The sequence below is a fragment of the Idiotropiscis lumnitzeri genome, chromosome 2 (genome assembly GCF_059441095.1).
Source record: "Idiotropiscis lumnitzeri isolate Australia: NSW breed Sydney's pygmy pipehorse chromosome 2, RoL_Ilum_1.0, whole genome shotgun sequence".
Taxonomy (NCBI): Eukaryota; Metazoa; Chordata; class Actinopteri; order Syngnathiformes; family Syngnathidae; genus Idiotropiscis; species Idiotropiscis lumnitzeri.
Genome location: NC_142392.1, coordinates 29,537,956 through 29,610,044, shown reverse-complemented (window position 1 = coordinate 29,610,044; position 72,089 = coordinate 29,537,956). Strand labels below are relative to the sequence as shown.

The 72,089-nt window shown below is 43.6% G+C and overlaps 1 protein-coding gene and 1 pseudogene across 1 annotated transcript; both read left to right on the top strand.

Annotated features, from left to right (window-relative positions):
• Positions 1-40,510: 40,510 nt before the first annotated feature.
• On the top strand, positions 40,511-46,511 carry LOC148342263 (uncharacterized). The gene is made up of 7 exons (XM_088288112.1): positions 40,511-40,609; positions 40,934-41,029; positions 41,353-41,436; positions 42,323-43,781; positions 44,530-44,707; positions 45,185-45,194; positions 45,309-46,511. The coding sequence occupies exons 3-7, from the start codon at positions 41,356-41,358 to the stop codon at positions 45,525-45,527; spliced, it is 1,947 nt and encodes a 648-aa protein (XP_088144238.1). The 5' UTR covers positions 40,511-40,609; positions 40,934-41,029; positions 41,353-41,355; the 3' UTR covers positions 45,528-46,511.
• Positions 46,512-59,211: 12,700 nt separating this feature from the next.
• LOC148342262 (uncharacterized) lies at positions 59,212-69,134 on the top strand (annotated as a pseudogene).
• Positions 69,135-72,089: the final 2,955 nt, after the last annotated feature.

The following is a 72,089-nucleotide window of genomic DNA, read 5'->3' as shown; positions in this document are numbered from 1 at the left end:
GAGTGAGTGTTGGACGATATAGCTTCTCTTGAAAGGTCCGACTTGAAAATGTCCTTGCAAGTGGATCTGCAATAAAAATCACACTTTTCCCTCCTTCGGCCATTGTGGTTTAAAAAAAGCAAGAATATATTTTAGATTTTCGAACGGCCGCCAATTACGACTTTTGGGTGTGTGGATTCTGCATCGTGCTGCCCCCTCACGAGTGAGTATCCAATCACAAAACGCGTTCATCACCCTCAGCGTAAGGCCAGCGAAAAGGCTCACTGTAACCAACTCGTGATCTGATTGGCTTTCGCAACTGTCGAACAAATATGAAAGCTCATTGACTTTGACAGAAGAGATGCCCGCACAATTGCATCTTAAGGCCTCGGAACGCATAATGCGTGCTCCTGCTATTGTGAAACCTGCCCGGCAACACGAGCGAGCGGAATTCCGATTGGATTCAAAACTCTCACCTAAAAATACAACGCTCAGCTATAATATGACATCAATGCGACGATTACGATTTTTTTTTTTTTATTGATTATGTTCGGCCAACAGAGAAGGCCTTGAAGGCCCAACACTGAGTTACTTAATAGCCTAAATTAAACTTTACTTTCATGAATAGAGTTAAAGTTATGCTTTATTGTAGGATTTATGTAATTAATAGCCTTTGATGGACTTTAGTGTACTTAATGTAAATGGGTAACGCTGAAAAAACAAAACAGACAGCAATTCAAGTTTAAACCCATATACGTGAAATGCCCTTTAGAAATAAAGTATATTTTTGCACACATTACACCGACATTGAGCTCCTCCAGATCGACGCTGACCTCAATGATGAAGAGAGCCAATCAAAAATCCCAAAACACAAGCAAACAGGAAAAAGTGACAAACAAGAAAGCTGGCAATGTGAAGAGTGTGAAACAGGTTTGTATTTCCATACGTTGTAACTTATGGACGGTAATAATTCTTCATTTCTACTTCTAACATAGCGCAACTGTGGGTCTGGTGAATGTATAATCTTGCGTTGAGCCGCCACTACAATGAGTTACGATTCTAATGCAGTGGGCCTCAACATAGTTTATGTCAGGTCAGGGATTTTTACAGGGGTCCCCGACTTATCATGGGATGGATATACAGGAATGGGTCCCGGTTTAGACGAGATGGCGCCGAGGAGCAACATAAGGGGAGTCCACATCTGTTCTCGTCTTGAGGGTTTCGGATGGCCATGTAAGGGCAAGTAGGATGAGAAGGCACAGAACGCTTGAACTATTTACAAAGTCGTTACACTGCCCTCCCCTTTATCAAGAACCTCGTCCCAAGGGCGTCATTCAACAAAGTCACTGAGGTGACCCGGTGGTCTCCTCTGTCGCTGAGGTTGCCCCGAGGCATGTCCGCTCGGAACAGCTAATGTAGCATCAGGCGATGAGTCCTCAACTGGAGCCGCCTATGGGGGTGGGAGTGGAGGTACAATCCGCCGTCTTGGAGGGGTGGGATTCGAAACCCACTGTGAATGTGTCCGCGACCCAGACTGCTGCTGTGGAACGGCATCACCTCTATATGGGGCCAGTCTGTCTCTGTGGAGGGCTACCCGTCTGCCACCAGGTGGAAGCTGCACCCTGTACACCACCTCTCCTCTCCTCTCCAGCACGCCACACGGCCCCACCCAGTGCCTGTCCAATTTAGGACACCTGCCCTTTTTCCTTTTTGGGCTGGACACCCAAACCAGGTCTCCAGCCTTAAAGTCCGTCCCTCTGGCCTTCATGTCATAATTCCTTTTCTGCCTTACACCTGCCTTCTGTAAATGGTCGCGAGCAAAGGCATGTGCTGACTCCAACCTGTCTTGGAGTCTCCTGGCATATTCCGGTGGCACGGCTGGTGTATCAGGGGTCTGCCAAAAGCCATTTCCACCGGTGTCCGTAGCTCACGCCCCAGCATGAGCAGGGCAGGTGTACATGAAGTGGAATCCTGTACAGCGGACCTGTAGGCCCACAAAACCAGAGGGAGATGCCTGTCCCAATCTCGTTGGTGCTCCGCTATGAGAATTGCGAGTTGTTTTGCCAAGGTCCTGTTAAAGCGCTCAATGAGCCCATCACTTTGAGGATGCAGAGGTGTGGTGCGCGTTTTCCTCATGCCCAGTCGCTCACACATTGCAGTGAACACAGCCGACTCAAAGTTTCTCCCTTGGTCGCTGTGAATGACCTCAGCTGCCCCAAACCTTGTAAACATGCCTTCCACCAGCGCGTCTGCAACAGTCTCTGCTTCTTGGTCGGGGATGGCATATGCTTCGGGCCATTTCGTAAAATAGTCCATAGCAGCTAAGACATAACGATTGCCTTTGTCAGTGCGTGGAAATGGGCCCATTATGTCTACCGCAATCCTCTCCATAGGAACGCCCACTGCTAGCTGTTGGAGGTGGGCACGAGACCGGCCTGGTGGACCCTTGTGCGCTGTGCAGAGGTCACAACGGCGACAAAAGTCCTCAACATCTCGCCTTAGTTGACCCCAATAGAAACTTTGCCGCAGTCTGCTAAGTGTTTTCGACACACCAAAGTGCCCTGCCCCTGCAGGCCCATGAGAAGCTTTCAACACAGCCTCTCTCAGGGCCCTGGGGACGACCACCTGCCATCTATCCACCCCAGTAGCAGGCTCCTTCCACGCTCTCTGGAGCACCCCATCCTTGACCTGAAGAGTCCCAATCTTTGAATACAGTCCTTTAGTGGCAGGCGAGTGTCCAGCGACCTCCTCCCACTTTGGGTTTTGACCCGACTCGACCCACTGTAATACAGGTCGGAGGTCAACATCCTGTTGCTGCTGCTTCCTCCATTCAGATGCGTCCACAACCTGCACCTCCCTACATACGGGGTCGACATGATCATGCGCGGGACTTTGCTCATCACCACAAAGTTCCTTCTCTCGGGTTTCTCTGTTCTCGCAGAAGCGGCAGCCAGCAAGAGCACAAGGGCGTCGAGACATAGCGTCAGCGTTGGCATGGCAATTTCCAGTCCTGTGCTCCACTTGGAAGACATATGGCGCCAGTTCTTCAAGCCAGCGTGCAATCTATCCTTCAGGCTCCTTAAAAGACAATAGCCACTGAAGTGCCGCATGGTCAGTGCGTACAGTGAAGGGTCAACAGGACAGATAATATCGAAAATGGCTAATGGCTCTCACAATTGCCAGCAGTTCCCTTCATGTGACACAATAACGCTGTTCAGCCTTATTCAAGGTTTTGCTGAAGTATGCGACTACTCTCTCCCCGTCTGCCCCCACTTGACCCAAAACCGTCCCTATTCCGTCATTGCTGGCATCAGTGTCCAGGACAAACGGCATGTTGGCATCTGGGGGAACGAGAATGGGTGCCTCCGTCAGCACCTTCTTTAGAGAGCTGAAGGCCCGTCTGCACTCGGGAGTCCAGTCAAAATCAGTGTCCTTCCGCTGCAGGTGGAAAAGCGGTGCAGCTAGACATGAGAAACCCTGCACGAATCGCCTGTAATAGGATGGCAGCCCAAGGAAGCTCTTCAGTTCACGCGGTTTGCTGGGAGTAGGCCAGTCCCTCACGGCTCACACTTTCTCCTCCAAAGTGCTAATGCCTTCCCCTCCAACTTTGTGTCCCAGGAACTCAAGCTCTCTTCTCATGAAGCAGCACTTGTTAGGGTGAAGCTTCAGACCCCCAGTGGAAATTCTTTGAAAGACCTGGCGCAAGGCCTCCAAGGCTGCATGGAAAGAGTTCCCATGGACCAGGATGTCATCCAAATAGACCAGACATTCCTGTCGGGGGATGCCAGCCAGCACCTTGTCCATAAGCCGCTCGAAGGTAGCTGGAGCATTACACAGGCCGAAACAGAGAACTCGAAACTGCCACAACCACCTGTCAGTACAGAAAGCAGTCTTTGGCCTGGCTTCAGGGCTGAGGGGCACCTGCCAATATCCACTGCGCAGGTCTAATGAGGAGAACCAGGACGACCCAGACACCAGATCCAGAGTCTCATCAATGCAGGACAGTGGATAGGAGTCTTTCTTGGTCACGCTGTTTAAGGGTCTATAGTCCACACAGAACCTTTTCTTCACTTTTTACCATGACAACCCCTGAGGCCCAAGGGTTGTCAGATGGCTCAATGATACCAGCTTTCAGCATCTCGTCAATTGCGCTGTCCGCATCTGCCTGATGTGCAAGGGGAAGGCGGCGGGGGCGTGCTTTGATAGGTCGTGCATCCCCCGTGTCAATTTCGTGCTGTACCAAGTCGGTTCGGCCCACCTCCTCTTCTGTCAGTGCAAAAATGTCCTTAAAGTCCCACAACAGTTGCCACAGCTCCTCCTGTTGCTTGGGTTCTAAACCATCACCGTTGCGCTTCCACACTTCACGCACTGCCGTCAATCTGTCCACTCCACCTGTCATGGACCACGGGGCCGGGGAAGAGGAATGCTCATCAATGTGGGCATCTGATGTGGGTGGAGAAGTCATAGGAGCCAGCGGTTCATGGGTGGGATCAGACTCCTGCTGTGCAATGGCTGCGCTCGACATCGGAGGAAATTACTTTTCAGGCTGTGTAGGGCGCACCATTTCAACTGTGGGGCCTCTTGGAAAAGCCAACGTGTTCCTCCCCAGGTCAAGCATGCACTGGGCTGTTCGTAGAAAGTCCAGTCCTATGATGCAGGGGTCGCGTACCGCGGCAACCCACACCCGAAAGTTCATGCATAGTCCCCCCACTTGGATAGTCACCACCCCCCTTCCAAGCATAGGGGTGAGCTCGCCAGTCACTGTTCGAAGCTTGACTGTCGTAGATTCCAATTGTGCCACGGCTGGGAATACATCAGGCCTCAACAGTGTTGCAGTGGAGCCGGTGTCGACGAGGGCTACGCAAGGAGACCCCCCAAGCGAAATGGGGACATGGCAGAAATCCCCAGCATGGGTCCAGCCAACCACCCTCACAGACTCTGCAGTATCATCTGCTTCTGGGGAAAATGGAGCCCCTCTCCCCCATCTTTGTGGTTGGGTTCCGTCTCCAGGAAACAACGCATGTTGGGACACAGGTGCAGGGGTCTGCGGTGTCCACTCTACACAGACCCCGGCCCGTTTCCCTGGCCATCTGCCTTCTTGGGGCACCGCACGCTAATGTGCCCAGGCTGGCCACACACCCAACAAACTGGAGGGCCCCGTCGGGAACGAGCACCACTGCGTGGCGACTGCAGTGTGCTAGTGCGAATAAGCTCGATCAGCTCATCCACCCATGATGGTTGCTCTTGGATTTGGTTCACCGGTGTGGCAGAGTGCACAACATGGCCGTTAACATGGTCAATCCGTGTGGTGTCCCCTATGACCTCTCTCTCCACGGCCAGCTCCAGTGCCTCCTGAAGAGTACGGGGATGCGCCAGTTGAGTCTGTATGCGCAGTTCTCTTGGGGTAATGGCCCGGATAAACTGGTCCCTGGTCAGCTCACTCTGCACATCAGTCGGCATATGGGCATATGCACGCCTTGACAGGGTTTCAATGTCATTCGCGAACACACGCAGTGGTTCACCAGCCTGTCTTTGCCTGTTAGAGAGCTCCGAGTGTAGAACATTAGGTTGACTGCATTGTCCAAAACGCCATCTTAGGGAACCAACGAAGCGCCATAGTCATCTCTTTCGGCTGGGCTGAGCAATAACAAGCAGGACAAAGCTTCCTCCGTAAGACACATGGCCAGCTGCAGTGCTTTATCCCTCTCAGTCCAGCCAGCAGCCCGTGCCAAAAGTTCAAATTGGGCATGGAAAGCCTCCCAGTCTGCCCTACCGGAGTATTTTGGAGTCTTGACAGGCTGATGACGACAATGGCGGCCGTCAACGTCGTTCGCGCTTGCTCCTCCTCCAGCATTCAATGAGCCGAAACCAGCATCGAACGCCAGCTTCCTTGCAGTCCGCCTCAGGTGGTTAACATGCTCCGAAACACTTTCGGGGTTCATATCACGGCCACATGCGCCATCGTAAGAATTGTCCACCACCTCCTCCTTGACTCGCGGGCGGCCACCGTAACTTTCTTTACTCGTTGCCATACTGTCGTTATCACTTCTGACACCAGTGTAACGTTGTATCATAAATCATGCCGATTTGTCCATCAGCGATCACTTTTATTATTAAGCCAGAAACGGCTGCTGTTGGCCGCAACCACGCCGATCAGAAAACTAAAAAAACAACAACAACAACATAACGTTCACTCCTGTCTCTTCCCCGCTGCATTCACAGCCTCCCCAGAAAAGAGGAAGACACAGAACCCTTGAACTATTTACAAAGTCGCTACAATATCAAAAAGTGCAAAAGAACAGAACAAAGAACAAAAGACGACTTGACAAAACTAAGCTTGACTACAAGACAGGTCAGAAAACAGGGACGAGAACGTCGGAGAGCGACAGCGACAACGACAAGCGACCAACAAGAAATGAAAGCAACCAGGGAACGAAATACAAACACAGTGTAGCTGCCGTCAAAGGCAAATCTAATTTATTTCATTCCTTTATTTCATAGTTTAATGTGGTTCAAAAGTACACTGAATGAAGACATTATTTTGTGTTTAAAATGTGAAGTAAGGTATAATTGTCAGGTGTTTTGGTTTAAAATCGTAGTAAAGGGGGGAACTTGTTTTTTCTTCCACATGTATAAACTGTTGTTTAGGGACATGGGCAGAGATGCACACAATGGCCAGAAGAGGCAATGTACCCTGAAGAGAAGGCAAGACGACAAGTCACGTTTGTGTGAAGATTTGTAAACCTTTATTCCTTTTGAGTGAATGTGGCCAATGAGGTGCTATTTACTTTAAGTTTCTTTATTGTGTGAGCCATCCTTATTTGTGTGCTCTATCCGTTTATATCCAGGGGTGCACATAACTGGTACGCAGGTACGCATGCGCAACAGAAATCAGGGATGCGTAACGTCAAGTGCGTCACGACGCGCCTTTGCGTACCTGAACACACTGCCATCAATCCACTATTTCATCAGAAGCACAACGAACGAGGTGAAAAATGCCCAAAAAAAACAACAGACTTGAAGCAAATTTTTGGGTCTTTCACCACCAAAAAGGAAACAGCCAAGTGAGCCTGAGCCAAACTAGAGAGCATTTTCAAAAAAGTGGCTCCAAGATGTGCCGTGGCTTGAAGCTAATGATGAGCGTACTGAAATGTGGTGCAAGAATTGCCGCTCACATCCACATATAGCTGATAAAACAGGTGCGTTTTGCTCAAAGACCTGGGTCTGCTTTTTGATGGATCCGAGGACATCACAAAAACTGAGCAGGAGATCGTTTACGTCGTGTCGGTGTCCAGTGACGGCGAACTTACCTCAGACTTCGTTGGACTAATTGAACTGGGTGCTGATCGAACCGCACAAGCCATAACTGACGGACTAGTGAGACTTTTCGAGGACGCAGGCTTGAATAACTGGGCCGCTAAACTGGTCGCTGTGTGCACGTTAACGTTGGAGCGTACAACGGCATTGTGCCAAAACTTAAGCAACTCGCTGCAGTTGGAGGCTCCCTGGTGCACATTTTGTGCACCGCAGACACTGGAGAACTGAGCCAAGTCAGGTGATCACGGTGTGCCCTACTGTGTCACATTTAAAGCTGTTGCAGTTTTATTTACAGAAAGGTGGTGCAAAAAACACTGAAACACTGAAGAAATTGTGCAAAGAAAATGGGATCTCTTTTGTGGAGTAAGTTTTATAACGTCAGGAGGACATCGAGGAAGAAAAAAAAAGACGTGAGTACCCCACACTATCTCCTGGTACTCATGTGAGTAACCCATGAAAAATATTATGTGCACCCCTGTTTATATCGCTGTTTTCTTAGTTCTGACGGCATTGTTGGGGTTAAAGGATAATGTAAATGGCAGTCAATTTAAAAACTGAACAAAGAGTAGACTGCTAGGAGCCACTTTTGTGATCCTGGCATGGAAGTCCATTGTTTCAGAGGGGTCTCGTTCACACCTCCTGTGGTGCAGCTGTGATCCAATCTTCCTGCATTCCTCTCCTGAGGGTCTGGTCATTAGCATGGTCTAAACTTCGGTCACACTTAAAGGATTTCATACATTTGACTATTAAAGGAATATAAGAGTTTGAGCTTAACATAGTTCATTAGATGTTGGTGCATCCAATGTATGAAAATGTGATATTGTAAAATGCTGAGAGTGTGACTGGTGGCGCGAAACTGGTTGCGGGGGTTGTGCAAGAATGGAATGTTTTAGATGCAGAAGGTGCTGAGCGAGACGAGATGACTCCGGGAAGGAGCGGCCATCGGGGGATCGCACGCAGGAGGAGCCACGGGATTCGGCGGGAGAAGAAAGACCAATGAGAGCGAGCTAAAGTTAACTGCAGGATACACATAGCCAATAGAATCATGCCAGGATGCCTTTGTCTGTGCCATTTTGCATGTTGTATAGTATGAATCAGTACTGGGCAACTCGGAGGTAGAACACATTCGCTGGTGGCAAGAGAGGTGTAGAGTTGTATTGAGAGGGACCCGAGATCCAGGTGCCATGTAGAAAATCTGTTTTGGGAATAAATCCACTTTGTGCGTGACAATGCCGGCTTCCTGATACCTTTCTATTGCAGAACGAGCGCGCATATTGTTGGATGAGTGAGAGTTGGGTAAGGTCGCGAATTGGAATCAGATTACTAATTTGAGTTTACATTGGTTTAAAATTAAATTCTAACATTGATATAAAGCTAAATTCCAACAAGCTATATCATCCAACACTCACTCAGTGGTGCATAAATGTGTTTCTGGATATTATTTGTCCAGTCGTGGTGTCATGGTATTTTGATGGGGATTCATTCACGGAGGACGAAGTCGGAATTCCCTGAAGGCACAGGTGTGAAATGCACTGAAGTAACTTAAAAATTAAAAGTAAAAAACTTACGATTGTTTAAGAATGTGCAAGAAAGAAAAATGTTGACAAATGTTGAAAATAACGATATTTTCCAGGAGGTATTTATTTCTTTGTTGTTTATTCATTCAATTCTATACTTATTTCAATATTTGAGTATTATTTTTCTTTCAATATGTAGTATATTTTGTCTTTGAAGTGTGGGTCCTTGCTGCCTTCCGGAGAGGCAGCCGAGCAAGGCTGGATTGGTGATGGAAAAGAACTGGTTCGAAAAAGATTTTATCCTCGTCACATGCTGATGTCAAAAGAAGTCTCCCCAAAAACGTGCGAGCCCCCTCTCAGACATTCCCTTCTGATGGGGAATGCCCAAATAGGACATGAATATCTAATTTCCCTTGTTTCATATGCATTCCCATCCCACTAGTCTTCGGGATTTCCCTCCAAAAGTCCCCCAGAGGGAGAGCAGGTGCGTCTCCCCGTTGATACGACCAGTCTACTCGTGACCACCTTAAATTACTCTCATACCCTGGAAGGTCACTGACCTGGCGAGAGAATTGCCCCCACCATAAACAATGCTCAGGCCTATTTTCTCTCAGGGCAGTATCTGGTTACATCGGAACTTCAGAACCAAGACTGGTCACTTCTGTGAGCTCCAGTCCCTTCATAGTTTCATAAAGAGAATTACTTCCCATATCTAAATTCGGCCATTTAAAAATACACGACTTTTTTTTTTCATTTATTTCAATTTATATTTAAGCTTGCTTCTGTAATAATACAATATTTATTACATTATTTTAATATGTAAAATTATCAACAATTTAAACCTTTTTATTTCACACTTGAATATTTCTTAACATATTTGTTCATTTGAATTTGGATGCAATTAAAATTATTCCATCCATCCAGCCATTTTCTGCCGCTCATCCAGGGTCGGGTAATTGAATTAATTTTTTTAGTATTTTTTACAATTCAAAATTTATTTCAAGATCAGGACTCTTCTCAATGAGTTCAATATTTCTAAAATGTTTCTATATTTGTTATTAATTGAATTACGTCTGTATGTGGTTTCCAATTTTAATATTTCCCTATTTCATTATATATCTAATCCAATGTATAAAAAATATAATATAGCATGAAAAAAAATTTGGTAAATTTGACAAATGATTTAAGTTTTTCCGAAGTGAGATTCTGCTTAGCAACAAACCCCAAATGCTTGATAGAGCTCAACCTAGAAAGTGGTTTTAGCTCGTCAGAAATTTATTCAGAAAGCGAAATATTAAATGTATGTGAGGGGATATTTGAAGAGTTTGAGTTTTGTTCAATGGACCATACATATACGAGCCAGCCAAACACAGCGAGAAAACCAGCGCTGACTCCAGTCGCCATCAAGTTGCCAACTCCTGACATACTAAAGCCATTGAGAGAAACTGAGACGATTTGTGTTTCTCGGTCTGGTTTTTTTTATCGTTCAACTTCTAGTTCAGTTTTTCACCTTTTCACAGCGTAATGAAGGCCAGTTGAGCAAGTGGAACAAGTGATTTTATTGATGATTGTGGAAGGCACCGATTTCATAAGCACCGCTTCTTCTCACACCTTTTCCATTAGGTACAATTAAAAAGACAACTGAAAAGCATAATGTTAAAAAATGTTATTCCAGGCAAAGGCAATTAATTTTATTTACATGTTTTATGTAAACACAAAAAAAAATCATCACTCAGACACATTGGTTATTCTGGCACTCATCCCATTGGCTTAATGTCAATAAAAGAGCTTTACAAAATTACATTTTTCAAAATCACATTTACATCTTACCACAAAGAGTCAGTTCCTTCATTTTTTTTTTTGTCCATTTTTTAAGCTCCAAGGATTGCTGCAATTCTCGCCAGCACAATTGTGTCTCTCAGCACCCGTTTTAGAAAAGAATTTTTTAGCACAAACGCTGCAACTGAATGGCTTGTCTCCACTGTGCGTTCTTGTGTGGTTTCGTAAATGTGACTTTTCAGAGAAGCATTTCCCACAAACTGAGCAGGAAAAAGGTTTTTCACCACTGTGTGTTCTTGTGTGACTTGTTAAATATGATTTTAGAGAAAAGCTTTTACCACAAACCAAACAGGAAAATGGTTTTTCTCCAGTGTGTGATCTTGTGTGATTTATTAAATCAGACTTTCGAGAGCAACTCTTGCCACAAACTGAGCAGGAAAAAGGGTGTTCTCCACTGTGATTTCTTGTGTGTTCTGTTAAACTTGCCTTTCGAGAGAAGCATTTTCCACAAACTGAGCATGAAAAAGGGTTTTCTCCAGTGTGTAATCGAGTATGTGTTTTTAAATTCCACTTAAAAGAAAAGCTTTTGCCACAAACTGAGCAAGAAAAAGGTTTTTCTCCAGTGTGTGTTCTTGAGTGAATTATTATATGAGACCTTCGAGAGAAACTCTTGCCACAAACTGAGCAGGAAAAAGGTTTTTCTCCACTGTGTGTTCTTGCGTGGCTTGTTAAATGTGTCTTTTGAGAGAAGCTTTTTCCACAAACTGAGCATGAAAAAGGTTTTTCTCCAGTGTGTGTTCTTGTGTGATTTGTTAAAAATGACTTTACATTAAAGCTTTTGCCACAAACTGAGCAGGAAAAAGGTTTTTCTCCACTGTGCTTTCTTGCGTGGCTTGTTAAATGCGACTTTTGAGAGAAGCTTTTTCCACAAACTGAGCATGAAAAAGGTTTTTCTCCAGTGTGTGTTCTTGTGTGACTTGTTAAACTTGAATTTTGAGAGAAGCATTTTCCACAAATTGAGCAGGAAAAAGATTTTTCAACACTGTGTCTTCTTGTGTGGATTTTTAATTGAAACTTTTGAGAGAAACTCTTGCCACAAACTGAGCAGGAAAAAGGTTTTTCTCCACTGTGCGTTCCTGTGTGCCTTACTAAATGAGACTTCCGAGAGAAGCTTTTGCCACAAACCGAGCAGGAAAAAGGTATTTCACCACTGTGTGTTTTTCTGTGCCCTTTTAAAGACAGCTTTGAAGTGAATGAGTCAGTGTGACATGCCCTTTCACCTTTGGCTTGCCCATCATCATCATCATCATCATTAGTATCATCATCATTGTCATGGGCGTCTGATAATGTGTCCTCATTATGTGCTTGTGATGGCCCCCAGTGGTTTTCATCACCTTCTGTTGTCATGTGATGACTTGAGCTGCTGCTTGCAGGCTCCGCCCCTCTGTTGTCCTGACTGTCATCCTTGTTTTCATCTTCAGTCTTAAAAGGGACAACGTTCACTGGTGACTTGTTGATCTGCTCCCCCTCCTCCTCCTTTTTGATGTGAGTCAAGTCTGGCTCCTCTTTCACAGAACAGAGATCATTTTGTCTGACGTCTGCAGGACACAAAAAGACAAATTTGGTTTGGTCAAGTCAAACCTCAGGCGGCGACTTCGACTTATATTGTTTCTACCATGCTACCTTGACTTGTGCCCGCCGCACACGGAGCAATGCGTGCGACCCCATCTTGGACCGGACCATGGGGGCATTTCACAAAATTACGTCCTTCGATGTAAACCTCCCTTTAGCAGCATAACAACAGTGATAAACGAGCATTTAAAAAGGAAGCACGTTGCGGCTGATGCCCGATTTCATTCCTGACATAGTCACAGACGTTTCTGGAAGCGAGCTGAAGTTAGCACACACAGGCTATTGTGTGCGTCTGATGGAACACCTGTTGTGGGACCCTAACATATTAATGGGGGCCACTGGGGGCCATCACAACATAATGTCATTAATAGAATAGAAATCCTTCAAGTGAAACATGTTTACAAGTTTTTCATTTTGCATTGAGAGATAGTTTCATCGTGGGTACTTTTTGCTTCCATTATAATCTGGATCCCTAAAATAACGTTTGGGTTTTTTTTTTTTTTTTTTTGCCCAAAATGACATTTAGCCTGCTAGTACGTTCCGACATTCCCCTTTTTCCTTTTTTTAAATAAAATTTCTGTTTTTAAATAAATTTTAAAAAAAAATTACGTTTGAAGAGTAAAAGTTCTTACACATAAGCATTAAGCAACAACACTTTCACTCTGACTTTCATGTTGACATATTTGAATAATGACTGTATATTTTAAAGTTATCCAATATGTATTCAAATTCGACTAAGATACACCAAAATATTATGAGTTCACTGAATTATTTTGCAACTGCAATGATGCTTAACTGCCACAGGGTGTCAGTAATGAGTAACAAAGTAACACAACACCTCCCATTGTTATGTCATCAGTCATTTGCAAAAATTACCAGGAACTATGAGTTGTGGGGGAGATGCAAACCACTTGGGCCACAGGAACTTTATTACCAGGAACTAAATGTTCCTGGACTTGTAGGTAGAAAAGGGGGTTGTGACGTTCTCCCTTTTTAAGCCCATTGTAAGCCAAAGATGCAGATGCATTCCTTGCAGCATGCGCTTGTTCACTGATGAGATCCGTGCAACCTTGGATGGATGAATTCAATGTATTTTAAATGTTTGGATGAGGTGAAACTACGCACATGTGCACAAAACAGTGCAGGGCCACCTGAGGTTCATTGACCGAGGCAGTACAAAGTTAATAAATAAGACCAATACGTACTTGATTTTTTAAAAAAAAAAAAAAACAACTTTGTGTTTTATCGACTAAAATTCATCAACCGCCATTGATATTTTTGCCGCATTGTGCACAGTTTTTAGATTCAGGTTGAATCATTCCATAAGGAATTGCTTGAACTAGTTATGTCAGAGAAGTTATTGTCAAAAACGAGACAAGCCTTCATAAATGAATCACCCAGCCAAGATTGTCTTTGTCACTTGCGAGGAGCAGTCCGCCAAAGAGAAAAGCTTTCCCGGTCCTGTGCGGCGTTTTATTGAAGCACAGCAAAACAATTTGAATATGCAAACTCAAAGAATGGAAAAACACGAACACTTTGACTTTATCACACCCGTCCACACGCTTCCTGTTGTTCGAACGGTTTCAGCTTACAAGACATGTTTGGGTCACACTTCTGTTCAATGCGAGCTAAACGGTTTTCTGTCAAACATGGTTCAAGACGTGCATCTGTTTTTGTGGCTTCCTGCTAAACTGCCAGCATAGACACAACCCTGTTACCACTGAACTCACGTTTTCCTGTTTAAGAGGTCCATGTTTTTGTGACCTTCTATTAACCCGTAAGCATAGTTTTGAAACATGATGACATGACAAACTTAATTTCTTTCACAATAATATAAAAACTTTTGCAGATATAGCAAAAACAAATTGGACAAGCTGTGGAGCAGAGCACAACATCAGTCAGACCCCGGGTCCACAACCCCTCTGGCAGAGACGCAAACAGATTTCGCTTCAGAGTGACCCATTCACTATCTACCATAGTGTCGAAATTCTGAAAATGTTCCATAACAGAGGAATTCGTAATGGGTGCTGAAACACCACACCCTGCTAGTGACATGGAGTATTCTACATCTAAAATTAACTCTCCCAACCGTCTTCACCAATGGGCCTAAATCTTTAGTATGATGATGCGCACCGATAGTTAATGTGATTTGTGGCTCAGAGAACATAGACAATTCTTACCGTTTCCTCTGCTCTGGGGCAAGGCACACATGCGTGGCAGCACCGGTAGACATCACAAAAACATAATCCTAATGCAAGACGCACTTCTGACCCTCGGAATTGGGTGAATGCATCCTGAAAAACCAAATCATCAGAACTCAGTGTTCAATGCAAAGGACCAATTGGTGGTTTGAATGGGTGGAGGCGGCTACACCGCGCAGACCAGAGCAGGAACAGGAAGTACCACCCGCGGGAGGATGGAGACCCTGGTCTCAGAGCTGCCCAGTCGACTGGAACGGAGGACAACATATGCTTCCCCGGCGGATGTGCACAGTCAAATTCAGTCCCTTCTGGAAATTCAGTCCCACTTGAATTCCAGTGTTTCACAGGTGCGGGTTCGGTCCAGGGCAGTGACTCGGCCAATCTCAAGAGTCCCACAAACGTGACAGTGTTGTTGCTCATTGGGATATGCAGAGGGAGCTTGCAAAGCGTGGAATATCTTGTTCCACCATCAAAAACTGTTGTCCATCAATCGTCACCTGAATGCCAAGACCTGCCGGTCGTTGAATGCTGAGGCTCCACGGGCACCCCTATCGTGGAATGTGGTCCCAATCGGGTTGAGGCGTCAACTGTGCGTTTGGAAGCCATAGAAGCGTTGTCGGAGGGGGGGTAGCGATGGCGCCCCGGTGCTAGTGGACCTCTTTGTGACAGGCATGGCGCTGGACCACAGGCTGACACATTTCAGGAAGTGGCTCGGTTTGGACCGCTCATCACCCAGTAACCCCACAGCAAGAGCACGTCCCACTCACAACCCATGTCTATAACCACCCCTACTTCTGTTACGTGACCTTGTTGACCAGCCGGTGCGGACAACAAGCCTGCTGTGGCGCTGCGTCACCAGAACCTGGCCCAGGAGCAGCGGAAACGGAAAGAGCAGACGCAATGGGAGCGGCATGCGTCGGCTGCTGCATTAGCTGCTTCCCCCAGTTTTATTTATTTAATTTCCTCCCCCCATATTCTTTTTTCCTTTCCTGGTGAATTAGCACTCTTGGCCCCCTGAACCCGCAAGAGTAACAATTCTGTTCTCCATCCAATACAATATTTTCTTTCATCGATGCAGAAACGGGGGTTCTACTCATACTGGTTAGCAGTTTCTCCTTGACGAACTGTTTCGCTTGATGTCAGTAACTGGGAGGCTCACGCCCTCGAGGACGGCCACCCGGCACAGCTGAGTGGTGGTGACACTATTGGACGGGTCACTGGCGGAAGTTTCAATCCATTCGCGTCTCGCCCCGTCTCCCATAAGAGCTCACCAACTTAATCCCTCATCATATTTTACAAATGCCAATGCCAATTGGTTTTGTCTTCTGTTTATGATTCATATTCAATCCCCATGAACACGTCAATTATAATTTAGCTATTCTTTTTTAACTAACTAATATAACCCCGTTTTCCTCAACCCATGAGTCAGTATTCTTGGAAGTGGATTATCCGCAGACTAAAAATTTCTAATTTAATTTATATCAATTAACTGTATATGAAAAGTCCCCTCATAACATGATAATTCATCATATTCCTGTCATTTCCATCTCAAAATGTCGTTCCATTAATTGAATTACCGTAGTACATCCGTCGCCAAACTGAAGTATGGAACATTAGATGTTTTTCTTTTTTTTCGTTTTGCATGACCTTTAACCTTGCATGTTCTTTTTCAACAAAATTGTATCTCTTATCAGTATCCCTGTTTCATGAGTTGCTGCCGGGGGCAAAAAGGAGGAGTTCAGAGAGGAATTTCACCCTCAGGGTAAATCCCAAACTTTTGTTTCCAGGACATTGTAACACTCTGGGCTGGTTTATTGTTCTTCTTCTTGCAATTTTACTGCATTCAGTCTTCCTCGAGACTGAATACGTTCTAGGTTTTGCCTAATCCTAGTTTCTCACTTTAGCTTTGCACAGTCAATATATGAACTTTTTCAACTGCACAATCATTGAGGTCTAATTATCAATTGTTTACCATAGTCAGACTTTTGCCGTCAAAGAGAACTGTTCCTGAACCATATCTTAACGTTTTCATCACTCAGGGGTTTTCCGTGTTGACAAATCACATTCCACGGAACATAAATTCATCCTTTTATGATCTTATATTTCTCTATTTAAATTACCCCTTTTTGCAATGAAGATTAATTTCACCCCAATGATTATGTAGCCAATTATCTTTCTCATTCTAATTTTGCTTTAGTTCTTATCCACATTTTTAAACATTTTTTATGCTGCATCTTTCAATGCACACTAAGATGCACACGCGTTAGTTGAACTGATAAAACGGAATATTAATGCAATAACATTTGGGTTTTAGAAGGGGCATTTCTTCCTACAAAGGAGGGACTGGCACTGGTTTATAACTATCACCCCTTATCTCCTGCGTGGGGGCTGCCTGACTTCTTGGTCCCACAGTAGATGGTAGCCAGGTTTTTGATTTTGTGTGGCCTTTACCAGAACACGAGTAATCACAGGGTACGTATCTGAACAGCATATAAGATAAGATAAGATGTCCTTTATTAGTCCCACAATGGGGAAATTTGAGATTCGAACCCAGGCCTCCTGGGGAGACTGGGTCCTGAACGCGGCGCCTTAGACCACTCGGCCATCCTGGCAGCCATCTCTTGCTACGTACCAGCGAAACCGTCGGCTCAGCCCCAGGCCCTCCACACAACGGTACGCCTCGATCCTTACTGTGTTCCATGCCACATAGTGCCCAATACCAGACGTGGAAGCGCGCTTCTCTTCATTATTTCTATTTTTAGCTCATAATTTTCATGCTAAAATTTACACCCTGGCCAGGGTCTGTGCTCAAACTGAGCTCATTCACGACTATGTTGTCTATAGCTATTAAAGGATAATGTAAATGGCAGTCAATTTAAAACTGAACAAAGGTTAGACTGCTCGGAGCCACTTTTGTGATCCTGGCATGGAAGTCCATTGTTTCAGAGGGGTCTCGTTCACACCTCCTGTGGTGCAGCTGTGATCTAATCTTCCTGCATTGCTCTCCTGAGGGTCTGGTCATTAGCATGGTCTAAACTTCGGTCACACTTAAAGGATTTCATACATTTGACTATTAAAGGAATATAAGAGTTTGAGCTTAACATAGTTCATTAGATGTTGGTGCATCCAATGTATGAAAATGTGATATTGCAAAATGCTGAGAGTGTGACTGGTGAAGCGAAACTGGTTGCGGGGGTTGTGCAAGAATGGAATGTTTTAGAAGCAGAAGGTGCTGAGCGAGACGAGATGACTCCGGGAAGGAGCGGCCATCGGGGGATCGCACGCAGGAGGAGCCACGGGATTCGGCGGGAGAAGAAAGACCAATGAGAGCGAGCTAAAGTTAACTGCAGGATACACATAGCCAATAGAATCATGCCAGGATGCCTTTGTCTGTGCCATTTTGCATGTTGTATAGTATGAATCAGTACTGGGCAACTCGGAGGTAGAACACATTCGCTGGTGGCAAGAGAGGTGTAGAGTTGTATTGAGAGGGACCCGAGATCCAGGTGCCATGTAGAAATCTCTGTATTGGGAATAAATCCACTTTGTGCGTGAAAATGCCGGCTTCCTGATACCTTTCTATTGCAGAACGAGCGCGCATATTGTTGGATGAGTGAGAGTTGGGTAAGGTCGCAAATTGGAGTCAGATTACTAATTTGAGTTTACATTGGGTTAAAGTTAAATTCTAACATTGATATAAAGATAAATTCCAACACTATAGTTTTACACTTCTTATTTCTCATCTCTTTAACCACTAGACCTTTCTTTTCTTTATCTTCTGCACATTTCTCCCCATTTACTTAGTTCCTATCATCAATTTTTAAATGTATTTATTTTTTTTTTATACTTTTTATAATGTTTTTCAAAGTGCGGTTACTTTGACATCTTTTAATGTCTTAATCATTATGGAGGCCTCTTGTTTAAACAATAATTGAAACTATCACAGGGACATTTTCCATGACCAATCAGCCAGCAGACCCACACGCACAAACTCTCTTAAACGACCCCAAAAGCCCCGACCGCTTGGACACAGGCGCACAACACCCATTGTGAGTAAAAGCATCTCACCGAAAGTTCAGCCGGCCGGCTGTTGAACGCCTGCGCCCCAGCACCCTTGAGACCATCAATGGAGCAAAATGCCAAAACGGTGGTATATTTTGTTGTTGATGTGTGGGTCTGGCTCAGCTTCCCTCCGGACAGGTCGCGGAGCATGGCAGAATTGGTGATGGAAAAGAATTCTCTGACACAGCCAATTTGGTTAGAAAGAGATTTTATTCTCGTCACATGCTGATGTCAAAAGAAGTCTCCCCAAAAAGAAAAAAGGGAAAGGTGTCGCCTCTCTCTGGCCTTCCCTTCTTTTCGGGAATGGCCACACCGGACATGAATATTGAAGGTTTGTATTACGATTGCTGGCATTATTTTAAACACTTACGGGACAGAAGGTCAATTATTTAATTTAGCAGGTTCATATTTACTGAATATGTTCAACATTGATTAAACAAAAAGCATTTATCAAATGAAAGTAGAAGTACAGTGCATCAATAAGATTGACTGGGATTGTAGTCATGGTGTTTACTGATGCATTCATATGCTAAATTGATATGACTTAGTTTCAATGTAAGACCTCAAAATTGCACACATAGTATTTTCATGACCCACACTCTCATTCAGAACAAACAGATTCAGTCTGCTCAGGTTAAACTGATGACAAACCAAATAGCACTTCATGGACAAATACGACTAAACACATTCTCCACATAGGCCATAGAAGATACAAACATATCAAGTTGGGCAGGGGAGGACGTCACAGGGATGCTATCAAGAACACCAAAAACATAATTTGATCTGGGAAAACATACACCACACAATCTGTACACTGACGAGATTACAGGGGAATGTGAGCAGGAGAGACGGACAGACTGCCTGAGAAGGTCAGCCTTGGACCTGGAACGTGGGAAGGAGCAAGGACGACCGATTCAACCTACATGACCCTTGACAAAGAAAACCTATAAAATGTGAGGCTGGGCTGAGATCAGCGCAACATTTTTCGATTGGGCTCGTCCGAGTACAGTTTCTCGTCAGATTAAGAAAAAACCGCCCAGATACTATTTCCTGAACTCCAGAAATCGAAGAAACTAAAATATCGCAACCCTAATCAGTTGTTGTTGAGTCTTTATTTGGCCCTTTTCTTCTTGAGTACAAAAAACGAACACGCATTGGAGTAAGTTTGGCTTTGAAGATTCATTTCCTAAATGTTTCTCATTTTCTCGGTGGCTCAACTCCAACAGTGGATATAAAAATACACTACATCTGTCAGCATAGTTTTGAAACTTGATGACATGACAAACTTAATTTCTTTAGCAACATATAAATACCGGAATGTGTAAAATGTTAAATAATCAGTTCGAATTTTAAAATGGGGGGAAAAAAACACGGAGTTTACCCCCACAAATGGTTATTCTTTGGCATACATTTTCTGCACTGATTTTATTTGGCATAAACAAATGTTTAGCAAACCGACAAGTAAAAGGCAATAATTAAAAATAAAACGGCAATAACCTTGAACGATTTCCCCAAACAACTTAATGTTGTGATGCATATTTCTAACGATAGAAAGTCGTTCTTTACAAAGCAAATGAGAGTAAGACGTGTACAAACCTGCTTTGTGTAGCACAACACGAGGCTGCTTGCAACCTTCGCCCAGAAGTTGAAGATGTTGCTCGTTCTCTTCTTTTATTTCACAAAGTTCCTCTTTGTACTTGGGTGTCGTTCTAGCACACATTTTCAAATGATAATTCCAAAAAATCCGCACTTGGTCTTTGCTTGGCGATAACTCGTGTGCTTCTCTTTCTTCGACGAGATGAAAGAAAGATGGCATCGTTTTTCAAAGTCCCAATGAAAGGATTTCCTGTTCCTCACGAAAGCGGAAGAACAGGCCACACCCCGCTGTGATTTGATTGGCTGCTGGCTTTGTGGAGCACTGTCACCAACTCACCGACAGATGTCACCATTTGCGATGCAAATCATTGTTATCTTCTTCTAAACATAGAGAAAAACCTAAGATGCACATGAACAAACATATTAGTTCCCAAATATGAACTTGAGAGATGTATTGAATTTTACTTTTGTTGCTGGTTTTGTTTTCACATCTGACACCATGTTGTTGGTTGGACAGTATTCCAAATGTATTTCTCTATTATTAACAGTTGACATGATAAAGTGAAACTTTATGTCAACATATTTGCCTTTTTACATGGTTTTTCGCCAGCGACGTGGTTGTGAATTTTAAATTAAAATACATCACTGTTTTATTCTCTAAATGTTAGAGTCTTAAAAAATGGTTTCAGTGTTTATAACTTAACTAACTTAAATATTTCATTATTCGTTTCAGTATTCATTAAACTACGGTGATTCATTATTTATTTCAAGATTCATTGAACTGTTTTAGTAATAATTTAGTATTCAATGTTTACTCGTTACTGTAGTTACTTTTTCAATATTTGTGTCACTATTTTGTTCAATCTTAATATTAATATTAATAAGGCTTTGGCCTTACAGCAAGCAAACCAACTTAGTGTAAGGCCTCAACCGCAGAGAGAACAAAAATGGTCGTGGGGGAGGTGCGCCGCCAGGAAGAGGCTGAAAGGTCTGCAAAGGCTGTCTCGCTTGCCAAGCAGGGACAGTGGATGAGGTGGGAAGGCCTGGAGAAAAGAAAGCTTGGCTGGAGGGATCTCTGGGAGATGGAAGCTAGCAACATCAGCTTCATCATCAGAGCTACCAATGACGTGCTCCCATCCCCAAAAAACCTCCACCAGTGGTATGGCGAAGATCCAACCTGTGCCCTCTGCCCAACACCAGCAACTCTCAAACACATCCTGACTGGTTGTAAGACCAGCCTCACACAAGGCCGCTATACCTGGAGGCACAACCAGGTTCTCAAGAGCTTGGCAGCAGTGCTTGAAAGCAAGAGAATTACCATCAACTCCTTGCCCTTAAGAGCCACCACTACCATTACAGCACCAAAATTTGTCAGAGAGGGACAGAAAAAGCCCCACCATCCTTTTCTCAAGACAGAAGTTGGTCAGCTAACCAAAGGCCCGGGATTGGAAGATGCTGGTCGACATAGGTCAGCAACTAATCTTCCCAGCAGAGATTGCAGCCACCACCCTAAGGCCAGACTTAGTGCCGTGGTCCCCTTCACTGAAGGCTGTCTACATTGCAGAGCTGACAGTCCCGTGGGAAAATGCAGTTGAAGAGGCCTATGAGCGTAAGAAGTTGCGCTACACTGAACTGGCGGCGGACGCACAACAACGAGGGTGGAAAGCCAAGGTCTATCCCGTCGAAGTTGGATGCAGAGGGTTTGTGGCCTCATCAACCATCAAGCTGCTGAAAGACCTGGGCATCCATGGACAGGCTCTGCGGCACACAGTCAGATCGCTCTCTAAAGCGGCTGAAAGAAGCAGCCAGTGGATCTGGATGAAGAGGAAGGACCCCTCATGGGCTCATAGATCAGCAAAATAAACAATAAACAAAGTAGTCCTATGACGTAGCACTGACGCTTGCGAGACCGCAAAAAAAACATCAAGCATGCGAAATTTAGGACACGCCTGCATGGGCTTGCTGTGGGGATTTGTCGCCGGTTTATAGAACTAAAAGCATCATGGCGATTGGTAAAAATGACGCAAATTCAATTCTGAACGGCAATTTTTTTTTTAACTTACCTCATGGTGTCATTGATAAGAGCAAAGTCATTTGTGTGTATTGCCATCGTGAACTGAACTCCTATCGCAGCACGTCCAGTTTAAAATACCATTTGATTGCCAAGTACACCGCTGATGCCAATTCTCCAGCCCCTTGTCAAACCCAGGCATCCATGGATAATTTGCAACTGAAACCGATGGATGGGTCAACTAAAAAGAGACTCACCAAAGCCATAGCGAAGTCGGTGGCCACTGCGTGTAAGCATCGTGGAGGACGAAGGTCTGGCTGAAATACTTGGCATTGCGTCTATAGATATCTTCATTGTAACCCTCATTCAAGATTTGCAGGAAGCGGGGAAGGCGGAAGCGGTCGCGCTCATCGTCAGGAGAACGTGATGATGTGACCTCATTATGTGCTTGTGATGACCCCCAGTGGTCTTCATCACCCTGTGATAACTTCAGCTGCTGCTTGGAGGCTCCGCCCCTTTGTTGTCCTCACTCTCACCCTTGTTTTCATCTTCAGTCTTTATAGGGACACAATTCAGTGGTGACTTGTTGATCTCCTCCTCCTCCTTTTTGATGTGAGTCAAGTCTGGCTCCTCTTTCACAGAACAGAGATAGTCTGCAGGACACAAAAAGACAAAACACACATTTGGTTTGGTCAAGTCAAACCTCAGGCGGTGACTTAATTGTTTCTACACTGCTACCTTGACTTGTGCCTGCCTCACATAGAGCAATGCGTGCCACCCGGATTTGGACCGGTCCATGGGGTAGGGGGGAATTTCACCAAATTAAACCTCCCTTTCATAGCAGCACGGCAGTGATAATCGAGCATTTAAATACATAAACACCCAAAAAAGGCCAAAAAATGGACAAAGCTGCATAATATGATTTTATTTTATTTTTTTACATATGCTTTAGGAATGTTTGTATTTGAGAACGCTGTTTTTTTTGTGTCCACTGTGTGAAGGTTCATTTGTTCTGACATACCTTATGATCCTAGGATCTGGTTTTTAGGAGATGTTGATATGATTCATGTGGATTGTCACAAATATAATTTGTTGGCCAGCACTGTTGGGAAAAAAATAGTACTCGTCAATTGGAAGTGTGAGAAGTCACCATCTTAGAGTCACAGGTTGAATGAACTTTCTTCTTATTGTACGGCAGAAAATATTTTGTTTGGAGTTCGGAGGAAGCCCACAATCTTTGGAAAAATCTGGGGAAATTTCCTTTACATTATGCCAACGTTGTCTCCTACCGGGTAGCATTTCTGTACTTGACAGGGGTTGTTCAAATATTTTTGGTTTAGCGGTAATGTAGCATAATATTTATTTATTTATATTTTTCATCTTGACCCTTAGTTGGATTTTTATACTTGCAAAAAAGATGTTTGATTGGTTTGTGTGTATGCTGTTTTGATGTTAATAAAAGATAAATAAAAAAAAGGCATTTTCCTCTAACAAATGGATGTGTTGATGCATAAAGTTAACAATAGAAAGTTGTTCTTTACAAGCAACCAAACCTTGACCCAGAGAGTCTCATCAACTATAGGCCGGTTTCAAATCTTCCGTTTATTGCAAAAATTCTTGAAAAAGTCGTAGCGCAACAACTTAATAAATATATGACTGCTAATAATCAATTTGAACCTTTCCAATCGGGTTTTAGAGCCGACCACTCTACTGAGACGGCCCTTGCTAAAGTTACTAATGATCTTCTCATAGCTATGGACGCCGACACCTCATCAATATTACTCTTACTCGATCTTAGTGCCGCTTTTGATACCGTTGATCATAAGTCAAGTCAAGTCAAGTCAATTTTATTTGTATAGCCCTTAATCACAGACAGTCTCAAAGGGCTTTACATAACCACAATCGACATCCCCGATCTTAACATATTATTAAAACGCCTTGAAACGTCTGTTGGCATTTCAGGTTCAGCGCGCTCTTGGTTTAATTCGTATCTGTCGGAGAGGACGCACCGTGTAATTCATGGCAATGCGACTTCGGATCTTTGTAAGATCACATGTGGAGTTCCGCAGGGATCGGTACTTGGACCTCTATTGTTTAGCATCTACATGCTACCGCTTGGTGATATTATACGGAAATATAACATTAGTTTTCACTGTTATGCTGATGATACGCAGTTATCCATGCCGTTGGATATAACAAATCCGCGCGATTGCTATAAATTAGAGGCATGCCTTGCCGAAATTAAACAATGGATGTCTTTCAATTTTTTGCGTCTTAACTCAGATAAAACCGAGATGCTCATCATTGCACCAGCGCGTCATCTGTACCTTTTCAAAGACACCACTCTGAATATCGATAAATGTAATATTATCCAAAAGGATTCAACAAAAAATCTCGGTGTTATATTTGACGCAACTATGTCTTTTCAAATGCACATTAAAAATATTACTCGAACTGCGTTTTTTCATCTGCGTAACATTGCTAAAATTCGCCCAATTCTATCAACGTGTGACGCGGAAATCTTAATCCATGCGTTTGTTACGTCTCGCCTCGACTATTGTAACGCTTTGCTCTCGGGTCTCCCCATGTCGAGTATTAAAAGTCTGCAGTTAGTTCAAAATGCAGCAGCTAGACTCTTAACTAAGACGAGAAAGTTTGATCATATTACCCCGATATTAGCCAATTTGCATTGGCTTCCGGTCCACTTGAGATGTGATTTTAAAGTTCTGCTACTTGCTTTTAAAATATTGCACGGCTTAGCACCTTCTTATCTCGTTGACCTCGTGGTACCATATGTTCCGTCCCGAAACCTTCGCTCACAAAATGCTTGTCTTTTAGTGATCCCGCGAGCCAAAAAGAAGTCCGCAGGTTCTAGAGCGTTCTCTATTCCGGCACCAATGCTTTGGAATGCACTTCCCTCAGATATTAGAGGCGCCACTTCAGTACAAATGTTCAAAACACTATTAAAGACACATTTAGACTCTTGTGCATTTAGCTGAAATATTTGTTGGCCTGTTTACTGCCGCTTTTTTTTTCTTTTGTTTTCTTTTCTGCCCCCTTTTCCCCCGGCTGGGGGATTAGGTGACGGTGACCCACTATGAAGTTTAAGGCATTGACCAACTGGGCATGCACCTGTTCCAGTGATGTCGTCTTCCTGCAGCGCGACATTTGATCAATTTATTTATATACTTTAGCATCTAATTTAATTATTTGTTGGCCTGTTTACTGCCGCTTCTTCTCTTTTCTGCCCCCTCCTTCCCCTGCTTGGGAATTAGGTGATGGGGACATGCTTTGAAGATTACGGCACTGACCAACCGGGGAGGGACCTGCTCTGCCGAAGTCGTCTTCATGCAGCGCCTCTTCTGATTTCCTTATATTTCAGCACTTCGTTGAACTACTTGTTGGCCTGTTTACTACTTCTGTTCTTTCTTTATGTTCCCAATTTCCCGACGTGGGAATTAGGTGATGGTGATTCACTTGGAAGTGGCTGTTCTGAATTTACACCAACTGACCAGTACAAAATGGAAGGCTCATCCTTGGATATGCTGCCATGGATATTACGGCCCTGGAAGAGGACGCACTCCACTGAAGTCATCTTCCTGCAGCACTTCTTTTGATTGACTCTCACATTATCTCATCTAACATTGAATAGCATCATTTTATGTGTCAAATGTTGCCCAGTTGGCATCCATTGCAGCCTGGAAGGGGGATTCCCCCATCTGTGGTCCCTTCTCAAGGTTTCTCACCTTTCCCCTAATGGGGTTTTGAGTTTTTCCTTGCCCTTCTGGGGGTTAAGATCGGGGATGTCGATTGTGGTTATGTAAAGCCCTTTGAGACTGTCTGTGATTAAGAGCTATGCAAATAAAATTGACTTGACTTGACTTGTTGCATATGCATTCCCATCACGCTAGTCTTCGGGATTTCCCTCCAAAAGTCCCCCAGAGGGAGAGCAGATGCGTCTCCCCGTTGATACGACCTGTCTACTAGTGACCACCTTAAATTACTCTCATACCCTGGAAGGTCACTGACCTGGCGAGAGAATTGCCCCCACCATAAACAATGCTCAGGCCTATTTTCTCTCAGGGCAGTATCTGGTTACATCGGAACTTCAGAACCAAGACTGGTCACTTCTGTGAGCTCCAGTCCCTTCATAGTTTCATAAAGAGAATTACTTCCCATATCTATATTAGGCCATTTAAAAATACACTACTTTTAAAAAAAATATATTTCAATGTATATTTAAGCTTGCTTATGTAATAATACAATATTTATTAAATTATTTTAATGTGAAATTATATCAATATTAATTTAAACCTTTTTATTTCACACTTGAATATTTCTTAACATATTTGTTCATTTGAATATGTAGGTAATTTAAATTATTCCATCCATCCAGCCATTTTCTGCCGCTCATCCGGGGTCGGGTTATTGAATTAATTTAATACATGAGTATTTTTTATATTTCAATATTTATTTCAAGATTAGGACTCTTCTCAATGAGTTCAATATTTATAAAATGTTTTTATATTTCTTATTAATTGAACTAAGTCTGTGGTTTCCAATTTTAATATTTCCCCATTTCATTATATAACTAATCCAACGTATAAAAAATATAATATAGCATGAAAAAAAAAATTGGGTATATTTGACAAAATTATATTTTCTTTCGAAGTGAGATTCTGCTTAGCAACAAACCCCAAACGCTTGATAGAGCTCAACCTAGAAAGTGTATTTGGGCAGTCAGAAATTTATTCAGAAACCGTAATTATTAAATGTATCTGAGGGGATATTTGAAGAGTTTGAGTTTTGTTCAATGGACCATACATATACGAGCCAGCCAAACACAGCGAGAAAACCAGCGCTGACTCCAGTCGCCATCAGATTGGCAACTCCTGACATTCCAAAACCTTTGAGAGAAACTGAGACTATTTGCGTTTCTCTTTCTTGTTCTTTTTATAGTTCAACTTCTACATCTGTTTTTCACCTTTTCACACAGCATAATGAAGGCCAGTTGAGCAAGTGGAACAAGTGATTTTATTGATGATTGTGGAAGGCAACGATTTCATAAGCACCGTTTCTTCTCACACCTTTTCCATTAAGTACGATTAAAAAGACAACTGAAAAGCATAACGTTAACAAGGCAAAGGCAATTAATTTCATTTATAATGTTTGATGTCAACACAAAAAAAACATCACTCAGACACATTGCTTCTTCTGGCACTGATCACATTGGCTTAGTGTCAATAACAAAGCTTTGCAAAATTCAATACATCATAATTTATTCAAAATCACATTTACATCTTACCACAAAGAGTCAGTTCCTTCAGTTTTTTTTGTCCTTTTTTAAGCTTCAAGGATCGCTGCTATTCTCACCAGCACAATCGTGTCTCTCAGCTCCCTGTTTAGTGAAGAATTTTTTAGCACAAACGCTGCAACTGAATGGCTTGTCTCCATTGTGTGTTCTGGTGTGGCTTTGTAAATGCCACTTTTGAGAGAAACTCTTGGTACAAACTGAGCAGGAAAAAGGTTTTTCTCCATTGTGCGTTCTTGTGTGATATGTTAAACTTGAATTTTGAGAGAAGCTTTTACCACAAACTGAGCAAGAAAAAGGGTTTTCTCCAGTGTGTGTTCTTGTGTGACAAGTTAAATTTGACTTTACAGAGAAGCGTCTACCACAAACTGAACAGGAAAAAGGTTTTTCTTGACTGTGTGTTCTTGTGTGGATCGTTAAATCAAACTTTCGAGAGAAGCTTTTTCCACAAACTGAGCATGAATAAGGTTTTTCTCCACTGTGCGTTCTTGTGTGGATCGTTAAATCAAACTTTCGAGAGAAGCTTTTGTCACAAACCGAGCAAGAAAAACGTTTTTCTCCACTGTGGGTTCTTGTGTGCCTTACTAAATTAGACTTTCGAGAGAAGCATTTGCCACAAACTGAGCATGAAAAGGGTTTCTCTCCACTGTGTGTTCTTGTGTGCCTTACTAAATGAGTCTTTTGAGAGAAGCTTTTGCCACAAACTGAGCAGGAAAAAGGTTTTTCTCCACTGTGCGTTCTTGTGTGATATGTTAAACTTGGCTTTTGAGAGAAACTCTTGTCACAAACTGAGCAGGAAAAAGGTTTTTCTCCACTGTGTGTTCTTGTGTGGATTTGCAAATGTGACTTTTCAGAGAAGCATTTTCCACAAACTGAGCATGAAAAAGGTTTTTCTCCGTGTGTTCTTGTGTGCCGTTTCAAAGACAACTTTGAAGTTGTTGATTTCCCACACTGAGAACATACCCAACTGTCAGTGTGACATGCCCTTTCACCTTTGGCTTGCCCATCATCATCATCATCATCATCATCATCATCATCGTCATGAGCGTCTGATAATGTGTCCTCATTATGTGCTTGTGATGGCCCCCGGTGGTCTTCATCACCTTCTGTTGTCACGTGATGACTTGAGCTGCTGCTTGTAGGCTCCGCCCCTCTTTTGTCCTCATTCTCATCCTTTTTTTCATCTTCAGTCTTTATCGGGAGAATGTTCACTGGTGACTTGTTGATCTCCTCCTCCTCCTTTTTGATGTGAGTCAAGTCTGGCTCCTCTTTCACAGAACGGAGATCGTTTTCACTGACGTCTGTAGGACACAAAAAGACAAATTTGGTTTGGTCAAGTCAAAGCTCAGGCGGCAACTTTGTCTTATATTTCTACCGTGCTATCTTGACTTGTGCCTGCCGCATACGGAGCAATGCGTGCGACCCCAACTTGGACCGGACCATGGGGGCATTTCACAAAATTACGTCCTACGATGTAAACCTCCCTTTCCTCGCAGCACAACAGTGATAAAAGAGCATTTAAAAAGGAAGCACGTTGCGGCTGATGCCGATTTCATTCCTGACATGGCCGCAGACGTTTCTGGAAGCGAGCTGAAGTTAGCACACACAGGCTATTGTGTGCGTCTGATGGAACACCTGTTGTGGGACCCTAACTTATTGATGGGGACCACTGGGGGCCATCGCAACATAATGTCATTGATAGAATAGGAATCCTTCAAGTGAAATATCTTTACAAGTTTTTCATTTTGCATTCAGAGATACAGTGGAACCTCGGTTCTCGAACGACTCTGAGGTCGAACAAATCGGAGTTCGAACAAAAAAAAAGAGAAATTCTTGCTTCGCAGTTCGAACAAACATCGGAGTTCGAACGCCGGTATGACGCGTGAGTGCGCACGCGAGGGTGGGATGCTGAGCGGCGTACGGGTGTAGATCGCTCTCTCTCTCTCTTCGTGACCAACTGTTGTCGCGTGCGGACGTGCTGCGTTTTGCTCTCGCGTTTTATATAGGTGTACGAAGTGTTTTAGCCCCTAATCATGCCTCCAAAGAAAGTCAGTGCAAGCAGCAAAGGAATGGTTTCGGTGTTCGAACAATTCGCTTTTCGAACAGGGTTCTGGAACGGATTATGGTCGAGAACCGAGGTTCCACTGTAGTTTCATCGTGGGTACTTTTTGGTTCCATTATAATCTGGATACCTGAAAGAATTAAAGGGGCCCTGGTAGAACAGGGGGTTGTGACATTCTCCCTTTTTAAACCCATAGTAAGCCAAAGATGCAGATGCATTCCTTACATAATGCGCTTGTTCACTGATGAGATCCGTGCAACCCTGGATGGATGCATTAAATGTATTTTAAATGTTTGGATGAGGTGAAACTATGCACATGTGCACAAAACTGTGCAGGGCCACCCGAGGTTCATTGACCGAGCCAGTAAAATTTTCATAAATAAGACCGACACGTACTTGATTTTTAAAAAAACGTAATCCTTTGTGTTATATCCACGAAAATTCATCAACCGCCATTGATCATTTTGCCCCAGTGTGTACAGTTTTTAGAGTCAGATTGAATCATTCCAGAAGGAATTGCTTGAACAAGATTTGTCAAAGAAGTTTTCAAAAACGAGACACGCCTGCACAAATAAATCACCCAACCAAGATTGTCTTTGTCACTTGCGAGGAGCAGTCCGGCAAAGAGAAAAGCTTTCCCGCTCCTGTGCGGCGTTTTATTGAAGCACAGCAAAGCATTTTGAATATGCAAACTCATAAAGAATGGAAAAACATGAACACTTTGACTTTATCACACCCGTCCACACGCTTCCTGTTGTTCGAACGGTTTCAGCTTACAAGACATGTTTGGGTCACAATTCTGTTAAATGCGAGCTAAACGGTTTCCTGTCAAACACGGTTCAAGACGTGCATCTGTTTTTGTGGCTTCCTGCTAAACTGCCAGCATAGACACAACTCTGTTACCGCTGAACTCACGTTTTCCTGTTTAAGAGGTCCATGTTTTTGTGACCTTCTATTAACCTGTGTGGTATATTTAGTTGTTGATGTGTGGGTCTGGCTCAGCTTCCCTCCCCACAGGTCGCTGGGCATGACAGAATTGGTGATGGTAAGAACCTCTCTGACACAGCCATTTTGGTTCGAAAGAGATTTTATTCTCGTCACATGCTGATGTCAAAAGAAGTCTCCCCAAAAAAGAGAAAAGGGAAAGGGTGTCCCCTCACTTTCCTTCTTATCGGGAATGGCCAAACCGGACATGAATGTCTAACTTTACCTTGTTGCATATGCATTGTCATTGTACTAGTCTTCGATTTTGCCCCAAAGCTCCCTACGGCGAGAGCAGATGTGGTTGCTCTTTGAAGTGGCCTTCCGGTGCCATCTTGACTGCTTCTATCACCTCGAGTGCTCCACACCTAGAGTTGGTCAAGCCTTTTGTCCTCCTGGACACTATCTCATTCACATTGGAATTTCAAAACCAAAACTGGTCACTTCTTTAGTCTCCAATCCCCTCATAGTTAAAGAGAATTACTAAAATGTTCATAAGAGTGAATAAAAAAATACACTACATATTTCCCCCCTCCAGGCAATCTTGTCCTGATAAAGCAAAAACGACACCAGCATGTCACCAAAAATCCCATTCCAACCTTTTATATGAATCCATTGCCTAAAATTTGGGAAACCTAATTGACTAAAACCTAAATCATGCTCAAGGCATGCTACATAAGGGTAGTTTAACTCGGAAAACTAAGTGTAAGGCCAAATTGCTCCCTGGTGTCACTCTAACACCTCCTGCAGGACCACACATAAATCCAGCAATAATTCCAAAAAATCCCAAATCAACCACCTCGGTCACGAAGGAGTTCCCCCCGCAATGTTAGATCTTTAAGCAAACCGGCAGTAACACTTTCCAGTTTAGTCCATATGGAGGCATCAAAGCTTTGCTGAACCTTTCTAGTGAAGCTGCATCCACAAGGCAAGTAGGATGAAGGAACACCGTTACAGAACAGAATAAATCCACAGCGTGATAAAGGCATGATAGGACAAGAAACAAACACACAAAATACAAACACGAGTCAAATGATATGCAAAAACATAGTTGAGGCCACGCTCCAGCGAGAGAATCCGATGACATTGTGTCGCTCGAGAGCTGCCAAGCCCTCGTCACCGAAGAGCTCTTGCAAACACTATTGTTTCAGATGATCACGTCCACATCTTATGACCCTCAAAGGAGTCCTCCTCGTCGCTTGCTCCAAGTGAGATTCCAGTCTGCATCCAACTCCATCTACACTTCACCTGAAATACAACAAGCAGACACACTCCACACAAAAATTGAGCACTAGAGATGCCAATAAAATCCATTTTCCACAGGAAAGAGTCCATTCCAGGATGTGGAGGAAACCAAGAGCGGTGCAGTCCTCATCCCAGCCATTATGGCCGGAATGCCCCCCTTTGCCCCCAAGCTGAGCCGGCATTAACTCTGTCAAATGGGGAAGGCGCAGATATAGCAAAAACAAATTGGAGACGCTGTGGAGCAGAGCACAACGTCAGTGAGACCCCGGGTCCACGACCCCTCTGGCAGAGACGCAAACAGAGCTTTCGCTTCAGAGTGACCAATTCATTGTCTACCACAGTGCTGAGAAATTCGGAAAATGTTCCATAACAGAGGAATTCGTAATGGGTGCTGAAACACCACCCTGGTCTCAGAGCTGCCTAATCTGCTGGAACGGAGGACAACATATGCTTCCCCCGCCGGATGTGCACAGTCAAATTCAGTCCCTTCTGGAAATTCAGTCCCACTCGAATTCCAGTGTTTGTTTCACAGGTGCGGGTTCGGTCCACGGCAGTGACTCGGCCAATCTCAAGAGTCCCACAAGCGTGACAGTTGTTGTTGCTCATTGGGATATGCAGAAGGAACTTGCAAAGCGTGGAATATCTTGTTCCACCATCAAAAACTGTTGTCCATCAATCGTCACCGGAAAGCCAAGACCTGCCGGTCCTTGAATGCTGAGGCTCTGCGGGCACTCCTATCGTGGAATGTGGTCCCAATCGGGTTGAGGCGTCAAGTGTGCGTTTGGAAGCCATAGAAGCGTTGTCGGAGGGGGTAGCGGTGGCGCCCCGTGCTAGTGGAGCTCTTTGTGACAGGCATGGCGCTGGACCACAGGCTGACACATTTCAGGAAGTGGCTCGGTTTGGACCACTCATCACCCAGTAATCCCACAACCCACAGCAAGAGCACGCCCCACTCAAAACCAATGTCTATAACCACCCCTACTTCTGTTACGTAACCTTGTTGACCGGCAGGTGCGGACAACAAACCTGCTGTGGGCACTACGTCACCAGAACCTGGCCCAGGAGCAGCGGAAATGGAAAGAGCAGACGCAATGGGAGCTGCATGCGTCGGCTGCTGGATTAACTGCTTCCCCCGGTTGTCGTGACCCGTGCCGGTCACGCCTGTTTTGTTGTTGTTTTCGTCACCTCCCTGCCATGTGCACTTTTGTTTATGTTTCTCAGCTGAGCAGGGGCGTCTCCTCCGACGACCGACTCCGCCCGCGTCATCACGAGCGGGAGACCAGCCCACCGGCGCCGCACCTGACATCCATCCACTGACTAATTACACACACTATTTAAGCCACCTACACTGACTGCCCGGCGTCGGATAATTTTCCTGCACTGCTCACGTTCATGACCCTGGTATTGTTCTCTTGTTCATGCATTTTTGCTCTTGCGATCTCTTTGTGTTCCACGTTTTGCCAGCTATTGCTCGGTCTCTTTTTGTTCCTCGTTTTCTCCAATTGGTTTTCCCTCTTGCCCTTTTGGCAAGCTATTTATGTTGATCGTTTTTCCTTTTCCTTGCCGGTGCAAGCGCTTTTCGTTCCGTCGTTTATCTCCTTCCTGGTGTTAGCTTTTCTCCGCCAGCGCTTTGTGTTTTCTCCTGATTTATCGACGGATGTAATGCTAAGATAGATATATTTGCCTTAATTGATGATTGGACTTCCACTATTGTGAATCAATAAACACTCTTTGTTAAACTGATTTTCCTGTGTCCGCGTTTGGAGAGTCCTGCCACCTTCTTCCCAGCGTTTCGCTGGCAAGACCCTGACAGAATTATCCGACCAGAACACGAGTAATCATAGGGTACGTATCTGAACAGCGTATCTCTTGCTACGTACCAGCGAAACTGTCGGCTCAGCCCCAGGCCCTCCACACAACGGTACGCCTCGATCCTTACTGTGTTCCATGCCACAAAGTGCCCAATACGATACGTGGAAGCGCGCTTCTCTTCATTATTATCAGCTCATAATTTTCCTGCTAAAATTTACACCCTGGCCAGGGTCTGTGCTCAAACTGAGCTTATTCACAACTATGTTGTTTATAGCTATAATTTTACACTTCTTATTTCTCATCTCTTTAACCACTAGACCTTTCTTTTCTTTATCTTCTGCACATTTCTCCCGCGCTAGTCCCCATTTACATAGTTCCTATCATTATTTTTTTTCATTTATTTATTTTTTTATACATTTCCGTATGTTCTTTCACAGTGCGGTTACTTTGACATCTTTTAATGTCTTAATCATTTATAGAGGCCTCTTGTTAAAACAATAATTGAAACTAACACAGGGACATTTTCCACGACCAATCAGCCAGCAGACCCACGCACAAGCTCTCTTTAACGACCCCAAAAGCCCCGACCGCTTGGACACAGGCGCACAACACCCATTGTGAGTAAAAGCATCTCACCGAAAGTTCAGCCGGCCGGCTGTTGAACGCCTGCGCCCCAGCACCCTGAGACCCTCAATGGAGCAAGAATCCTGTTTGTGACGCCAAAAATGTGGTATATTTTGTTGTTGATGTGTGGGTCTGGCTCAGCTTCCCTCCGGACAGGTCGTGGAGCATGGCAGAATTGGTGATGGAAAAAAATTCTCTGACACAGCCATTTTGGTTGGAAAGAGATTTTATTCTCGTCAAATGCTGATGTCAAAAGAAGTCTCCCCAAAAAGAAAAAAGGGAAGGGTGTCCCCTCTCTCTGGCCTTTCCTTCTTATAGGGAATGGCCACACCTGACATGAATATTGAAGGATTGTATTACGATTGCTGGCATTATTTTAAACACTTACGGGACAGAAGGTCAATTATTTAATTTAGCAGGTTCATATTTACTGAATATGTTCGACATTGATTAAACAAAAATCATTTATCAAATGAATGTAGAAGTACAGTGCATCGATAAGATTGACTGGGATTGTAGTCATGGTGTTTACTGATGCATTCATATGCTAAATTGATATGACTTAGTTTAAATGTAAGACCTCAAAATAGCACACATAGTATTTTCATGACCCACACTCTCATTCAGAACAAACAGATTCAGTCTGCTCAGGTCAAACTGATGACAAACCAGATAGCACTTCGTGGACAAATACTTCAAAGCACATTCTCCACATAGGCCATAGAAGATACAAACATATCATGTTGGGCCGGGGAGGACGTCACAGCGATGCTATCAAGAAGACCCAAAAATATAATCTGATCTGGGAAAACATACACCACACAATCTGTACACTGACGAGATTGCAGGGGAATGTGAGCAGGAGAGACGGAGAGACTGCCTGAGAAGGTCAGCCTTGGACGTGGACCGGGCCGGGGGAAGGAGCAAGGACGACCGATTCAACCTACATGACCCTTGACATAAAAAACCTCCAATAAAATGTGAGGCTGGGCTGAGATCAGCGCGCCATTTTTCGATAGTACTCGTCTTGAGTACAGTTTCTCGTCAGATTAAGAAAAAGCCGCCCAGATATCTGTATTTGTACTATTTCCTGAACGCCGGAAATTGAAGAAACTAAATATTGGAACTCTATTCAGTTGTTGTTAAGTCTTTATTTGACCCTATTCTTCTTGAGTACAAAAAACTAACACGCATTGGAGTAAGTTTGGCTTTTAAGATTCATTTACTAAATGTTTCTCATTTTCTCGGTGGCTCAACTCCAACAGTGGAAATAAAAATACACTCCATCTGTCAGCATAGTTTTGAAACATGATGACATAAACAAACTTAATTTCTTTCACAACATTTAAAAACCGGAATAAGTAAAATGTTAAATAATCAGTTCAAATTTTAAACTGAGAAAAAAAACACGGAGTTTACCCCCCACAAATCGTTATTCTTTGGCATATATTTTCGGCACTGATTTCATTTGGCATAAACAAATGTTCAGCGAACCGGATAGTAAAAGGCAATATTTAAAAATAAAACGGCAATAACCTTGAACGATTTCCCCCAAAAACTTAATGTTTTTATGTATATTTTTAACGATAGAAAGTCGTTCTTTACAAAGCAAATGAGAGTAAGACGTGTACAAACCTGCTTTGTGTAGCACAACACGAGGCTGGTTGCAAACTTCGTCCAGCAGTTGAAGATGTTGCTCGTTCTCTTCTTTTATTCCACATAGTTCCTCTTTGTACTTGGGTGTCGTTCTTTCACACATTTTCAAATGATAATTCCAAAAAATCCGCACTTGATCTCTGCTTGGCGATGTGCCTCTTTTCGTTAGCGGCTAGCAAGCTAACAAGCTAAGCTAACTACGCCGAAAAGCATCAACGCGCGAAGATGAGGTTATCGGGACACAAAGACTTAATGAATTATGTCGTAGTCCTTTAGAGTAGCACTGGACATTCTGTGAGAAATTTACAGTCAGTTCCACACTAAATTAGAAGAATTTAGCGGTGGACTGTATTTGTTCCGGTGTGGATGTGGTCGAGGTCCTTCGGAAGCTGCGCGCTTGCTTATGACGTCATGCTTTAAGCACGTATTTTTCAAATATATTTCTTTGCCTCTGTGTTTGTTTTTACCCATGTCTGTTCTATTTTAATATATATTTTATATAATATTTTAATTCGGTTGATAAAAAAAATCAACAAAATAACTAAAATAACGCCACATTGGCGAGTAAACTCTGACGTCACTTCCGCCTTTGCCCCGAGAAGCCGCTTCTGCAAGAGCAGTGGGACGTTTAAGTTTCTCCTCCCGAATTTGCAACAATGCTGTGTTTCACTCGGGCTGCGAGATTGTATGAATATAATGTCTGCATATACTAGCAATGCCTCTCAATTATTTCACGCCCGCCCCTACCAAGAAGAAAAAAGATTCGCGCCCCCCCCCCACCACCATTTTTTTCTGTCTTTGTATAGTGATGTTAGATTGTCAATAAAATATCCCTTAACTAAGCTAAATTGCTAAGAAATATAATTTTGAGAATTATTATTGTGAGGATCTCGAAACTCAGTACTCTGTTGTGCAAATATTGATGAGATGATAAATATTTACTCATACGTTTTTTGTAAAATCTTTATTCACAAAAGCAAACCAAACACAGTTATTAATCCCAAAATCCATGCGATACATCTAATTTGAAGTACTTAGCACCTGCAATGTCACTCAAGATTTCTTCACGCTTGGGAATCTGATAATGTTCTCTTATATGAAAAAAATCAGTGCCTACCTTCTGCCAGGGAGTTGTGGGAAGGTCAGCTACTAATACGTACATAATATAGAAAACACAAAAAGAAGAGCCAGGGGGATTTTAAACAAAAAATCTTTGTAAATAACATAAAGCAACAGCTTTAGTATGTTTACTATACGTTTTTTTAATGGTTACTGTAATGTTCCGTCTTCTATCTTAAGAAGTCACGCAGGCAACGTGATGCTGCAAGCTTGTGTCTCTTTATTTACTGACTTGCATTCTCGTCTATGTGCAGACACACTTGTTCGTCTGGTAACCAAACACACGTCAGGCAATACTGCCAACTAGTGACCAATGATATAACTGCTGTCATTATATCTCCCTTTCAAACGTTAAACAATGCCTTTGCCTTTTTTTAATAATTATTGTTATTTCATTCTTATTATTATATTTTTGTTTTGTTATCAATTATTTTCACTTCTTATCAATATCTATCCATTTTTTTATGACAACAAGCATCTCTACAACAATTTTAGCAACAATCACACAACATTAAACATTTTCAATCAGCCTGTCCGGTTGTCGTCTAACTCTTGTTGATCTTCGAAGAGGTTCAGTAATCCCAGAAATTGCTGGTGGTTGAGGTCTGTGCTCCTTCGATGTATCCACCTGCTTTGCAGCCTCAGCCGCATCAGAAGATTTCTTACAGTCCTCGGGAACCTTCAGAAGACTCCTCCTGTTCCTCCTCACTCTTTGTCCATGCTTTGTTTCCACAAAGTAAGATCTCGGTCCGGCTTCAATAAGGACAGTCACTTTTCTGTCCCAAAAATGAGGTCCCTCAATCCTTACAGTGTCTTTCTCAGAAAGAGGTTCCAGATGTTTTGTAGCTCTGTCATATGCAATTTTCGGTTTGAGTTTGAGCATTCTCTTATTTTCAATCCAAATGTTGTTGTCATGTCCTTGTGGTATTTGTGGAAGCGTGGTGCGAAGCTTACGGCACATGAGTAGGTCAGCAGGCGAAGAAGCTCCCCACTCCACAGGTGCAGCTCTGTAACTCAATAGGGCAAGGTAAGGATCAGATGCATCATCCTTGGCCTTCCTTAGCAGTCTCTTGATGATTTGCACTCCCTTCTCAGCCTGGCCATTTCCCTGTGGGTATAAAGGGCTTGAAGTGAATCCATATTGCTTTGCAAACTGTTGAAATTCTCCACAGTCAAATTGCGGACCGTCGTCACTCACAACACACTGCGGAATTCCGTGTCTTGCAAAGAACCCTTTCATGTGAACAATAATGGACTGTGCAGTGGTGCTGGTGAGTTGGGCAATCTCAGGATAGTTAGAGTAATAGTCAATGTTAATAACACAAACTTGTACGTACCCACGATGCTACCAAAGGCAAAAGATGTATGCAGATTGTGCTCGATTGGACTTCATTATCATCACATTTCTCTCTTATTGGTGATCTATTATTATACTTCCTGCTTCCGCGAAATCCGATTTGATGACGTCATTTCCGGGTACGAACTACGCTGCTTCAAAACGAAACTAAAGTTGCGTTGTACAAAAAACATTTAGAAAAATATTTAACGTTACACTTCACAGTAATTTGAATGCAATAACAGGATTTAAATGAACTACAAATTGAAAACAGAACAGCAATACTTTTCTTGCCACTCAAAAGGTAAACAGTTTGCACGCTAGTATTATGCAAAAACATTAACAGTAGGGACCCATATTGCTATTATTAAGGTTATTTCGTTAGAGCAGGGGTGTCAAACTCATTTTTGTGGACGGGCCACATTGTAGTTGTGGTTTCCCTCAGAGGGCCGGTATGACTGTGAACCCATATAAATTGAATGGAAAGCCAGTTTTGAAATCAGAAGCTCCTAAGTAATTGTTCAACAATTTTTCCATTTATTTTAAAAGGGGAGGACTGCTAACAAATAAATGGCAATATCTCATATCTCAGTGTTGTTAAAAGTGAAGAAAATATGATAGAAACAGGAAGTTGATGCAGATGATTTGCCCTTTGCGGGCCACATAAAATGAGGTTGCGGGCCAGATCTGGCCCCCGGGCCTTGAGTTTGACGTGTGCGTTTGAGTTAATTGTATGTACCTTGTTGCTTTTCATGTGCAGAATGTCACCGTGAGGGACATCTCTTGACCGCTAGAAACGTTCCAAGTCACCCTCTAAGATTATTGCCACATCTGACGTACTGTCGTCTCTCGAACAGCCGCGCATCAGAGGCTAGGCAAGCCAAACTGACCCGGAAGTACATAAACACGTATTAAAAAAATAAATAAACGAACATTCACTATCTTTGCAAGGGAAAGCAAAGATTTTGCGAGGGAATGCAAAGTTGTTTTTTTTTCTTCCATGTCCCCTAAGGGGCTCCGGAATTTCCGAACGCCGTCAGAGGAAAAGGAGAAATAAAAAAGGAAAATCTGGATATCAGTCTGAATCGTGGCCTTTTTGCTGGACCGGTGTGGCTACACTCCTGCCATTCCAAAAACTTTGAGAGAAACTGAGACTATTCGCATTTCTCTTTCTTGTTCTTTTTTTAGTTCAACTTCGAGATCTGTTTTTCACCTTTTCACACAGCGTAATGAAGGCCAGTTGAGCAAGTGGAACAAGTGATTTTATTGATGATTGTGGAAGGCAACAATTTCATAAGCACAGTTTCTTCTCACACCTTTTCCATTAAATACGATTAAAAAGACAACTGAAAAGCATAACGTTAACAAATGTTGTTCTAGGCAAAGGCAATTTATTTTATTTACATGTTTGATGTAAACACCAAAACAAATTATCATCACTCAGACACATTGGTTCTTCTAGCACGGATCACATTGGCTTAATGTCAATAAAAAAGCTTTGCAAAATTCAATTTATCATATTTTATTCAAAATCAAAATGTACATCTTACCACAAAGAGTCGGTTCCTTCAGTTTTTTTGTTTTCTTTTTTTTAAGCTTCAAGGATCGCTGCTTTTCTCACCAGCACAATTGTGACTCTCCGCATGCTGTTTAGTGGAGAATTTTTTAGCACAAACGCTGCAACTGAATGGCTTGTCTCCACTGTGTGTTCTTGTATGGCTTGTTAAATGCGACATTTGAGAGAAACTCTTGTCACAAACTAAGCAGGAAAAAGGTTTTTCTCCACTGTGTGTTCTTCTGTTTTGTTAAAGTTGATTTTAGAGAGAATCCTTTGGCACAAACTGAGCAGGCGAAGGTTTTTTCTCCACAGTGCGGTCTTATATGTTCTGTTAAACTTGACTTTTGAGAGAAACTCTTGCCACAAACTGAGCATGAAAAATGTTTTTCTCCAGTGTGTATTTTTGTGTGACTTGTTAAATTTGACTTTACAGAAAAGCTTTTGCCACAAACTGAGCAGGAAAAGTTTTTTTTCTCCAGTGTGTGTTTTTATGTGACTTGTTAAATTTGACTTTCCAGAAAAGCTTTTGCCACAAACTGAGCAGGAAAAAGGTTTTTCGCCACTGTGTGTTCTTGTGTGTGCTATTAAACTTGTCTTTTGAGAGAAGCATTTTCCACAAACTGAGCATGAAAAAGGTTTTTCTCCAGTGTGTAATCGTGTATGTGTTTTTAAATTTGACTTTAAAAATGAGCTAGCGTTCACGCCCATGCCATGACGTCAAACGTTTGTGGGTGTTGCTTGATAGAGCAGTACCCACAATTCAGCAAATGAGCTCCCGTTCCGTCGTATACGCGGTCGTATATCTCTCAAGGTAAATTCTATTAGATGTTATATTGACAGTACGATAGTATAGTGTGTTCTGCGATCGCTTAAAGACTTGTAATTCCGTGATTTATGTTCACGCCCATGCCATTCCGTCAAATGTAAGTAAGGCGTACATCGCTCTAGTTCGTGACTGTTGCTTGATAGAGCAGTATTAGCAGCGAACGGCTACATTTAGCCTCCGTGTTTTCTATTCGTGCGTCACGTTTTAAACAGTTTTCGCGCAATATTTCGCTCGCCACAAGTCACCCAATCATGACAACCGTCACCCTAGCCACGGTTTGATTTTATTGTCGTCTTTTTGGCGTATCAGCAGGCATCAGTGGTTTTAGTCGAGCCCTCGTCGGAGAAGTGTACAAACACTCACTAATCACCACAAGAGGAGACAAGTACGTCTCTGACATTCACTGTAAGTACATTGTCTAAAGTTACTTTTATTTCACGACAACAATTTGTTGTGTTTACTGCCGTGCTTGTCGTAAATTGCTTAATAACTCGCTTCTGGGCTATGTTGGGTTGCTAAATATGGCTGTATAATGAAACTGTGAAACGATGGAAACAATCATGCATTCTTATCTATTCATTTTGTCAGGGTGACATGACATTTTTGTAAACGTGCAGAATCATATTTTCAAAGTACAATAATGTAGTTTTACTTTGCATCTTGTCTCTTTAATTGCCTTGAGACGATGTGTAATGCAGCAGTAGTGCCATTTTACTCCTCTGTTTCAGAAGATGGACTCGAATTTTCTAAAATTTCTCCAAGACCAGCGAAAGTTAGATGATAAAGTCATTGCCACCTTTATCGAGGAGAAGGTATGTACAACAGGCAATAACATGTCATTTAACCAATGTGGGTGTTTAAGGAAAAATGCTTCGGGCATATTATATGTTGTGAGACATGGTTGATCATAAAAAGAAAATTGTAATGATTCAAATTTTTCTATTCTTAATATCAATCTCAATAATCAAGTTTAATCCACCCAAATGGATTTGCATTTCTTTGGGGCAGGTTGTAATTCTAGTAGAAGCATTTAAGTGTAAATGAAGTACACACACATTGACAAAAGTGTTGTCTGTTCATGGAAAGAGGGAAACGACATATATAACAATCATAATACATAAAAATAAAAAGGAAAAATAACCATTCATAATCAGACATTGATTTTTTTTATTGTGGTTCATTGGAATTGTTAAAAAAAATCAAAAATTTTGAAACAGGCCTTGACAAAAATTATGGTAGAAAACACATTTTGTTGCAGAACCTTTTGAGGAAATCACGACAATCAGATTATTTATGTAATGAAATTTCAATGAGATGTGGGCAGCTCTCATTTTGTCCCTGTCTCCATATGCAAACCACGCCAGTTGTTTTACGTTTGAAGGGTCCTGTCAAATATATATATATATATATATATATATATATATATATATATATATATATATATATATATATATATATACAGTTCGAAATGGAGTAGGAAGAAGTATAAACTGTGTTCCTACCCCTTTACACCATTTCTAATTCATATTTATGAATGATGTTTAGCGTAGTTAGTACACTATTGGAGGTTCAGCCAATCATTTTTCTACGTTGCTGTTCAAAATGCGTCTTACTTTCCATGTTTTAAAATGATTGCTGGTCATGTACTTTGTGTATTTTTAAAACTTGTTTCATTACCAATGTTCTATTTTTCCTCAGATTGATTGCTATGCTGTCAATGCGATGACAGACCAGCAGCTCACAGAATATGTTCCCAAAGCTGGAGACCGAATTGCAATACGCCAATACTGCAGAAGAGAAGTAGCTGCGCTTGAAGGAACCAACACAACAATATCCAAAGCAACTGAGTCTTTGATTTCAAAAATTCAACAAAGGCGGGGTTTTGACAATGGCCGCACAGATGAGCGGGTGAAAAAAATGTCTGGCAACACTAATGCTATGAAAGAACACCGCAACTACCAAATGGGCCTATTTGAAGAGACTCAGGACCGAATTGTGCAAGTTAGAGAGAGAAGAGGAGGAGGCACAAGACATTTAAAGGCCCTGAAGAATGCAACAATGTCAGAATTAATGGAAACAGGCAAAGCACTCTTTTTTCCAAATGGAAAATCAAAACTAGGGAGGGAAAGCGATTTTGAATTTCTAATACGGGACTTCACTGAAGAGATCATTTCACCACAAACAACATTAAATGAGCAGTATGAAAAGAGAAAGGTGAAAACATTACGGCTTTATTTGTCATGCAAAAGAGTTGGTGCTGATGCCCCTGCAAAAGTGCTTGATGAGCCACATGACACCGCTTCTGTGCATTTTACTGCATTGGAGGAAACAGCCAAGGTGCCTCCATTGGACAGTGAAATGGTGGGAGCAGTAGGTGGACTGTTAGAAAATGTTATTGCTGATGAAGAAATAGTCTTCAGACATTCATTTGCTGATTATGCCACTTATGATGTCGATGACACCCTCGACGACACCATCCCCATGGAGCTGTTGGTTGAAAATCCATCCCCAGGGCAAGAATCTCATCCACTTAAAGCAAGAAAACTTCAACTGCACAGGGGAAATGTTTTCCATGAATTAAATGCAGCCTTTCAAAACGGCACTGTAACTACTGATGAGCTGCTGGTGGAGATCGAGATGTTCCAACCCAATGGAGCAATGGAAAAGGGAGAAGATAATGGTGGTGTGTTACGTGATGCCTTAAGTGAATACTGGGAAACATTCTTCAGTAAATGCACTCATGGAAGCACAATGAAGATACCAATGACACGACACGACATGAAAGACGAATGGGTTAACATTGCCAAAGTTATGGTCCTTGGATACAACATTGTGCAATATTTTCCCATAGCATTAGCCAAGCCCTTTATTTTGTATTGTCTCGGCGTTGACCTGATGGAGAATGACCTGCTTTCGGCATTTTTAGACACAATTCCCTCTGAAGAAAAACAAGTGGCTGAACAAGCGATGATTGATTTTTTGTCTATCGCTGGATCTGAGGAGTGGATGGATTTCCTCGACACTCACGAGGTTAAAGTTATTGTCAATAAGGGGAACGTGAAGAAGACTTTAATTGAGGTGGCACATAAGGAACTGGTTCAAGATCCCGCCTATATTGCTGAGTGCTGGTCCAGTATATTGAAGGAACTGAAATTACCTGTCACGATCCGTCTGCGGCGTCTCCAGCAAGTGGGCGTGGCCCGGCGGCTCCGCTCCGGGAAGCGGCCACGAGCGAGACGCGCTCCCGATCGCCACAGCTGAATGTCATTAAGACATTAATCATTGGACTACTTAAGCAGCCGACGCGGACATACCCGCGTCGGACTATTGTTCCACGTTGCTCATGCTATTGCTCATGCTCTTGTTCACAGATTGTTCACAGATTGTTCACAGATTGTTCACAGATTGTTCACAGATTGTTCACAGATTGTTCACAGATTGTTCACAGATTGTTCACAGATTGTTCACAGATTGTTCACAGATTGTTCACAGATTGTTCTGCTCGCGATTTGCTCTTGTTCTGTTGTTTGCGTTTTCATGTTTTGAATTTCACCAGCTACTTTTCGCCTCGCTTTAAGTTTATCGTCTCAATTGGATTTTGTCTTCACCCTTTCGTGGTAAGCATTGTTTTTCGGTTTCTTGCGTTGCAAGCGTTTTCTGTTGATCCCTTATTTTTTCCTGGAGTGACTCGGTCTCCCAGTGTTTTGTGTTTCGCCTCTCCGGCGGCTGTACTCATAGAACCCTTGCGGTTACTAAATTTATAGATAACTGCATCATAGTGATTATTGTGTATTGCTTGACGGCTTCCAATAAACATCCTGTCAATCAATTCCTCCTGAGTCTGCGATTAAGGATCCACCTACCACCGCTTTCCAGCCTCGGCTGGGAAGCGGTCCTGACATTACCACTGGGAGGCCTGGATGAAGTATATGGTAGCCTTACCCCAACACCAAGAAGAGTAATCGCCATGTTACAGCATGAGGGCCTCAACATGAGAGAAATGCAGAGTTTTGAATTTCTGAAAAAATTCATCAGGAGTTGCAACGAACGTTGGCTCAAGAAATTTCTTCGATTTTTGTACTGGTAATCTTTCACATCTTTACGATTAATCCTAATTCTGTCATTTGTTTTCACTTGTCAAATTTGATATATATATATATGTATACATATGTGTATATATACATGTGTATATATATGTATATATATGGATATATATATGTGTGTGTGTGTGTGTATATATGCCAAAAGAAATGTGCACTCAGCTGACTTTGAAACACGGGGGGCAAAATTTTTGATTTGTGGGCCACAATGGGTTCTCTTGACAGAGGGGCCGGACCAGCAACACTTGGATGGAGTGTTTTGGTAACCTCACTTTATCTAAGAAAGAAAATACATATCGTATATAGAGAAAATATATGCTCTAATTTTAAATGAAAATGAACGAAAACATTGCAACAAAATATCTGTCTTAGGGTGTGTCTCCTAGTGGGGACACTTATCAGAATTACGGGGAAAATAAAACATGAACAAGGTTTATTTCTTTAATTTTTTCAACTTCAGCGGGCCTGATGTAAACGTTTAATAAATACACAGCTATTGAAGGCAATGATTAGAGAGCCTTCATTTGAGGTGACAGACACGAGCGTTCTAGTATAGAGTTGGTGGTGGTATGTGGTTCTAAACTAATATTTTATTTTTGTTTTCCAAAGGTGCAGATCTTTTAGTGGCTGAGAAGATCCATGTGCGATTCTTTGAGGCTGAGAACCTATTTACACGAAGACCAATGTCCCATACATGTGGCTGTGTTCTGGAGGTGGCCAACAACTATGGGTCGTACCCTGAGTTGTCTGAGGAATTTGGGAATGTACTTGATGCCAACATGTGGGTGATGGACATAATTTAGTGTCTGTTCTGCAAAATCTATTCCCATATACTCTTAGAGGGTTTGGCGGCTGTTTTGTCTGGAATTTGTTCATAATGGTATTTTATAATGTAGTTGCATGGTCTGATTCATGGGGGCCAGATTTACTGTTTTATGCCGGTATTTCATACTCTTGGACTGCAAGTCGAGTTGTTTATATTTACTGACTATTGAGTGAGTCATTGTTTGCATAGTTGATTCTTTGCAAAATTAGGAAGCAATTTTGTTGTGGTAAGACACAATTTTGTTGCCTATGGTTGTTATGCAACAGCTTTAAGACGTGTGTTTTTTTTTTTGGTTTTTATAAAATTGCTCCACTGCTTGTATTGCAAGCAGATAGTTGTGTCGCTGGGGTCGACTACGATGTCTTGTTTTACACAAATTTTATCAAAATTAAATGTGCAACTGCTCCTATCTGAATTATTTTCTCAGTTAAGACAGTGACATTCACTCAGCTCTCAGACAGACTGTATGTAGGAGACATTATTTGCTGAATTGAGTACCCAAATCTCAAGTCTACAGTTATCAAGTTGTCACCTTGTTGCTGTCTGATTTGACAGTGTGCATTTGTGTGAATTTGACCACTTCGCTTCACATAAATAGTTTCCACAAATACATTTAAGGATTGAATAGCAGTTTCAACTCAAGATACTTTGGCGACCTGAAAATGTAGAAGACAATCAATTTTACTTTTAGAATTTATTTGAATCACACACATGTATTTTAGCGAGCTTGAATGTGGCTTTTTAAATACCAATCAAAGATCTTTACATGTTGGCTCAATGCATGTCAATATGCGGAGGAGTTTGCAGCAATTTATTTATTTTACAAAACCATAAATCAGCAACAGTTAATTTGGGTAGAACCATCAAGCAAATTACAAAATATATGTACAGTATATATCAAATGAATTTCAACAATTCTCTGTACATTTCCCATGTATGTACAAGAATGGGTGCACACACAGTCACAATAAGTGTACAAAAAAAAATTCTAAGTAAAATTACACATGTTGTAAAACACTTGATAAAATCCCTAATGAGCAGAATGCTTCAAACTTAAAACAATTTGTCATTTAGTTATGTGAGGGCTCCATATAAACAGCAGTTGAGGTGTGGCGAGGGGGCACACACACCATTAGGGGGTAAGACAGGGCACATTGATTAATGGTGTGATACGTTATGGATTGTAAAAGGACTTTGAAGCCTTTTACACCTGGACTGCATCCATTAAAGACTTAAGAGTGTTATTAGCTCCTCTCTCAAGTTGAGGTAGTTGTTCGTGGCGATATATCCATCCACTGGGACTTGGAGGTTGTTCTGTGACATTATGTGTGTACACAGAGTGAACACATCAGCATCACAAGCAACATCATTGCGGTGGATGCAGTCACCTTCACACCTCAAAAAATCCTCCTCAGTCACTTGGCACAAAAAGTCCTCTGTGCCATACAGCTCCGGGACCAAGAACATGACATCAGGCCGACCATGAGGGACACGCTCATTCTTGGATGGACGAATCAGATGGCTGTTCCACACCTCCTTGACTGCATCCAACTCATCCTGCAGGTGATACAAAAACAATTTACATAAATGTTTTAAGAAACATATTAACTGAAAATATTAAACTTTTTCGAAGACTAATCTCAGCTCATTGTGCAAACACAGATGCATTCACGTGGAAGTCACCAAAATATGAAAGTGGCATGGTGAAAGTGAAGGAAAATTCTGGCATTAAGTAGTTCAAATATTATCTGATCATCCATCCATTCACTGAGGTCAAATTTATCTGTAGCGTACTTCTGTGTCTGTGTCTATATGGAGGTAGAATTAAAACAAAGTATGGTAACCATAACTGAAAAAATGCATGTTACAGTAAGGTTTGGTATGTTTGCAGTTACCACTGACCATTGGGTCCTCAACTTTTTACCAAGGTAGGCAAAACGAATGCACTGCAGTGTGAAAGCAAGGTGGACATAAATAATCTACAATGTCACGGAAAATGTCTGGATTTTTTTTAAATTTTTTTTTGTAAGGTTCTGAAAACTTTAAAAGCAAAGTTGTATTCATGAGAAGAAAATATAAAAATGCATTTATAACTTGACCATGATATGGCAAAAATTATTCAATAAAGTGCTTATGAAGTGTTACTACTTGCCTGTATTAAACCAAGAAAGCAAAATAACATGAGGTTCTTGTCCAAGAAGTCACCATCAAAATGTCCTTCATCTTTAAGTCTGTGGAAGAGGTCCAGCCAGAATTCCACACACTCTCGACGGAGAAAGCCCCACCAACTCTCTATTCTTTGATTTGATGTGCTTCTTCCAACAACAAAGCTTTTGCCACCAGCATGCACATCAGTGTGGGTCCGACGAAGTAATCGCTGCATATCACGGATGGAACTGTTTTCTGTCCCCATGTCTGTTCTCACGATGCGCGCACATCCACCTAATTCATTAATAGTTTCAAGAAAGTAGCCACTGATGACTTTTGGATTACTGCTTGTGTGGTAAGCATTCAGCCACAGAATTCGCCTTGAAAATCCATCGATGGCTCCATTGATGCAAATGCCAAATGGCTTTAATTTGTCGTATGAGTCGACATGCCATACAAAATTTGGACCCTTGTGCAGTCTTCTTCTCCTTCTAAATGTCGTGCCCTCCGGGTCCATTGCGGAAAGGAGCAGCCGTACATCTTCCTTTCGTACATGCAGTCCTCTGTCTTTACATTTGGTGTACATCCACCGGTAGCCATGCAACGCTCCAGAGCCCTGTAGCTCCTCTCTGATGAATTCCACAACTGTCTCTGGGTGGTCATAATGGATTCGGCGGAACAATCCATGCTTCTTAAGAATTCGTTTGAGGGACCTCAAACTCAGAACAATCCTGTGTTTGGAGCCCAGCACACATAGTATGGGTTTGTAGCTCAGGCCCAAATGAAAATAGAACTCTATGAGCTGAAGTTGGTCCATGATCTCACGCGTGCATTCTGTAGGTGGAGCAAAATAGAATTATGTTTTGATTTCTGATTACATCGTGGAATAGATAGAATATGTGATCAAATTATTAATTAAAATATTAATTACATTTAAATATGTTTACATACGTTAAAAACAATAGTTGTAATATCATATTAACATAAATCTCATGGCGTGGCAGCTATTAAAGCAATACTTTTAGCTAGGAAAAACACGGGAGAAAACGGCAGTAACCACAAACTATTATCATTACACAAAAATAACCGCAGAAAAGGTACTTACAGTGTTTGAAACCCCAAAGACGTAATTGTATCCTCTTGTAATGCGACCGAGTGAGTGTCTCCTTCTCCAGCGAGGACTGGATGATCGCTTGCGCCGGGCGATTGCTTAATAACGCAGCGAATGTTCAAAACATGACGCACGAAAAATGAAAAGAAACGCGCTGGCTAATTGTAGCCGTTCGCTGCTAAAACTGCTATATGAACTAGGAACTAGAGCAATATTACCATCATATAATATGAGGGAACGAAAGTGAAAGTAAATCACACCATGCCGATTCGACAGAACACTACACTACACTCTAATACTATCAATAAAAAAACAAATTGAATTTACCTCGACGTGTATACGACGGAACGTGAGCTCATTTGCTGAATTGTGGGTACTGCTCTATCAAGCAACACCCACAAACGTTTGACGTCATGGCATGGGCGTGAACGCTAGCTCATTAGCTAAACTGTGGGTACAGTTTAGTAAACTGTGGGTACAGATTAGTAAACTGTGGGTACAGATTAGCAAAAAATATTTTTTTCTCATACTGTGGCACCAGAGGGGCTCCGAGATGTATTGAATTTTACTTTTGTTGCTGGTTTTGTTTTCACATCTGACACCATGTTGTTGGTTGGATAGTATTCCAAATGTATTTCCCTATTATTAACAGTTGACATGATAAAGTGATACTTTATGTCAACATATTTGCCTTTTTACAGGGTTTTTCACCAGGTTGTGATGTGATTGCGAATTTTAAATTAAAATATGTCACTCTTTTATTACTTAACTGTTATTGTGTTCGAAAATGATTTCGGTATTTATTTAAAGTACTGTAATATTTCATTATTCGTTTCAGTATTTATTAAACTACAATAATTCACTATTAATTTCAAGATTCATTGATCTGTTTTAGGAATAATTTAGTATTCAATGTTTAATAGTTACAGTATTTACTTTTTAAATTTTTGTTTCACCATTTTGTTCAATCTTAATCTTATGGAAAATTATTTTGCAAGCACCAACACAAGGTTTTTAAAGATAACGATAAAGATGTCCTTTAATAGTCCCACAATGGGGAAATTTGCAGTGTGACAGCAGCAAACATATAGATCACACAGAGGCGGTGGTGCAATGTAGCCGTTAATGTATGACATTAGCAGCAGAAATTCAGAAAAAGCAAACCTATGCGAATATACACAGTATATACTTAAATACACAAATCCCCATGTGTATGTACACACTTACATCCCACAACATTTACAAGTGTAAGGAAACACTCCGAATGTCTGTCTATGGTACAGAGGGAAAATTAATAAACTGCTGCAATGATAAAAAATACTGCTGTCATAACCCGTCTGTCTGTCTGTCATTATTTTGGTCCCCTAATAAATTGCTTAAGTTACACCTTCTCCAGCTTCCTCGCATTCTGGGTCCACCTCCTCCTCGCCGACCGGCGACCCTGACAACTGCAATGATAAGATGACTGCAATGGTAAATGAAGGATTGTATTATGATTGCTGGCATTATTCTAAACACTTACAGGACAGAAGGTCAATTATTTAATTTAGCAGGTTCATATTTACGGAATATGTTAAATATTGATGAAACAAAAAGCATTTATCAAATGGAACTAGAAGCACGGGTCACAAGAATAACTGGGATTGTAGTCCTGATGTTTTCTGATTTATTATATTTTTCTCATATGCTAAATTTATAGTACTTAGTTTAAATGTGTGAACTTTATTGAAATTCTCAGTAGTGAGAACAAATTTGCGCACGGAGCATTTCCATGAGCTGCCCTCACATTCACAGCACTTCATGGACAAATACGACAAAGCACATTCTCCACATTGGCTGTAGAGATGCAAACATACCAAATTGGGCACTGGAGGACTCACACAGACGCTATAAAAAAAACACATTCCGAAAGACGGAACAATTGGAGATCAGAGCACATTAAAGGATTTTATAAGCTTGACTACAAGTGACATGTATTCAGTTTAATGCAATAAAGATATATACTGATTGGGCTTTAAATCAATGCATGAGAAAAGGTCAGGCCAGGCTGTGTGAAATGCATGGGTGGCAGATATTGTGTGCAGGATGAGCCACACGTCGGAGAACTGAGTGTGCAGACGCGAAGGGTCCCGGACTTCGATCAAGGCCACCCGGCTGTTGTTGTGTGAGATGGTCACACGGTCGACCGTGAGAGCAGAATAACAGATCCAGTGGTTCATCGGCAGTGGAGCGCACAAACAACTGCCATGGCGAGCACCGTGGGAAGAGCCGACACGTCACCTTGCGGGCAGAAGACGTCCACTAAGAGAAAGCTAAAGTTAACTGCAGATGACACATAGCCAATAGGGGAAGAGTAGGAAGTCTTGGCTTTGTTTGCTGTAATGTATAAATGATCCTGGGCAACTTAGGGGGGGGTTGTTTTTTTCCTGTTGGTTGCTGTAACCGGGCCTCTCAGACTTTGTATTAGATCTCCTGTTAAGAATAAATCCACTCCCGTGTGAAGTTGCCGGCATCCTGGTCATCTTTCTCTCAAAACGAGCGCGCATAATTGTTGGATGAATGAAGGTCGTGTTTGGTTAACCATTAATGGAGTCAGATAATTCATTCGAACTATTTTGGTAAACCTTTGGTACATTTAAAGTTAAAAACTCCAACAATTTATGGTGACCCCGACGTGATCGGAGGGAGAGGACTACAAAAGAAATCCACAGACTTCGAATAAGAGAACCACAGGGTCTGGGACCCAGGGTCAGGGACCCATATCCACACCAAGTGACGACTTGTTGAACGGAAAGGAAATCCCGACTTAGACCTGTTTTCCTCTGGTGGTACCACATCTAAAAGGTAAGCAGAATACCTGTTACTACATGTCTGAGTTCTGCACAATTGGGGAAAAATAAATGTAACAGAGGAAAACGGGGATAATTGGGAAATTAAATATTAAAAGTGTGGATTGTGACACGGTGTAAAATCTGGGATTTACGTGTCACGGTGATACGGTGTAAAATCTGGGATTTACGTATCACGGTAATAAGGTGTAAAATCTGGGATTTACTTATTACTAAATTTGTGGTTCTGATACGGTGTAAAATCTGGGATTTACGTATCGCGAAGTCGTAATAAGGTGTAAAATCTGGGATTTACTTATTACAAAAATAGTCTGAGACTATATGTGGTATTGATACGGTGTAAAATCTGGGATTTACGTATCGCAAAGTCGTAATAAGGTGTAAAATCTGGGATTTACTTATTACAAAAATAGTCTGAGACTATATGTGGTATTGATACGGTGTAAAATCTGGGATTTACGTATCGCAATTTGTGTGCAAGTGTAAGCAGTGTGATTGGTGTGATATAATTTGGACTGTTTTGTTTGATATTTGGCTGGGACGCACGGGAGTGGATTGTTCAGGAGGAGTGGAGATAGGTGGGATATGGGGCTCGGTTTCGATGGACTGTATGAAAGTGATGGTGTGAGGCAAGAAATTGATGGACATTCTGTGAAGTTGGAGACGCAATTAACGAGTGGAATTGAGGAGAAAAAAGATAAACAAAAAAAAAGAAAGAGCAAAAGAGAGGTATCGGAAGGTGTTGTTGAAATTACAAATGGATGACCACATGGGATATGATTAAGTTGGCTAAGCAGGTGCAAAAGAAAGAGAGGAAAATTTTGAATGACATCAAACAATTGAAAAGGGGCAAAAGATAAAGCTAAATGGATTCGGAAAGGTAAAATGGAAAAAGAATTGGCAATGGTGGAGGAGGACAGACTTAGTGTGCATCAATTGGCGACAGTGGCGACAGCATTGGCAAACATAAAATTGGAAGAAAAGGTTGAGAAGGTTGTGAAAGTGGATAAGAAGGAGAGGCACGTGAGAAAAAGGAGATGTTGAATGTTGTGGAGGGTTGTGCAAGTGACAAGATTGGTAAAGGGTGATATTGAACTGGTCGTTGAACCTTTGGCGTATATTTGTAGTCAATCATGTATGTCAGGGGTTTCCAGGCAAAAAGAAAATGGCAAAAGTTATTCCAGTTTTGTTATATTATTGATTGAGCTCACTTTGCTTGTTGGTGCTCGGCTCGGCTGGTTAGCACGTGGCTGCGGCCATCCAAAGTGGAGTTGTTTTAGGAATACTGTTCGGAATATTACAGTTTGAAAACTGACAAGTTTAAAACTACTTATTTTGAGACTATTGTCATTGATATGGGCCTACTAGTATTTTAGTAGTTTTCTAAATCTGGTCACGTAAAATGTTCCTGTTCTATCGGTAGATAATATTATTTATTTTCTTTATGATTTTTCTGATTTATGATTTTTCCCTGATGAATTCTAGACAAATAGGAGGGGAAAACACTGAGGCCCTGAGTGGCCCACGGCCCCTATGTTTGTTTCCATACAACCCATCCCTTCACAGCCCAGTTTGTCTCTTTTCATGACACTCAGCTCCTCACTGTGTGTGTGTCTGTGTTCCCTTTGGCTGATAAACATAGCTGGTTGTTTGGTCTACGATAGTTTTGTTTACTTTCTTTGCTGCCTACTCTCTGTAGGTTATTGTTAATTTGATTCTCCTTGTGATGTGGCATGAAGAAAAATTTTTAAGGATCCATTGGCATAAATAAAGAGGAATTTGTGTTCCCCATAAGAAAATATGAGCCTTGATAGGAGATTGGTTTACCAAATATAAAGTTGGATTAAAAAGTTCTGTAGATGATTTATTAACTGATGTGAATTAAATGTGACAAAGGTGGAAGACAGATGTTTTATGACTGTACGACGCGAACTCTGACATGACAACTTTTAAGGGACATGACAGCATTTCCATAAATGCCAGACTGCTAACATCCACATCTATGAGGTGTTTGACGTCACAGGTGCAGGATCGTCAGCCACGTCCAGGAGAAACAACATCACGGGGACTGAATGGTAAAATCAAGAGAACCACAGTTGTAAACTTCGGCATACGCTGGCTGAATTGAGGCAAAATTAAGGATCTGCCAGCACAAATCTTAGTGTAATCAAGGCGGACGCGCCAAGGGAGGGGTCTCGGTGTGGAATTGGAAAGTGGAAATTATCTTTTTGGGTAAGGAATTAGATACCTAGAGGGGAATGAAAGTGTGAAAGAAAAAGTGTTTGTATGTCTATGTGGTTTGAGTGAATGTTTAAGGGACGGGCCTCAGGAAAGAAACCTGATTAAGTGCACCGACAAGCCCTTACAGCACGTAGGGTGCAATGGGCGGACAGGCCTGATCAACCTGAATCCCTATTGCACTCCCGAGTATTGATTTCCAAATTATTATTGGTGACAGATTGGAGTAATTAAATTCAAGCATCAAGTGAATGGTTGATTGACATTATTACACAAAATTTATGCAAAACTGAAAGTTTCAGAAGGGAGGTAATTTACCCCTTCTTACTGGCAATTGCTACTCCTCCAGCTCTCTCCACAGGTTTGAAGTGACATGTGACCTGTGTGTCCAGAAGGCCGGAGAACGCTTCAAATAGCGCCTCATCACGCCCAGGTTCTCCTCAACAAAGAGGGAGAATAAGATAGTTGTTGATTTAGCCTGCTTTTGTGCCCAGCAGGTTTTATGATTCACATCGGGTGCACGACTAGATAACACACACCCAGTCCAGGATAGGGCAAAATTTAGTTGGATTGTTTAGACATTTCCATGTAATATGGCACCACAGCAGTGATACTTGAAGTTAATGTCAGTTAAGTGGGGCAGTTGCGCTGTTTTCATGAAAAATTACTCACTTAATGCAAGGGTAGGTCCTCCGTAGGGGGATGCGAGAGTTACATTCGGGACAAAATTTACTTGTCAGGAACTGTCCTCACTTGAGGCCGAGGCCAGACTTACAGACCAGCATGATGGTCATCGGCTGAATGGGGACACCTCAGGTGAGATTGGCCGTGCCGTGCATCAGAGTATTTCTGGCCCCGTTGGGGCCGATGTTGCTGTGTCTTTCAGATGGGGAGGGGAGGAGACAGGCCTGGTCTATGTGGCCAGGACGAGACGTGAATGGAGTGAGCCTTCCGGAAGTGACCCGTCCAATAATGTCGTCATTACACAGCTGTTCCAGTGGGCCGTCCTCATGGGAGTGCCCCTTCCGGGTGCAGACATCATGCGAAACAGTCCATCAATGAAAAAATGCTAAATCGGTCTAAGTAGAGCACATTTTGTACATAATTTTGCACAACATCAGAAAAGGAAAATATGGGAGTGGATTAAGGAGCGTTACTAAAAATTGTTGTACTTGCAGGTTAAGGAGGCCAAGAGAGATAAAAAAAACAAAAAAAAGGGGGAGCAGCAAAGGCAGCAGCCAATGGCTCCCATTGGAACTGCTCCTTCCACTTCTGCTGCTCGTAGGCAAGGTTCGGGTGACGCGGCGCCACAGCGGACCGGCTGTCCATAGCAGGGCGGTCAACGAGGTCGGGATTGCGGTAACAGAGGTAGGGGTGGTTATAGACAGGGGTTGTGAGTGGGGTGTGCTCGTGCTGCGGGGTGTGGGGTCACTGGGTGATGGGCTGTCCATGCTGAGCCACTTTCTGGAATGTGCCATCCTCTGGTCCGGTGCCATATCTGTCGCAAGGAGCGCTCCACCAGCGCAGGGGGCGCCACCGTTACCCACTCCCAACGCACTATTGACACCAACCCGCTGGTACCCCATTCCATGACAGGGGGCCACGGAGCTTCAGCGTTCGAGGACTGGCAGGTCCCTGCATTCCGGGGACGGTGGATGGACAAGTTTTCGATGGTGCTGGATATTAGGGCGAGCTATGAGCTCCTTCCGCATCTCCCAGTGAGCCTTGTGGACTCTCGAGATTGCCTGAGTCACTGCCATTGACTGAACGAACACTGGAATTCGAGTGGCATTTCTGGATGGGACTGAACTTGACTGTGCACATCGTTCGGAGGGAGCATATGTCGTGCTCTCTTCCTTCCCAGTGGCTGAACTAAACTGAAACATCTGAGGGCAGCGCTGAAACCTGGTTCTTCATCCTCCCGCGGTGGGTATGCCCTGTTCCTGCTCTGGTCTGAGTGGTGTAGCAACCTCCACCCATTCAATTCACCAATTGACATTACATTGTACATGTGGTCACACATGGTTTGGTTTATCAAAATGCATTCATCTAAATTTAGTCAGGAGTAGATCTTCCATTAGGATTATATATTTGTTATGTCTACCGGCGTTGCCTCGTTCGCCTGCCTTGTCCCTGAGCAGCGGAAATGGTATGAATTGTTTACTTTCACCGAGCCACAAATCACATTGAATATCGATGCACATCATCATACAAAAGATCTAGGCCCCATAGTTGTTGAATACTCCGCGTCACTATCAGAATATCATATTTTAACACCCACTACAAATTCTTCGGTTTTGGCAACATCCAAAATTTCACAAGACGGGTCACTCGGAAGAGGTAATTCGGTGTGTGTGTATTGTTTTTACTGTCTCTACACACTCCCCAGTTGACAGAAGCAGTGTGGGCACGGCCTGGAGGTGGATTGAAGCATTCGGGAGACAATGGGAGGTGAAGACTGCAGCGGTCTTGGAGCTGTCTATGTCTGGGAGAGCACCTATTCTTCCCGTTAAAAAAGAAAAAAAAAAAAGGTTTAATTTGGTATCTGCGTTATTACAGTTTAAATGGTTACTATTTCATTTGGGTTGCTTTAAAAATTTGTCAAAAAACAGTCCAAATTGGAGCGTTAGATCGAGGCTTAATTTGTAATCTCTAAACACAGTTAGATATTTGAACTCAGTGAACTAAATTTTATTTGATTCAGGAATGATTCTCCCATGTTGCGAAGCCAAATTCTAATATTGTGCCATATTAGCTGGATATCATTAGGACATTATTGCGAACCAACACTGCTGGATTGTGGTGATTATCAGCAAAACTAAATTTATACGTTGGAGAATTGTTTCTGTGGCCAATGCCTGTGAGGATGAAACGGTCTAGATTATATTCGAAGAAAGCTATTGCAACAGTCTGGGAATTGAAATAGATATAATATTTGGTGGGTTTACGTTAATTAAAATATATTATTCAAGTGACTGATACAAGCTTCACAAACAATTTGAAAAAGGTGACTGAATACAATTAATTATGGTATTATTGCGATTATTTAGCATGCATATTTTGAAGGATTGTATAACGATTGCTGGCATTATTGTAAACACTTACGGGACAGAAGGTCAAATATTTAATTTAGCAGGTTCATATTTACTAAATATGTTAAACATTAATTAAACAGAAAGCATTTATCAAATGAAAGTACGGTAGATACAAAAGGTTGTAAGTGGTTCTATTACACACAACTTCAACCCGCACCGGAGTTCTTTCCCCGCGATGGTGAGCCTGAAGGTTGACCGCCCGGACGGGCAGGTCAAGAGAGGGGGAGATACTGACCAATTGAAACACATACAAATCAAACATAAAAATGGACACGGCTGTCCTTTTCCTTATTATTTCTGAATGATAGGCTTGCTTTCTACGCTTTTAGTATGTTTGCTTCTAATCTATGAGACTGTTTTTTAGACAGACGGAGGGGAGACAAAAATTGTGATGTTACAATACCACTGCAACCAGACGGTCATGTACGAGGAACGGGAGGACAGCTCGGATAGGTTGACAGACGCACAGGTGATATTGTTTTATAAAATTTGTGACCAAGACCCCGAGGTTGGTATATATGCGGAATTATTCAATCACACAATTTTACGTGTTTGAAGTTGAATGGAGCAGGACACACAATTGGACAAATACCGTGGGATTGGTGTGAAACGAATGTGTCTCTTCCAGCAGGACCCCCGCTTTCCCGTGCAGACGTCTGGTTGTGTTATGGTGGAAAATTTCTATACGACAGGCTGCCGACCAATGCCTCTGGCAGGTGTGCCCTGCCGGTGAGTGTGACACCTGTAGATTTGGACCAGTTAAATTGGGATCAATTAGAGGCGGTACATAAACAATTGTCAAAAACTTTATTAATAATGTTTCAAAATAGGATTGCTTTAGATAGGTTATTGGCTGAAAAACAAGGAGTGTGCGGGATATTTCGGGATCAATGTTGTAGTTTCATCCCAAACAACACGGCACCGGATGGGCGTCTCACCAAGGCATTGGAAGGTTTGCAAACTTTGAACAAGAGGATGAAAGAACATTCAGGTGTAGATTCGGAAATATGGTCAGGATGGTTGAATGTCTTTGCTAAATGGACAGGTCTGATTAGCTCTATATTAATCTCAGTGGCAGTATTTACAGCTATTATGGTGCTTTGCGGATGTTGTTGTATACCTTGTATCAGATCTCTTACAGTTAAAACCCTCGAGCGCACCTTGGGCCCGTTGCGACCGGGTGGCAAGTACATGATGATACCCGTGTCGGACCCACAGCCGGTTCCTCTGGCAGCCAGCAGGTCCATGGGGTTCAGCGGAGTAAGTGGTAATGGCCTCAGTTGTCTGAGGCCATGAGAGGGAATAAAATTTTAGATATCATTCTACATTTTTTACTGTTATTATTTTTCTATTATTATTTTGGCGGGGGTGATGGCCTCAGTTCGCTGAGGCCATGAGAGGAATTAAAGGATTGTATAAGCTTGACTACAAGTGACATGTATTCAGTTTAATGCAATAAAGATATATACTGATTGGGCTTTAAATCAATGCATGAGAAAAGGTCAGGCCAGGCTGTGTGAAATGCATGGGTGGCAGATGTTTTGTGCAGGATGAGCCGCACGTCGGAGAACTGAGTGTGCAGACGCGAAGGGTCCCGGACTTCGATCAAGGCCACCCGTCTGTTGTTGTGTGAGATGGTCACACGGTCGACCGTGAGAGCAGAATAACAGATCCAGTGGTTCATCGGCAGTGGAGCGCACAAACAACTGCCATGGCGCGCACCGTGGGAAGAGCCGACACGTCACCTTGCGGGCAGAAGACGTCCACTAAGAGAAAGCTAAAGTTAACTGCAGATGCCACATAGCCAATAGGGGATGAGTAGGAAGTCTTGGCTTTGTTTGCTGAAATGTATAAATGATCCTGGGCAACTTAGGGGGGGGCGTCTTTTTTTCCTGTTGGTTGCTGTAACCGGGCCTCTCAGACTTTGTACTAGATCTCCTGTTAAGAATAAATCCACTCCCGTGTGAAGTTGCCGGCATCCTGGTCATCTTTCTCTCAAAACGAGCGCGCATAATTGTTGGATGAATGGAGGTTGTGTTTGGTTAACCATTAATGGAGTCAGATAATTAATTCGAACTATTTTGGTAAACTTTTGGTACATTTAAAGTTAAAAACTCCAACAACACACACAGACATATACTTACACCTGCACATACACATGCTCATACACGCACAGACACTTGGACAGACACAAGCGCACACCGACAAGATTATTGAGGAATGCCTGCGAGGAGAGAGACGGAGAGTCTGCCCGCCGGAGAAGGCCAGCCTTGGCGTGCCAGTCTACGGGACCAGACAGGAATCGACCATCATCAACTACCCAGACGATGACTAACCTGGGCAGGACCTTCCCTTGGACGTGGACCCGTGCCGTGGGAGGGAGCGAGGACGACTGATTCAACCGATTCAACCTGCATTACCCTTGACATAAAAAACTCCTATAAAAACTGAAGCTGGGCTGAAAGATGGCGCACATTTTTCGACTGTGCTCGCCAAGTGCAGTTTCTCGTGAGATTAAGAAAAAGGCGCCCAGATATCTGTCTTTGTACTATTTCCTGAACTCCAGAAATTGAAGAAACTAAATATCGGAACTCTAATCAGTTGTTGAGTCTTTATTTGACCCTTTTCTTCTTGAGCACAAAAAACGAACACGCATTGCAGGAAGTTTGGCTTTTAAAGGTTGATTTACTAACTAGTTCTCATTTCCACGGTGACTCAACTCCAACAATAACATGCCAAATATTTGTCATCTCATCAATATTTGCACAACAGAGTACTGAGTTTCGAGATCCTCACTATAACTGTTCTCAAAATTATATTTCTTCTCAATTTAGCTTAGTTAACGGATATTTTATTGACAATCTAACATCAGTACACTCAGACAAAAATATAATGGTGGTTGGGGGGCGCGAATCTTTTTCTTCTTGGTAGGGGCGGGCGTGAAATAATTGAGAACCACTGTTAGTATATGCAGACATTATATTCATGCAGCCCGAGTGAACCACAGCATTGTTGCAAGTTTGGTCGGAGAAACGTAAACGTCCCACTGCTGGAGCAGCAGCGGCTTCTCCGGACAAAGGCGGAAGTGACGTAAGAGCTGACTCGCCAATGTGGCGTTAATTTAGTTATTTTGTTATTTTTTTCTATCAACCGAATTAAAATATTATATAAAATATATATTAAAATAGAACAGCCTAGTGTAAAAACAAACACAGAGGCAAAGAAATATATTTGAAAAAATACGTGTTTAAATCATGACGTCATAAGCAAGCGCGCAGCTTCCGAAGGACCTCGACCACATCCACTGACCCGTCCACACCGGAACAAAAGCAGTCCACCGCTAAATTCTTCTGATTTAGTGTGGAACTGACTGTAATTTTCTCAAAGGATGTCCAGTGCTACTCTAAAGGACTACGACATAATTCATTGAGTTTTTGTGTCCCGATAACCTCATCTTCGCGCGTTGATGCTTTTCGGCGTAGTTAGCTTAGCTTGTTAGCTAGCTAGCCGCTAACGAAAAGAGGCACATGACTCATCGCCAAGCAGAGATCGAGTGCGGATTTTTTGGAATTATCATTTGAAAATGTGTGCAAGAACGACACCCAAGTACAAAGAGGAACTTTGTGGAATAAAAGAAGAGAACGAGCAACGTCTTCAACTGTTGGGCGAAGGTTGCAACCAGCCTCGTGTTGTGCCACTCAAAGCAGGTTTGTACACGTCTAACTCTCATTTGCTTTGTTTCGAACGACTTTCTTTCATTAGAAATATGCATCACAACATTAAGTTGTTTGGGGAAATGCGTTCAAGGTTATTGCCGTTTTATTTTTAAATATTGCCTTTTACTTGCAGGTCTGCTGAGCAATTGTTTATGTCAAATGTAATCAGTGCAGAAAATATATGCCAAAGAATAACCAATAGTGGGGGGTGAACTCCATGTTTTTCCCAGTATAAAATTTACATTTAAAATAACAAAATAACATTTTCTGGTTTTTATATTTTGTTTAAGCAATTCCTTACGGAAGGAATTCCGCCTGACTCGAACAATGTGCACACTGCCGCGAAAACGTCAATAGCGGTTGATCAATTTTAGTGAATAAAACACAAAATATTAAGTTTTTTTTTTTTAAATCAAGCACGGATTGGTCTTATTTATTTATGAACTTTTTACTGGCTTGGTCGGGTGAGAGTCAATGAACCTCGGGTGGCCCTGCACTGTTTTGTGCACGTGTGCGTAGTTTCACCCCATCCAAACATTTAAAATACATTGAATGCATCCATCCAGGGTTGCACGGATCTCATCAGTGAACAAGCGCATGCTGCAAGGAATGCATCTTCATCTTTGGCTTACTATGGGCTTAAAAAGGGAGTACGCCACAACCCCCTTTTCTACCAACAAGCCCAGGAACATTTAGTTCCTGGTCATAAAGTTCCTGTGGCCCAGGTGGTTTGCATCACCCCCACAACTCATAGTTCCTGGTAATTTATCCAAATGACAATCATGACGTATCAGTGGGAGGTCTTGTGTTACTTTGTTACTCATTACTGACACCCTTATAGCTGTTAAGCATCATTGCAGTTCCAAAATAATTCAGTAAACACTTAAAATATTATGGTGTATCTTAGTTGAATTCGAATACATATTCCAAAAACGTCTGTGACGATGTCAGGAATGAAATCGGGCATCAGCCGCAACGTGCTTCCTTTTTAAATGCTCGTTTATCACAGTTGTGCTGCTAAAGGGAGGTTTACATCGTAGGACGTAATTTTGTGAAATGCCCCCATGGTCCGGTCCAAGTTGGGGTCCACGCATTGCTCCGTATGCGGCAGGCACAAGTCAAGGTAGCACGGTAGAAACAATATAAGACAAAGTCGCTGCATGAGGTTTGACTTAACCAAACCAAATTTGTCTTTCTGTGTCCTGCAGACGTCAGTGAAAACGATCTCCTTTATGTAAAAGAGGAGCCAGACTTGACTCACATCAAAAAGGAGGAGGAGGAGGAGGAGATCAACAAGTCACCAGTGAACGTTCTCCCTATAAAGACTGAAGATGAAAACAAGGATGAGAGTGAGGACAAGAGAGGGGCGGAGCCTCCAAGCAGCAGTTCAAGTCATTACGTGACAACAGAAGGTGATGAAGACCACTGGGGACCATCACAAGTACATAATGAGGACACATTATCAGACGCTCATGACGATGATGATGCTCATGACGATGATGATGGGCAAGCCAAAGGTGAAAGGGCATGTCACACTGACTCATTCTCTTCAAAGCTGTCTTTAAAAGGGCACAGAAAAACACACAGTGGTGAAAAACCTTTTTCCTGCTCGGTTTGTGGCAAAAACTTCTCTCGAAAGTCTCATTTTAGTAAGGCACACAAGAACGCGCAGTGGAGAAAAACCTTTTTCTTGCTCAGTTTGTGGCAAAAGCTTCTATCAAAAGTTTGATTTAACAATCCACACAAGAATGCACAGTGGAGAAAAACCTTTTTCTTGCTCAGTTTGTGGCAAAAGCTTCTCTCAAAAGTCTCATTTAGTAAGGCACGCAAGAACACACAGTGGAGAGAAGCCTTTCTCATGCTCAGTTTGTGACAAAAGCTTCTCTCAAAAGTCTCATTTAGTAAGGCACGCAAGAACACACAGTGGAGAGAAGCCTTTTTCATGCTCAGTTTGTGGCAAAGGATTCTCTGAAAAGGGAAATTTAACAAAACACACAAGAACACACAGTGGAGAAAAACCTTTTTCTTGCTCAGTTTGTGGAAAATGCTTCTCTCAAAAGTCAAGTTTAACAAAACACACAAAAACACACAGTGGAGAAAAACCTTTTTCCTGCTCAGTTTGTGGTAGACGCTTCTCTGTAAAGTCAAATTTAACTTGCCACACAAGAACACACACTGGAGAAAAACCTTTTTCTTGCTCAGTGTGTGGCAGGAGTTTCTCTCTAAAGTCGCATTTACGAAGCCACACAAGAACGCACAGTGGAGAAAAACCTTTTTCCTGCTCAGTTTGTGCCAGGAGTTTCTCTCTAAAGTCGCATTTACGAACCCACACAAGAACGCACGGTGGAGAAAAACCCTTTTCCTGCTCAGTTTGTGGCAAAAGCTTTTCTTTTAAGTGGAATTTAAAAACACATACACGATTACACACTGGAGAAAAACCTTTTTCCTGCTCAGTTTGTGGCAAAAGCTTCTCTGTAAAGTCAAATTTAACAACCCACACAAGAACACACAGTGCAGAAAAACCTTTTTCCTGCTCAGTTTGTGGCAAAAGCTTCTCTGTAAAGTCAAGTTCACAAAGCCACACAAGAACACACAGTGGAGACATGCCATTTAGTTGCAGCGTTTGTGCTAAAAAATTCTTCACTCAACGTCTTGCTGAGAGACACGATTGTCCTGGTGAGAATTGCAGCGATCCTTGAAGCTTAAAAAAAAGAAAACAAAAAACTGAAGGAACCGACTCTTTGTGGTAAGATGTAAATGTGATTTTGAATAAAATATGATAAATTTAATTTTGCAAAGCTTTTTTATTGACATTAAGCCAATGTGATCAGTGCCAGAATAACCATTGTGTCTGAGTGATGATGATTTTTTTTGTGTTTACATCAAACATGTAAATAAAATTAATTGCCTTTGCCTGGAACAACATTTGTTAACGTTATGCTTTTCAGTTGTCTTTTTAATCGTACTTAATGGAAAAGGTGTGAGAAGAAACGGTGCTTATGAAATCGATGCCTTCAACAATCATCAATGAAATCACTTGTTCCACTTGCTCAACTGGCCTTCATTACGCTGTGAAAAGGTGAAAAACTGAACTAGAAGTTGAACTATAAAAAGAACCAGAAAGAGAAACGCAAGTAGTCTCAGTTTCTCTCAAAGGTTTTGGAATGTCAGGAGTTGGCAGCTTGATGGCGACTGGAGTCAGCGCTGGTTTTCTCGCTTTGTTAGGCTGGCTCGTATATGTATGGTCCATTGAACAAAATTCAAACTCTTCAAATATCCCCTCACATTTAATATTATGCTTTCTGAATAAATTTCTGCAAAATACACTTAATGGGTTGAGCTCTATCAAGTGTTTGGGGTTTGTTGCTAAGCAGAATCTCACTTTGGAAAAAACTATCATTTTGTCAAATATACCAAATATTTTTTTTCATGCTGTATTATATTTTTTATACATTGGAATATTTATATAGTGAATTAGGAAAATATTAAAATGTAAAATTGGAAACCACCTACAGACTTAATTCAATTAACAAATATAGAAACATTTTATAAATATTGAACTAATTGAGAAGAGTCCTGATCTTGAAATAAATATTGAATTATAAAAAATACTAAAAAATTAATTCAATAACCCGACCCTGGATGAGCGGCAGAAAATGGCTGGATGGATGGAATAATTTAAATTGCACACATATTCAAAAGAACAAATATGTTCAGAAATATTCAAGTGTGAAATAAAAAGGTTTAAATTGTTGATAATTTTACATACTAAAACAATTGAATAAATATTGTATTATTACATAAGCAAGCTTAAATATACATTGAAATAAATGAAAAAAAAAGTCTTGTATTTTTAAATGGCCTAATATAGATATGGGAAGTAATTCTCTTTATGAAACTATGAAGGGACTGGAGCTCACAGAAGTGACCAGTCTTGGTTCTGAAGTTCCGATGTAACCAGATGCTGCCCTGAGAGAAAATAGGCCTGAGCATTGTTTATGGTGGGGGCAATTCTCTCGCCAGGTCAGTGACCTTCCAGGGTGTGAAAGTAATTTAAGGTGCCTTCAGTGAAGTCCTACTTGAATGAATCCACATCAAAATACCATCATTTATGACACCACGGCTGGACAAATAATATCCAGAAACACACTTACGCACCACTGAGTGAGTGTTGGACGATATAGCTTCTCTTGAAAGGTCCGACTTGAAAATGTCTTTGCAAGTGTATCTACAAGGCGCCGCGTTCAGGACCCAGTCTCCCCAGGAGGCCTGGGTTCGAATTTCCCCATTGTGGGACTAATAAAGGGAATATTATTATTATTATTAATTAAATCCACAGGACCTTTTCAAACTTGTCTTTATCTTCGGGTTCATTGAATACCTCGATGGCCATTGGTTCGCAAAAGGGCTATTTTTTTTTCGTCCGCTCTGTTTCCGACTCCCACGTCGGCAAGGTAGAGCAGGAATTGTTGCTTGAAAGCCCGCCAACTCGCGTCCAGATTTCCCTTCATTTTTAGCGCTTCTGGTGGCCTTACGGAGTCCATCTCGCGTCAGTCCTTTTCTTGACCCGCGACCTGGTACCATGTAATGTTCTGTCTTCTAAGAAGTCACGCAGGTAACGTAATGCTGCAAGCTTGTGTGTCTTTATTTACTGACTTGCATTCTCGTCTATGTGCAGACACACTTGTTCGTCTGGTAACCATTAATTGCACTCAATCACCTTTTTAAACTTGTTTGTGAAGCTTGTATCAGGCACTTGAATAAGATATTGGAATTAACGTAGACCCACCAAATTTTATATCTATATCTATTTCAATTCCCAGACTGTTGTAAAAGCTTTCTTTGTATATAATCTAGACAGTGGCATCCTCACAGGCATTGCCCCCAGAAACAATTTTACAACGTATACATTTTGTTGTGCCGATAATCACCACAATCCAGAAGTGTTGGTTCGCAATAATGTCCTAATGATATCCAGCTAATATGGCACAATGTTAGAATTTGGCTTTGCAAGATGGGCAAATTATTCCTGAATTGTCATGACCCGTGTCGGGCATGTCAGTGTGTTTGTTGTTATTTTCTTCCCTCCTTCGTGCCATGTGCTTTTCTGTTATTGTTTTGTCAGCTGTGTAGGGGCGTTTCCCTCTCAGCCATCTCGTCCTCACCAGCCACGCACCTGTTCCCTGTCAACCATCACGCACCTGATTCCCATCTGCTCCCCTGATTACTCGGACTATTTAAGCTTCCCAGACCAACTACTCAGCGTCGGGTCATTGCCACACTTTCCGGACTTCCACGACCACGTTTGTTCCTGTCAAGCGCATGCTCTTGTTCACGTCCTCGTTCCCGTTCCCGTTACGTCCCTCAGCGTTTTGCACCGGCTTCTGTTCCTCGTCCTCCTTTTCTGTTAGTCACGTTTTGGTTGCCCTTGATACCTAGCACCCTGCCACGTTGTTTGTCCTTGTTTGTTTCATTTAATAAATTCCCTTCACGTTACCCACCTCTCGGCCTCCTCGCCTTTTGGGTCCACCTCCTCCTCGCCGTAAGGCGAGCCCCCCGACAGAATGACCCGACCTAGAAAGAAGGACCCAGCGAGGGGCTCGCGGCGGCGTCATGGACACCGCCACACGGACAACCTCCCTCAACCTGCCGATCAGCTCAGCGCCACGTCTGCTACACTCCCCTCGTCTCCAGATTACGTCATCGACGGTTTACCCGTCATTCCACCCCATCTGATCATCGACTCGGATCAAAAGGACGATCTCGAGTATATCTACCGTCTTTCAGACGCCCAGCGCACCCGGACTCAATCAGTGACCAGATTTCTGAACTTCAGGCCCACTTTGCTAAAATGGAAGCTCACTTGGCCCAGAAGGAGGAGGAGATGCTGGCTGTACTGGCAAAGAGGGAGGAGGAGAACCTCGCCCAGAAGAGGAACCAGGAACTGGAAGCTCAGATCTCGGAGCTGCAGGAGGATCTGGAATCGGAGAGACAGGCGCGCAACAAGGCAGATGAGGCGCGCAGAGACCTTGGAGAGGAGCTGGAAGCTCTCAAGACTGAGTTGGAGGACACTTTAGACTCAACTGCAGCACAGCAAGAGCTGCAGGTCAAGTTTGGAGAGAGCGAACAGCAGAGGCGGGAGATGGCTGACAAGTTGGCCAAGATGCAGTCGGAGCTGGACAATGTCAACAGTCTGCTGACTGAAGCCGAGGGCAGAAACATCAAAGTCAGCCAAGACCTGTCTTCAGTGGAGTCGCAGCTGCAGGATGCACAGGAGATGCTCCAAGAGGAGACTCGCCAAAAGCTGAGCCTCTCCACTCGCTTGCGGCAGCAGGAGGACGAGCGGAACGCTCTGCGGAAGATGCTGGCTGAGGCAGAAGAGGGCAAGAGGAACGCGGAGAAGCAGGTCTCCTCACTTCAAGCCCAGCTGGTCGACATGAAGAAGGCTGATGGGGATCAGGTCCCCCGTCTCGGCTGCGCCCGGTCCGAATGCTGCGCCCGGCCCGCAGTCGCCTCCACGTCAGCTGCAGCAACCCATGTCGCCTCCACGTCAGCTGCAGAAACCCATGTCGCCTCCACGTCAGCTGCAGCAACCCATGTCGCCTCCACGTCAGCTGCAGCAACCCATGTCGCCTCCGCGTCAGCTGCAGCAACCCACGTCGCCTCCACGTCAGCTGCAGCAACCCACGCCGCCTCCACGCCAGCTGCAGCAACCCACGTCGCCTCCACGCCAGCTGCAGCAACCCATGCCGCCTCCACGCCAGCTGCGCAGACCATGCCGCCTCCACGTCAGCTGCAGCAACCCACGCCGCTTCCACGTCAGCTGCAGCAACCCACGCCGCTTCCACGTCAGCTGCAGCAACCCACGCCGCTCCCTCGTCGGCTGCAGCTTCCAGTGCCGGTCCCTCACCAGCTGCAACCTCCAGAGTCCCACTCCGGCTCACCGTCAGCTGCTGAGCCCCGTCCAGGCACCTCCCTAGCTGCGAAGCCCCGTCCCGGCTCCTCGCCAGCTGCTGAGCCCCGTCCCGGCTCCTCGCCAGCTGCTGAGCCCCGTCCCGGCTCCTCGCCAGCTGCTGAGCCCCGTCCCGGCTCCTCGCCAGCTGCTGAGCCCCGTCCCGGCTCCTCGCCAGCTGCTGAGCCCCGTCCCGGCTCCTCGCCAGCTGCTGAGTCCCGTCCCGGCTCCTCGCCAGCTGCTGAGTCCCGTCCCGGCTCCTCGCCAGCTGCTGAGCCCCGTTCCGGCGCCTTGCCAGCGCCCCAGGTCCACGTTCCGGCGGAGCACTCCCTGCATCCGTCCCAAGTTCACGTCCCGGCGTAGCAGTCCCTGCATCCGTCCCAAGTTCACGTCCCGGCGTAGCAGTCCCTGCATCCGTCCCAAGTTCACGTCCTGGCGTAGCACGTCCTGCGTCCGCCTCAAGCTCATGTCCCGGCGGAGCACGTCCTGCGCCCGTCCCAAGTCCTTGTTCTGGTAGAGCACGTCCCGCAGCCGCCTCAGGTCTTTGATCCGACGGCGCTCGTCCTGCACCCGTCGCAAGTTCCTGCCTCGACGGCGGTGAACAATTCCCTGCCGTCCCAAGTCACGTTCGCGACGGCGTCCAAAGGACCGCCGTCGTTTCCCGCCTCTGTCTCGGCGGTCGTCGACGACGCGCCGCCGCCCTTCGTCTCTGCCTCGGCGACGTCTGATGATCCGCCACTGCTCCCGGTTCCTGCCTCGGCGGTGGACGACGACCAACCGCCGCTCCACGTTCCTGTCTCGGCGGGGCTCGACGACCAGTCGCCGCTCCACGTTCCTGTCTCGGCGGGGCTCGACGACCAGTCGCCGCTCCACGTTCCTGTCTCGGCGGGGCTCGACGACCAGCCGCCGCTCCACGTTCCTGTCTCGGCGGGGTTCGACGACCAGCCGCCGCTCCACGTTCCTGTCTGGGCGGGGTTCGACGACCAGCCGCCGCTCCAAGTACCTGCCTCGACGGCGCTCGACGACCTACCGCCGCGTCTCGTCCCTGCTCCGGCGGCGTCCGGCGATCCACCGCGTCTCGTCCCCGTCTCGGCGGCGTCCGACGACCAGCCGCCGCTCCACGTTCCTGTCTCGGCGGTGCTCAACGACCAGCCGCCGCTCCACGTTCCTGTCTCGGCGGGGTTCGACAACCAGCCGCCGCTCCACGTTCCTGTCTCGGCGGGGTTCGACAACCAGCCGCCGCCCCAAGTGCCTGCCTCGACGGCGGTCAACGACCCACCGCCGCGTCTCGTCTCCGTCTCGGCGGCGGTGTCCAACGTCCTACCGTCGCTCCAAGTTACTGCCTCGGTTGCGCCCACCTCAACGCCGGCCCAAGCCCCGTCCTCTGCTGCACCCAGCGTTGCGCCGCCGCCTCTCGTCTCAGCCCCGTCGGCGGACTCCTTTTGGCGTTCGGGTCGCCCCGGACGTCCGCCTGAATGGCCACAATGGGACGTGCTGGTCTGGCCGCCCGCACGCCCTCCTGAAGGGCCGCGAAAGGACTTGCTGGTCTGGCCTCCCGGACACCCGCCAGACCGGTCCCGAACACGGGTGGTGGTCCCACCTCCCGACCCCTTCCGCCCACCCTCGTTTTTGGACTTTGTTCTTTGGGTTGTTGTTTTTTTTCTTTTGGCTTTATTTGGGACGTCTGGAATCCGTCCCTTGAGGGGGGGGTACTGTCATGACCCGTGTCGGGCATGTCAGTGTGTTTGTTGTTATTTTCTTCCCTCCTTCGTGCCATGTGCTTTTCTGTTATTGTTTTGTCAGCTGTGTAGGGGCGTTTCCCTCTCAGCCGTCTCATCCTCACCAGCCACGCACCTGTTCCCTGTCAACCATCACGCACCTGATTCCCATCTGCTCCCCTGATTACTCGGACTATTTAAGCTTCTCAGACCAACTACTGAACGTCGGGTCATTGCCACACTTTCCGGACTTCCACGACCACGTTTGTTCCTGTCAAGCTCATGCTCTTGTTCACGTCCTCGTTCCCGTTACGTCCCTCAGCGTTTTGCCCCGGCTTCTGTTCCTCGTCCTCCTTTTCTGTTAGTCACGTTTTGGTTGCCCTTGATACCTAGCACCCTGCCACGTTGTTTGTTTCATTTAATAAATTCCCTTCACGTTACCCACCTCTTGGCCTCCTCGCCTTTTGGGTCCACCTCCTCCTCGCTGTAAGGCGAGCCCCCCAACATGAATTAAAGAAAATTTAGTTCACTGAGTTCAAATATCTAACTGTCTCGAGATTATAAATTAAGCCCTGAGCTAACGCTCCAATTTTTACAGTTTTTTGGCAAATCTTTAAAGCAAACCAAATGAAATAGTAACCATTTATGATAAATAAAAATCCCAAACCTAGAATTACGCAGATACCAAATTAAACCGTTTTTTACGGGAAGAATAGGTGCTCTCCAAGATGTAGACAGCTCCAAGACCGCTGCAGTCTTCACCTCCTATTGTCTCCCGAATGCCTCCCTCCACCTCCAGGCTGTGCCAACTCTGATTCTGTCAACTGGGTGAGGGTGTAGAGACAGTAAAACAATTGAGGGAGCTGTGGAGCAGAGCCCAAAATCAGTCGGGCCCCGTGTCCACAACCCCTCCGGCAGAGACGCACACAGAGCTACCTCTCCCGAGTGACCCGCTTCGTGAAATTTTGAAATTTAGTCACGTTCCCAAAACCGAAGAATTTGTAGTGGGTGCTGAAGTATGATACCCTGTTAGTGACGCAGAGTATTCAACATTCGTAATAGACGTCTGAACCCAGCCAACCGCCTCGACACACCGCTTTACCATGGGGCCTAGATCTTTAGTATGAAGACGCGCATCAATAGTCAATGTGATTTGTGGCTCAGCGAAAGTAAACAATTCATACCATTTCTGCTGCTCAGGGACAAGGCACGCATGCGAGGCAACGCCGGTAGACATTGCACATATATAATCCTAATGCAAGATGAACTCCTGACTAAATTTGGATGAATGCATTTTGATAAACCAAATCATGTGTGCGATCATATGTACAGTGTACAATGTACTGGGTCAATTGGTGAATGGGTGGAGGTTGGATCAGGAACAGGGCATACCCACCGCGGGAGGATGGAGAACCAGGTTTCAGAGCTGCCCTCAGATGTTTCAGTTCAGCCAGTGGAATGGAGGAGAGCACCACATATGCGCCGCGGCCCCCTGTCATGGAATGGGGTACCAGCGGGTTGGTGTCAAGAGTGCGTTGGGAGTGGGTAACGGTGGCGCCCCCTGCGCTGGTTGAGCTCTGGGCGACAGGAATGGCACCGGACCAGAGGATGGCACATTCCAGAAAGTGGCTCGGTATGGACTGCTCATCACCCAGTGACCCCACACTCCGGTGCAAGAGCACACCCCACTCACAACTCCCGTCAATAACCACCCCTACCTCTGTTACCGCAATCCTGACCTCGTTGACCGGCCGGGTACGGACAGCCAATCTGCTGTGGTGCCGCGTCACCCGAACCTTGCCTAGGAGCAGCAGAAGCGGAAGGCGCAGGTGCAATGGGAGCTGCATGCATTAGCTGCCCCACCCCTTTTTTTCATTTTTTTTATTTTATAATTTTTAGCCCTCTTGGCCACCTGAACCTGCAAGTACAACAATTTTTAGTAACACTCCTTAATCCAATCCCACATTTTCCTTTTCTGATGTCGTGCAAAATGATGTAAAAAAAAAAATTGTTCTCCTGAGACTCATTAGCATTTTTTCATTGATGGACTGTTTCACATGATGTCCGTAACCGGAAGGACACGCCCTAAGGACGGCCAACTGGAACAGCTGCGGAATGACGACATTATTGGACGGGTCACTGCCGGAAGTCTCACTCCATTCACGTCTCGCCCTGGCCACATAGACCAGGCCTGTCTCCTCCGCTCCCCACCTGAAAGATACAGCAACATCGGCCCCAACAGGGCCAGAAATATCTGATGCACGGCACGGCCAATCTCACCTGAGGTGTCCCCATTCAGCCGGTGACCGTCATGCTGGTCTGTAGGTCTGGCCTCGGCCTCAAGTAAGGACAGTTCCTGACAAGTAAATTTTGTCCCGCATGTAACTCTGTAATCCCCTCTACGAAGAACCTACCCTTGCGTTAAGTGAGTATTTTTCATAAAAACAGCGCCACCGCCCACTTAACTGAAATTAACCTCAAGTATCACAGCTGTAATGCCGTATATTCTGGAAAAGTCTTAACAATACAACAAAATTCTGCTCTATCCTGGACTGGGTGTGTGTTATCTATTCGTGCACCCAATGTGAATATTGAAACTGCGGAGCACATGAGCAGGCTAAAGCAACAACTATATCTTAATCTGTTTTCATGGAACCTAACTTAGAATATCTTATCAACATCACCCTCCTTGTTGAGGAGAAACTCCGGGAT

Bases quoted from the DNA above. Each gene is read 5' to 3' on its own strand.
- LOC148342263 (XM_088288112.1), top strand. From the start codon at position 41,356: ATGGACTCGAATTTTCTAAAATTTCTCCAAGACCAGCGAAAGTTAGAT. The intron at 41,437-42,322 runs GTATGTACAACA...ATTTTTCCTCAG, and splicing joins CCACCTTTATCGAGGAGAAG to ATTGATTGCTATGCTGTCAA. The intron at 43,782-44,529 runs CTGTCACGATCC...TCCTGACATTAC, and splicing joins ATTGAAGGAACTGAAATTAC to CACTGGGAGGCCTGGATGAA.